Source organism: Malania oleifera, chromosome 13 (genome assembly GCF_029873635.1).
Source record: "Malania oleifera isolate guangnan ecotype guangnan chromosome 13, ASM2987363v1, whole genome shotgun sequence".
Classification (NCBI taxonomy): Eukaryota; Viridiplantae; Streptophyta; class Magnoliopsida; order Santalales; family Ximeniaceae; genus Malania; species Malania oleifera.
Genome location: NC_080429.1, coordinates 16,247,219 through 16,319,307, shown reverse-complemented (window position 1 = coordinate 16,319,307; position 72,089 = coordinate 16,247,219). Strand labels below are relative to the sequence as shown.

At 37.0% G+C, this 72,089-nt stretch overlaps 2 protein-coding genes and 1 non-coding gene across 3 annotated transcripts; 2 read left to right on the top strand and 1 right to left on the bottom strand.

Annotated features, from left to right (window-relative positions):
* Nucleotides 1-14,972: 14,972 nt before the first annotated feature.
* On the bottom strand, nt 14,973-15,079 carry LOC131147089 (small nucleolar RNA R71). The gene has a single exon (XR_009134614.1). It is a non-coding gene; the product is annotated as a small nucleolar RNA R71 (small nucleolar RNA).
* Nucleotides 15,080-42,998: 27,919 nt separating this feature from the next.
* LOC131146906 (carboxylesterase 1-like) lies at nt 42,999-44,250 on the top strand. Its single transcript, XM_058096749.1, has one exon. The coding sequence runs from the start codon at nt 43,030-43,032 to the stop codon at nt 44,119-44,121; it is 1,092 nt and encodes a 363-aa protein (XP_057952732.1). The 5' UTR covers nt 42,999-43,029; the 3' UTR covers nt 44,122-44,250.
* A 10,845-nt stretch (nt 44,251-55,095) lies between these two features.
* Nucleotides 55,096-56,325, top strand: LOC131146876 (probable carboxylesterase 120). Its single transcript, XM_058096710.1, has one exon. The coding sequence runs from the start codon at nt 55,198-55,200 to the stop codon at nt 56,215-56,217; it is 1,020 nt and encodes a 339-aa protein (XP_057952693.1). The 5' UTR covers nt 55,096-55,197; the 3' UTR covers nt 56,218-56,325.
* Nucleotides 56,326-72,089: the final 15,764 nt, after the last annotated feature.

Below are 72,089 nucleotides of genomic sequence, written 5' to 3'. Positions count from 1 at the left end.
ACGCTCCTGGCAAAGTTCTCTACAAGTCTGCCGGAACGGATCGTCAGGGAAATAAAGTTGGATTTCATCCCAAATCCAAGGTAAGGCTTTATATTCAATATTTGGATTTTTGACAGTTGAAGAAAGTGATATACGCATAAAAATATTGAACTTTAATACTGAAAATTTTCAATTCCAGCGTATTGATTGGGAACGTTGGGAATTATCCCTAAGTTGAGGTAAGACTTTTTAAGTCGAATTTGACTTAGTGGTAGTTATAGAAAATGTTGTACGTACGAAAATACTAAACTTTAATTCTGCGAATTTTCATTTTCAGGGTGTTGAGTTGAGAACCTTGTGGGTACATGGAAGATTTTCTTAGGGGCTTTTCAATTATCAGGTAAGGGGATAAACTAAGCTAGTTTTGTTTTGAAAAAATGTATATATATATATATATATATATATATATATATATATATATAGCATCTGATTTCAGGAAAAATAAATATATTTATATTTGGAAAATACTGTTTAAATGATGATATGTTGAATACGTAGAAAATTTGTTTAGTATGGCATGAGTATAAATATGTTGTGAAATACTATTTTTTTGGGAATGGGGACGATATGGATTTCTATGATGGAAAACCGGCGTACGGGCCGAGATATTTTTATATGTATATGTGATTTACCGGCGTATGGGCTGTGCTATGTGGATGAGATTTGCCGGCGTACAGGCTGTACTATGTGATTTGCCGGTGTACGGGCTGTACTATGTGATTTGCCAGCGTACGGGCTGTGCTATGTGATTTGCCGCCGTACGGGCCGTGCTATGTGGTTTGCCAGCGTACGGGCTGTGCTATGTGATTTGCCGGCGTACTGGCCGAACTATGATAAAATGTGTAATACCAGCGTACGGGCCGATGATTTTCATGATACACGTATATATGTGAAATGATATGATTGATGTGAAAATAAATGATATGAGATATTTATGTATCACGATTTTAGTATATGTATATGATATCAGAACCTGGTTGGCTTGGTCTAGGCTAGCACTTGCACAGTACCGTTGCTATGTGTCCATGGTCTTCGTGATCATGATATCTGTGTTAACGCCGCTGTACGGAGTGGTGTGAGATTGGATGGTCGATGTGGTTATTTTCAAGAAGTGTGCTGTTATCGCCCCCGGTGTACGGACAAGTCTCGGTAGACCCATCGGACCTACAGAGTACTGTTTGACTTGGCAATGGTCGGCCAATCATTGTCAGGTCCCGCCTTCGGGCCACACAACCCAGTCATGTGGGGGTAATACATGACAACAGCCAACTAACCTACTAGGATTGTTTTATGTTATTATTAGTGTATGAGATGAGACATGTATGTTTTCCCAGATTTGATAAACAGTATTGAATATGTTATGTATGGTATATGTAGAACACATAATACTCATGTTGCCACACATTGGTATTAGTTTATTTCCCTTACCGAGAGGTGTCTCACCCCTAAATCTTATACATTTTTCAGGAGCCCCTGATAGGAGAGCGGGAAAAGCCCCGTTGAACTAGATCAGTTGTTTGCCCTCTTTGGAAGGGTAAGTTTTTGGTATGGACAGTTAGGTTTTGTGGGGGATTGTCCCTAGATTTCATTTTTGAGATGTATATACTGTGAGATAGTAATTGTAGTGACTCTGGTATGTGTTATGCACATTATGATGAGATGTATATGATTTTATACTTTCTGCTGCGTAGGCTTCTACTGTATGTTTTGTTATATCCCTGGTGCCCACGGGCCCAGGTGGATTGTGACCTGCTGAGCTGGGATGTATGATGTGATGATAATTTATATATATAAAAAAAATAAAAATATGTGAAAAAGGAGCAGGTCGTTACAGTTGGTATCAGAGCCTAGGTTGCTAGGTTCTGTAGACTTTAGAGTGCAGCAGGAACAATACCAGAGTTTAGGAAATGATTTGAGGTTTTGTTCTACAGTCTAGAAGCAGGACTTCCGTGGTAGTTTCTGTGTTTTTCCTGGGGTGACGATTTCAGGAAAACCATAGTAAGCTATTGTCGGGTTGTGTTCCTAGAATGTAGGATTGGGGATTAACAATGAGTTAGAAATGTTGAGATGAGTGGTGAGGATAGGTGGGTAAATTATGAGGATAAGATTACTGAATTGCAACTGCTATTTTCCAGGATGGATCTAGAAGGAAATAGTGCCCATGCGAGTGGCAGTGATGGAGCAGGACCATCAGGTGCAGCTAGGACCGACTCTGATGCGGTATTACGTAGCGTGGCTCAGCATGTTATGGCTGAGATTGCTAGGAGCTCGAGGGAGCAGAGTGGTCCATCTACAGGCCATGGGTGCACTATAGAGAAATTTACAAAGATGAATCCTCCAGCGTTCTCAGGTGGAGTTGATCCTGTAGCAGCTGAGAACTGGATGCAGGAGATTGAGAAAATCTTGGCTGTGCTGCAATGTACTGAGGAACAAAGGGTCCTCTTTGCCACCTATAAATCGATAGGAGAGGCTGAGAGGTGGTGGACTGCGGTGAGACTATTAGAGCAGCAGAGGGTGGCTCCAATAGCTATGACATGGGACCGGTTTAAAGATCTGTTCTTTGACAGATATTTTCCAGCTACTGTGAGGGAGGCTAAGGTAGAAGAGTTCCTGAGTCTGAAGCAGGGACAGCTATCCGTCCAGCAGTATGCAGCACGTTTTATCGAGCTCTCTCGATTCGCCCCATACATTGTTCCTGATGAGGTGAAGAAGGCGAGGCAGTTTGAGAGAGGCCTGAGGCGGAGTATATTCAGGTAGGTGGTGGTGCTGCGGATCCAGGACTTCGCTGAGTTGGTCGACAGGGCGGCCTTGGTAGAGATTGGTGAGCGTCTTGATGCGGATGAGCAAGGACAGAGGAAGAGATCTGTATTTACGAACTACCAGCAGGGTCACAGGCCGGGTCAGTGGAGGAGAGGTAATCATGGTAGAGGGCGGAGACAGGAGATAGGAGGACGCGAGGTGCAGATAGGGCAGGGTCCTCTAATTTGTCAGACTTGTGGTTGAAGGCACTAGAGAGTGTCGAGCTGGTGGTGTAGTGTGCTATCGCTGCGGTAGATCGGGACATATAGTGCGAGATTGTCCTACCCCGCCAGATGCAGCTCCGGTGTGCTATCGCTGCAGTAGATCGGGGCACATGGTACGAGACTGCCCTACTCCACCAGATGCAGTTCCAGTTCCTAGACCATACCGGGGAGGTTATCAGACCCCACGGGGAGGCCAGCAGAGGAATACGGCTCTAGCCAGGGTGTTTACTCTGACGCCGGGTGAGGCTGAGGCATCAGGTGACGTGGTGACAGGTATGGTCATTATGCTTTCTTTTAAAGTTATTGCATTATTTGATTCAAGAGCTACACACTCGTTTGTGTCCTTGGGGTGTATTAAATTATGTGAGGCTGAAACACAATCATTAGATGTTGAACTATTGGTATCTACACCGACTGGGTCGGTAGTGAGGTGTGGTAGGGTACTACGCGACTGCCCAGTAGAGATTCAGGGGAAAACATTGTCTGCTGATTTGATAGTGTTAGACATGCATGAGTTTGACGTTATATTTGGCATGGATTGGCTAGCGGCTAATTTTTCCAGCATAGATTCTCGTGCATGAGAGGTGATATTTAGACCCCCAGGGGAAGCAGAATTCAAGTTTGTAGGGTCACATGTACAATCGCCGCCTCAGCTAGTTTCAGCTATTCAGGCCAGGAGACTTCTGCGGAGTGGTTGTCAGGGGTTTGTGGCGGTTGTGAAAGAGATGTCAGAGAATGAGTCGAAACTTGCTAGCACGCTTGTAATGAAGGAGTTTGTGGATGTTTTTCCAGATGAGTTACCAAGCTAGCCACCCGACTGTGAGGTGGATTTCTCTATTGATCTACCTCCCGGCACAGCGCCGATTTCTAAAGTACCTTATCGAATGGCGCCAGTGGAGTTAGCAGAATTGAAGAATCAGTTGCAAGATCTGCTAGATAAGGGCTTCATACGGCCTAGTGTATCTCAGTGGAGAGCTCCAGTTTTATTTGTGAAAAAGAAAGACGGGATTATGAGGATGTGTATAGACTATAGGGAGATAAATAAAGTGACAATCAAGAATAGGTATCCTCTACCCCGTATCGATGATTTGTTTGACCAGCTCCAGGGTACACGGGCGTATTCGAAGATTGACCTCAGATCTAACTACCATCAGGTGAAGGTGAAAGCAGAAGACGTCTCAAAGACGGCCTTCAGGACTAGGTATGGGCATTACGAGTTTCTAGTGATGCCTTTTGGTTTGACGAATGCTCCTGCGGTATTTATGGACTTGATGAATAGAGTCTTCCACCAATACCTAGACCAGTTTGTTGTTGTTTTTATTGATGATGTACTGGTCTATTCTAGGAACTATGAGGAGCATGATACGCACTTGAGGCAGGTTTTGCAGACACTTCGGGAAAAGAAGTTGTACGCCAAGTTCAGTAAATGTGAATTTTGGCTGGAGAAGGTAGTGTTCTTGGGGCATGTTGTATCTGGAGGCGGTATTTCTGTGGATCCTAGCAAGATTGAGGCTGTAGTGAATTGGGCTAGACCGAGAAATGTCCAGGAGATCAGGAGTTTCTTGGGGCTAGCAGGCTATTACCGTCGTTTTGTTGAGGGATTCTCAGCTTGTTAGGGCCTTTGACACGACTGACGAGGAAGAATGTTAGATTTGAGTGGGACGATAGTTGTGAGCAGAGTTTTCAGGAGCTGAAGTAGAGACTAGTCACAGCACCAGTGTTGATCATCCCATGTGGGAGTGAAGGGTATACCATTTACAGTGATGCGTCCTTGAAGGGACTTGGCTGTGTATTAATGCAGCATGGCGGGGTAGTGGCGTATGCATCCAGGCAGTTGAAAGAATATGAGAAGAACTACCCTACCCATGATCTTGAGTTGGCTGTAGTGGTACACGCACTGAAGATTTGGAGGCATTACCTGTATGGTGAGCAGTGTGAGATCTTCTCCGACCATAAAAGTTTGAAGTATTTCTTTACGCAGAAAGAACTGAATATGAGGCAGAGAAGATGGTTGGAGTTTATTAAGGATTTTGATTGTACCATCAGTTATCACCCAGGGAAAGCAAACGTGGTAGCTGATGCGTTGAGTAGGAAATCTAGGGAGCCGGTGTTGGCAGCTATGGGGATCCAGCATCCGATCATAATGGATCTGGAGAGACTCGGCATAGAGTTGGTGGAGAGTGATCTCCCAGTATGTATTGCCAACCTAGTGGTACAGCCTACCCTGCATGAGAGAATTAAAGCTGCCCAGAAGGAAGATCCAGAGCTAGTGGAGGTGATAGACAGAGTACAGAGTGGGCAAGGGGAGGAGTTCAGTATCGCAGATGACGGAACTTTGTGGTTCCGTTCTAGATTATGTGTTCCTGCCGATACTGAGATCAGGAAGACTATTCTAGAGGAGGCTCACAGATCTTTGTATACAGTTCATCCCGGTAGTACGAAGATGTACAGAGATCTGCGAGAGTCATACTGGTGGAGTGGCATGAAGAGAGAGATTGCTGAGTATGTAGCGCAGTGTTTGACGTGCCAGCAGGTAAAGGCTGAGCACCAGAGACCGGCAGGGCAGTTGCAGCCGTTATTCATCCCGGAGTGGAAGTGGGATCACATATCGATGGACTTCGTGTCAGGACTGCCGACGGCGTTACATGGTCATAATGCCATCTGGGTGATTGTTAATCGATTGACAAAGACCGCCCATTTTATTCCCATCAAGATCAGCTACTCCCTCAGCCGTTTAGCGGAGATTTACATTCAGGAGATAGTACGTTCTCATGGGGTGCCTGTATCTATTGTGTCAGATCGAGATCCACAATTCACATCACGATTTTGGAGAAGTCTGCAGGAGGCTTTGGGGTCTCATTTATCGTTTAGTACAGCATTCCATCCTCAGTCAGACGGGCAGACTGAGAGGACCATACAGATATTAGAGGACATGCTCAGAGCGTGTGTACTAGACTTTGGGGGTAGTTGGACTCAGTTCATGTCATTAGTAGAATTTGCGTATAATAACAGTTATCAATCTAGCATTGGCATGGCACCATTTGAGGCTCTGTACGGTAGGAGATGCCGTTCTCCTTTGTTTTGGGATGAAGTGGGTGAGCGGCGAGTAGTGGGACCAGAGCTGGTTCAGCAGGTGTGTGATAAAGTTCGTCTTATCAGGGACAGGATCAGTGCAGCTCAGAGCCGACAAAAGAGTTATGCCGACCATCGCCGCAGGAATTTAGAGTTTGACGTAGGTGATTACGTATTTTTGAAGATAGCTCCGATGAAAGGGGTTATGCGATTTAGGAGGAAGGGTAAACTTAGTCCTAGGTTTATCGGTCCATTTGAGATTCTAGATAAAGTGGGACCGGTAGCCTACAGGCTAGCTTTGCCACCTGTATTGTCCAGGATTCACAACGTATTTCATGTTGCTATGTTGAGGAAATACGTCCCAGACCCTTCTCATGTCATCAATTATGATGAGTTAGAGCTTAGTGATTCACTGGGATATTAGGAGGTACCAATACAGATTCTGGATAGGAAAGTGCAAGAGCTACATAATAGGATGATTCGTCAAGTAAAAGTCTTGTGGAGGAATCATGCAGTAGAAGAGGCTTCTTGGGAGTCTGAGGAGCAGATGAAGCAGAGATATCCACATTTATTTCAAGAAGTCTGAGTGAATAAATGTAAATAGTTAAGTAGTTTTCTGTTGCAGGTACATGTAATGGTTGAATAGTGTAGTACTTTAGTTTTGGGAGAATGGTTTTCTTTTGTATATGTAATCTTCCAAGACTCGAGATGTAACCACGGTATTCCTCCGCCATAAGTGAGGATAGATAATAAAATGAGTAGACCCTTTTTCCTGATTAAAGGATGGCGAGTACGGAAACAGTAAATTTCGAGGACGAAATTCTTTTAAGGGGGGAGGAATGTAGTAACCGGAAAATAATAATAATAATAATAATAATAATAATAATAATAATAAAATAATAAAATAAAATTAATTAATTAAATTAAATAGTAAAATGAATAGTATGATAAGGAAAATATATATATATATATATATATATTGAAGCATGTATATATATATATATATATATATATATATATGTGTGTGTGTGTGTGTGTGTGTGTGTGTGTGTGTGTGTGTGTTTATATATATATATATATAATTAAGTTATTAAGATATGTATTTAAAATAAAGTATAAAGGTGTATATATATATATATATATATATATATATATATATATATATATATATAAAGTGGGAAGCTTCTTGAAGAAGCTAAATTGGATATTTGTGGAAGTGCTCTCTCTCTCTCTCTCTCTCTCTCTCTCTCTCTCTCTCCTACGACTCTCTCTCTCTTCGATTCCGGGCTAGTTTTACGCCGGATCGACAAACTGAAGCCACCACGACGCTCCTGGCAAAGTTCTCTACAAGTCTGCCGGAACGGATCGTCAGGGAAATGAAGTTGGATTTCATCCCAAATCCAAGGTAAGGCTTTATATTCAATATTTGAATTTTTGACAGTTGAAGAAAGTGATATACGCATAAAAATATTGAACTTTAATACTGGAAATTTTCAGTTCCAGGGTATTGATTGGGAACGTTGGGAATTATCCCTAAGTTGAGGTAAGACTTTTTAAGTCGAATTTGACTTAGTGGTAGTTATAGAAAATGCTGTACATACGAAAATACTAAACTTTAATTCTGCAAATTTTCATTTTCAGGGAGTTGAGTTGAGACCCTTGTGGGTACAAGGGAGATTTTCTTAGGGGCTTTTCAATTATCAGGTAAGGGGATAAACTAAGTTAGTTTTGTTTTGAGAAAATGTATATATATATATATATGTAGCATCTGGTTTCAGGAAAAATAAATATATTTATATTTGGAAAATACTTTTTAAATGATGATATGTTGAATACGTAGAAAATTTTTTTAGTGTGGCATGAGTATAAATATGTTGTGAAATACTATTTTTTTGGGAATGGGGACGATATGGATTTCTATGATGGAAAACCGGCGTACGGGTCGGGATATTTTTATATGTATATGTGATTTGCCGGCATATGGACCGTGCTATGTGGATGAGATTTGCCGGCGTACGGGCCATGCTATGTGATTTGCCAGCGTACGGTCTGTGCTATGTGATTTGCCGGCATACGGGCCGTACTATGTGGTTTGCCAGCGTACGGGCTGTGCTATGTGATTTGCTGGCGTACGGGCCGAACTATGATAAAATGTGTAATACCGGCGTACGGGCCGATGATTTTCATGATACACGTATATATGTGAAATGATATGATTGATGTGAAAATAAATGATATGAGATATTTATGTATCACGGTTTTAGTATATGTATATGATATCAGAACCTGGTTGGCTTGGTCTAGGCTAGCACTTACACGGTACTGTTGCTATGTGTCCATGGTCTTCGTGATCATGATATCTGTGTTAACGCCGCTGTACGGAGTGGTGTGAGATTGGATGGTCGATGTGGTTATTTTCAAGATGTGTGCTGTTATCGCCCCTGGTGTACGGACCAGTCTGGGTAGACCCATCGGACCTACAGACTATTGTTTGACTTGGCAATGGTCAGACAACCATTGTCAGGTCCCGCCTTCGGGCCACACAACCCAGTCATGTGGGGGTAATACATGACAAAAGCCAGCTAACCTACCAGGATTGTTTTATGTTATTATTAGTGTATGAGATGAGACATGTATGTTTTCCCAGATTTGATAAACAGTATTGAATATGTTATGATGGTATATGTAGAACACATAATACTCATGTTGTCACACACTGGTATTAGTTTATTTCCCTTACTGAGAGGTGTCTCACCCCTAAATCTTATACATTTTTCAGGAGCCCCTGATAGGAGAGCGGGAAAAGCCCCGTTAAACTAGATCAGTTGTTTGCCCTCTTTGGAAGGGTAAGTTTTTGGTAGGGACAGTTAGGTTTTGTGGGGGATTGTCCCTAGATTTCATTTTTGAGATGTATATACTGTGAGATAGTAATTGTAGTGACTCTGGTATGTGTTATGCACATTATGATGAGATGTATATGATTTTATACTTTCTGCTGCGTAGGCTTCTACTGTATGTTTTGTTATATCCCTGGTGCCCACGGGCCCAGGCGGATTATGACCTGCTGAGCTGGGATGTATGATGTGATGATAATTTATTTATATATAAAAAAAAAATATGTGAAAAAGGAGCAGGTCGTTACAGTACTACCTTGCCAGTAGAGTGGCTATTTTTGAGAGTATTTATGTATAGCCTTAGCCCAGTTGAGGGTATTTTGGGAAACAATCTTATATGTATATTATGTGGACACATTTTAGCACTTTGGTATTGTATATTTTCTTGATGATGTCTATATGGATTTCATTTCTCGCTGCTTAGGTTGATGGATTAGTTTGATCTAGTATCGGAGCATTATAAAATTTACAATATATATAAAACCCCAGTTAAATAGCAAGTCTTTACAATTTGGTGTTAGAGCTTAGGTTGTTAGGTTCTATAGACTCTAGGGTGCAGCGGAAGCAATGCCAGAGTAGAGGAAAGGATTTGAGGTTTGTTCTATGGTCTGGGTATAGGATTACCATGGTGGTTTCTATATTTTTCTTAGGGTGATGATTTTGGGAAAACCATAGTAAACTATTGTCGGGTCGTGTGTCTAGGTGACAGAACTGGATATTAAGTTAAGGTCGAGGAAGGCAGTTAATTTTGAATTGGTATACCATAGGTCTGTGTAGGAGATAAGGTGCTTAAGTGTGTTTCTTGTTTCAGGATGGACCCGAGAAGCAATGGTACGAATGCTGGGGAGGAGAGGCTAGGACCTTCCAGTATAGGTGGAGGAGATACAGATGCTGTGCTGCGCAGCGTCACTCAATAGGTGATGGCTGAGATGGCCAGGAGCTCTGGGGAGCGTGGTTGCTTGAACGAGCAGTTTACGCGGATGAAGCCCCCATCCTTTGCTGGAGGAGATGACCCGATTATAGTTAAGAATTGGGTCCAAGACATTGAAGAGACATTGGTTGTGCTTCGTTGTTTAGTTTAGCAGAAGGTAGTGTTTGCAGCATTTAAACTGACAGGGGAGGCGAAGCGCTGGTGGAGATCAGTGCGACTAATAGAGGAGCAGAGGCCGGTTCTAGTGCTAGTGACTTGGGACCAATTCAAGGAGCTATTCTTCGAGCGATATTTCCCTACTATCATTCGAAGCGTGAAGGTAGCAGAGTTTATGCATCTAGTACAGGGGCATATGACCGTATCATAGTGCACGGCTCGATTTATCGAGTTGTCGCTTTTTGCTCCACATCTAGCACCTGATGATGAGAAAAAGGCAAGGAAGTTTGAGGAGGGACTAAGGCAGAATTTGTTTGAATAGGTGATTAGCTTTAGAGATCATACATTTACGGAGATTGTAGACAGAGCTGTGATCATTGAGGGTAGTATACAGGAGGGTATAGTGGCTCAGAGTTAGAGTAAGAGGCCTGTGCCTTAGGGCTTTCAGGCTAGCTCCAGTAGGGGTCCATGGAGAGGAGGACATGATAGGGGAGATCAGAGGCAGATGACAGGACCTCGTAGGAATCAGGGTGCACTGAATGTCCTAGTATGTCAAACGTGCGAGGGACGTCATTCGGAGGAGTGCCTAGCAAGTAGAGGTGTATGTTACGGTTGTGGGAGACTCGGCCACATGGCACATGCATTCCCTGGTCCGCCAGACCAGGTCCCAGCTCTCAAGCCCTATCGGGGAGGATATCAGGTGCCTCGTGAAGGACAACAAAGGAATGAGGCCCCGACAAGGGTTTACGCATTTACGTCGGGTGATGCTGAGACTGCTGCGGATGTGGTGACAGGTACATTTACTATTTTATCACATTCCGTTATTGTTTTATTTGATTCAGGTGCTACTCATTCCTTTGTCTCTGCATCGTATGTTAAATTATATGGAAGTGAGGCCCAATTATTAGATATGGAATTGTCAGTAGCTACACCGTCAGGGTCAGTAATACTGTGTCAGAGGGTGCTCAAAGGTTATCCTATAAAAATTCAAGAGAGAGTGCTACCAGCGGACCTGATTGTGTTTGAGATGTGCAGGTCTGATGTAATATTGGGTATGGATTGGTTGGTTGTTAATCATGTCAGTATTGATTGTTCTCAGAAGGAAGTAATTTTCAGACCCCATAGTGAGCAAGAATTTCGGTTTGTTGGCTCGCGTGTACATGCTCCGTTGCAAATAGTATCAACTATATAGGTAAGCAGATCCGAGATGGAAGTCAAGGGTTTGTGGCTTTTGTAAAAGAAGTGATAGAGAATGAATCGAAGCTTGATAGTACCCTAGTTGTACGAGAATTTCCAGATGTTTTTCTAGAGGAGCTACCAAGGTTGTCTCTCAAACGCGAGGTGGATTTTCCCATAGATTTACCTCTAGGGACAGCACCGATCTCTAAGGTTCTTTATCGTATGACTCCAGTTGAATAAGGAGAATTGAAGAATCAGTTGCAAGACTTGTTGGATAAGGGATTTATATGATCATGGGGAGCTCCAGTATTATTCATGAAGAAGAAAACAGGACTATGAGGATGTGTATTGATTACAGGGAAATCAACAAGGTTACTATTAAGAATAATATCCTCTACCCCGTATCGACGATTTATTTGATCAGCTCCAGGGTACATGGGTGTATTCCAAGGTCGACCTCAGATCAGGTTATCATCAGGTGGGAGTAAAGGCAGAGGATGTTGCAAAGATAGCCTTTAGGACCAAATATGGGTACAACAAATTCCTCATTATGTCGTTTGGTTTGACGAATGCCCCAGTTATGTTCATGGACTTGATGAATAGAGTTTTTCACCAGTATCTAGATCAGTTTGTAGTAGTTTTTATTAATAATATACTGGTGTACTTGAGAAATTCTGAGGATCATGAGGTGCATTTGAGACAGGTTCTGCAGATACTCAAGGAAGAGAAACTCTATGCCAAGTTTAGCAAGTGTGAGTTCTAGCTTGAGAAAGTTGCATTTTTAAGCCATGTAATCTCAAGGGATGGTGTTTTAGTGGATCCCAGTAAGGTCGACGCGGTAGTGAATTGGGTCAGGCCGAAGAACATACAGGAAGTCAAAAGTTTCTTGGGACTGACAGGTTATTATCGTCAGTTTGTTGAGGGGTTTTCAACTTTGTCAAGGCCTCTCACGCGGTTGATCAGGAAAAATGCCAAGTTTGTGTGGGATGAAGAATGCGAACAAAGTTTTCAGGAATTAAAGCACCAGTTCGTCACTACACCAGTACTGACGATTCCATCAGGAGGTGATGATTATATGATTTACAGTGACGCATCTTTGAGATGGCTCGGGTGTGTACTAATGCAGCATAGTAGGGTGGTGGCGTATGTGATTACGCGCTTAAAATGCGTAATTAGGTGCTTTAATTCATGCATTGCAAATGATATTTTGTATTTAAATGCCTAACTACTCTCAATATTCTAACATTGTGTTCTATTTATAAAATTTGGGTTTTATTGAGTAATGTATGAAATTTTGGTGTTTTTTTTATTGCAGAGCAACTGTTGGAAGCTAAAAAAAAAAAAACCGACGGTACTTTGCAATCTATGCGTAACTCTCTCATCCAACCTCTGATTTATATGATTCAAGATCCCGTAAAAATATAAGAAAACAATTTACAATTTTTGTGTTTTGTGTTTTGCAAAATACTGGCAGCATCAAGGCCGAAATCAGACGTGAAGTTAGCGTACGCCGTTTTATGGATTTTTTCGACAATTCTTTGTAATCTTGGCATAACTTTCTCATACAAGCTCCGATCGAGATGATTCAAAATTATGGGAAAAGCTGAAAAAGAGCTCTACATCTTTTATGTTTTAAGCTGTGAGAGTTACAAGCTGTAAGAGGGTCGAAAGTGCGCTTGAAAGAGGAGGGCAGTTCATGTACCTTTAAAAAAAAAAAGGAAAATCAAAAAATCAAAAAATGAGATGTGACCCAGCCATGCAGCCGGGTCATCTCATAAGGGCAGTGTGCACTGGGTACATACAAAGGAAAGACAAAAGAATGGAAAGAAAAAAAGAAAGGAAAGAAAAGCAAAGAAAGAAAGGACAAAAGGAAAGGATGGAAAAGTCAACAAGGGAGGGTTTCCTTGGGAGAGTGCCGTGTGCAAGAAGAGAGGGGAGAGAGCAGCGTGCACTGGGGCTTGAGAGAAGGGAGAGGCCGGACCATAGAAAAGAAAAGAAAAGATTTTTCTTGGTGAAAACGGAAGAGAGGCCAAACCACATAATTTTTCTGGGAAAAATTATTTTTTTGGGGAGCTTTCTTGTAGTTTTCTTTTGGGTGGTGCTGCGGAGATACACACACAGCTAGCAAAGGAGAGTTGGAAGCACGCAAAAATACTATCTTTTTAGAATCAGAAGGCGGCGAACAACGGCGGCGTTTGGGGTGTTTGTGACGCGCGACGGCGGTGCGGCGAGTGTTGATCTTTCCCGTACGCTCCAAATTGAAGAAAATATGGTGAAATCTGTTATGTTGAATTTTATTTTCGGAATGAACTAAATTTTTGAATTCTAGGAAAACGATGTAGCCAGTTTCGAACTATGCTTGCTCTTTGATGCTAATCTGAAATAGTTTTCATTAATGTTTGTTTGAGTTATTCCATGCCTAATGCTTTCAATTAACCGGCCATTACTTAAATGATTTTAGTCTTATGATTTGCTACCGAAAGGGGGGATTATAGGATAGATTTTGGATAATTCAGCGTAAGTAAATATAGAGATCGAAAGACTTGTATGAACCTACGTAGCATAAAAAATCGAGGGTCTTACTGTGTTCTTGCGTTATTAATTTGCATACTTTTATGTTAAATAATAAACAAGAATAGGTTCCGATTGACTATCGAAAGAGGCTTTTGGAAAAATTGGCGATTTGCTAACAAACAGAGAAAACGAAGTTAAATTAGCTAAATGAGTAAAGCATAGTGAGAAACTAGGTGAAATCGGTTTCCTAGAAGTTTTCACCATCATCAATTTGACACGCGGTATCCAGTTTTAAATTCTCCTGAATAGTTTATTTAAAGTAGCCTTGTTTAAATTTTGTAGTCTAAAATTATTAATTTTTCTAAATAAAATCAAGGTTAGTAAAATTTCGGTACTTAGTAAAATTAAGACATCAATCCCTGAGGACGATACTCTACACATCATTATATTATAAAACTACGATACTGTGCACTTGCAGTTTGCACCGGTCAAGTTTTTGGCGCCGTTGCCGGGGATTGAGTTTTTCTTATTTTTGCCAATATCGATACAAAGTAATCTTGGTTTTAATTTAGAATTTTATTTTTATATTTTTATTTATTTATTTTCTTTATTTTATTTTATTATTATTATTTTTTTTTTTTTTTGTATTTCTGGTGTGTTTTTTTTTTTTTTTTATGTTGGATGCGCAGGGCTAGAATACGTGACATTATTCCTTTTGATCCGGAAATTGAAAGAACGCTCAAAGCACTAAAGAAAAAGAGGGTATTAGCCATGGAGAACGGACAAGATAACGCGCAGCCACGCGCCTTGAAGGATTATGTGCGACCAGTTGTGAATGACAATTATTCGGGTATCAGACGCCAGCCCATTAATGCCAACAATTTTGAGCTCAAACCTGCATTAATCAGCATGGTGCAACAGGCCTAATTCAGTAGATCGCCACTTGATGATCCCAATATACATCTGGCGATGTTTTTGAAGATTTGTGATACTGTGAAGATCAATGGTGTTACTGAAGACACCATTAGACTGAGATTATTCCCTTTCTCTTTGAGGGACAAAGCAAGAGGTTGGCTACAGTCGCTACAACCTGGGAGTATTACTAGTTGGCAGGACATGGCAGAAAAATTTCTAGCTAAATTTTTTCCACCTGCAAAAATAGCTTAACTTAGGAGTGAGATTGGTCAATTCAAGCAGCATGATTTTGAATCACTCTATGAAGCATGGGAAAGGTATAAAGATTTGATTCGACGCTGCCCACAACATGGATTGCCGGATTGGTTGCAAATTCAGATGTTTTATAATGGGTTAAATGGGCAAACGCGGACTTTAGTTGATGCTGCATCTGGGGGAACTTTGATGTCAAAGACACCTGAGGGTGCTACTGCTCTTTTGGAAGAAATGGCATCAAATAACTATCAATGGCCAACTGAAAGAACTATGGCTAAGAAAGTTGCTGGAATTCATGAAGTGGAGCCGTTTGCTGCACTTTCAGCTCAAGTTGCTTCTTTGTCTCATCAGATTTCATCTTTGACAACCTAGAGGATACCACAAGGTGCAGAATATGTGGCAACTACAAGTAGGACAGATCCGAGCAATGGAGAGAGTCATGAACAGGTTCAATACATCAACAATCGGAACTACAACTATAGGGGTAATCCAGTGCCACAATATTACCATCCAGGGCTTCAAAATCATGAGAATTTGTCTTATGGAAATACAAGGAATGTGCTGTAACCTCCTCCAGGACTTGATAGTTAACAAAGTGAGAAGAAGATGTCACTTGAGGATGCCATGATATCATTTGTTGAGGAGACAAAAGCAAGGTTTAAAAAGACTGATTCTCGACTAGACAACATTGAGACTCATTGCAACAATATGGGAGCCACTATGAAGAACCTTGAAATACAAATTGGGCAACTAGCCACGACTATAAATACCCAACAGAGAGGAACTTTTCCTAGCAACACAGAAGTGAATCCTAAGGAACAATGCAATGTCATCACACTTAGGAGTGGAAGAGAAATTGAGAAATCACCAGCAAAGGAAACCATGACAACGCCTACAGCTAAAAATAATGGTCAAGGCAAGAATAAAGTGGAAGAAGACGAGATGGTGGATGATACACCAAGAGAGACGGACACGCTTCCATCAATTTCATCTCCTGACAATCCTCCTATTCTCTCTACTCCACTTCCTTATCCTCAACGTTTTCAAAAACAAAAATTAGATAAGCAATTTTCTAAGTTTTTGGATATTTTTAAGAAAATTCACATAAATATTCCTCTTACAGATGCCTTGGAACAAATGCCAAACTATGTCAAATTCCTCAAGGACATCATTTCAAAGAAAAGAAGGTTGGAGGAGTTCGAAACAGTGAAGCTTACTGAGGAGTGTAGTGCTATTCTTCAAAAGAAATTGCCTCAAAAATTAAAAGATCCAGGGAGTTTTACTTTGCCTTGCACTATTGGAAATTTATTTTTTGATAAAGTTTTATGTGATCTTGGTGCTAGTATTAATCTTATGCCACTTTCTGTTTGCAGGAAATTAGGACTTGGAGAGATGAAACAAACAACCATTTCGTTGCAACTAGCAGACCGATCCATCAAGTATCCACGTGGAATCCTAGAAGATGTATTGGTAAAAGTGGATAAATTTATTTTTCCTGCTGATTTTGTGGTGTTAGATATGGAGGAAGACCAAGAAGTTCCACTAATTCTTGGCCGACCATTTTTGGCCACTGGAAGGGCGTTAATTGATGTTCAAAAGGGTGAGCTCACATTGAGAGTAAACAAGGAAGAGGTCATATTCAACATCTACCAAGCCATGAGATTCCCAGAAGATCTAAACACTTGCTTTCGAGTAGATATCACGCAGCAATGTATAGAAGAAGCCTTTCAAGAAGTTGTACCAACCGATCATCTAGAACGGTGTATCACTACTTCATCCCATGTTTATGATTTTAATAATTCTACTATTTGCGAATCTGATTTACCTTGTGCTAGTAAGGAATTTCTACACTGTGTATTTGCTTTGGGAGCTTTGCAGCAGGTTACAACAGTTAGCAATGAAGTGGGGAGGATAGAACCTACGGTGGCAAAGACGAATTCTAGAATTTCTAAAGAAAAGATGCAGCAAACTACAACTCCAGAGTTGAAGCAATTACCTAAGCATCTTCGCTATGCATTCCTAGGGGATAATGACACCTTCCCAGTGATCGTCGCTACATCAATCACATCAGAAGAAGAGGAAAAGTTGCTGCGTGTGTTGAAGGAGCATAGGACAGCCTTGGGATGGACTATTTCTGACATAAAAGGTATAAGTCCTTCAATTTGCATGCATAAGATTTTAATGGAGGAACTTTACAAATCGTCAATCGAGCACCAAAGACGATTAAATCCAGCAATGAAGGAAGTTGTGAGAGTTGAAATTTTAAAACTCCTTGATGCTGGAATTATTTATGCTATTTCAGATAGCCCATGGGTAAGTCCAGTGCAGGTTGTGCCAAAGAAAGGTGGAATGACGGTGGTGAAAAATGACAACAATGAGTTTATTCCTACAAGAGCAGTCACGGGGAGGCGTGTATGTATGGATTACCGCAAGTTGAATAAAGCAACAAGGAAGGATCATTTTCCACTTCCCTTCATTGATCAAATGCTAGATCGATTGGCCGGATATTTCTATTATTGCTTCTTAGATGGTTATTCGGGGTATAATCAGATTGCCATAGCCCCCGAGGATCAGGAGAAAACAACATTCACATGCCCTTATGGAACATTTGCTTTTAGGAGGATGCCTTTCGGATTGTGCAATGCCCCGGCAACATTTCAGCGTTGCATGATGGCTATTTTTTATAATATGGTGGAAGAGATAATGGAAATTTTCATGGATGATTTTTCAGCTTTTGGTACATCTTTTGATCATTGTTTGCATAATTTAACCCTTGTTTTGCAGAGATGTGAAGATAAAAATCTAGTCTTAAACTGGGAGAAGTGTCATTTCATGGTTCAAGAAGGGATCGTGCTTGGCCATAGAGTGTCATCTAAAGGAATTGAAGTTGATCGAGCCAATATTGCAATCATAGAAAAACTACCACCTCCAAAGAACGTGAAGGGAATCAAGAGTTTTTTGGGACATGCGGGATTTTATAGACGATTTATAAAGGATTTTTCTAAACTCTCTAAACCTTTATGTAATCTTCTTGAAAAAAATTATGTATTTGACTTTAATGATGTTTGTTTGCAGGCCTTTAATGCAATCAAGGAGAAACTAATTTCAGCACCAGTTATGACTGCACCTGATTGGAGTAAACCTTTTGAAGTCATGTGTGATGCCAGTGACTTTGCAATTGGAGCAGTGTTAGGACAAAGGCAAGTTTAGGGCCATATATTGTGCAAGTCGGACATTGAATGATGCTCAATTAAATTATACAACAACTAAGAAGGAGATGCTTGCTGTGGTGTTCGCTTGTGATAAATTTCGGTCTTACCTTATTGGTACAAAGGTGATAGTGTTCACTGATCATGCAGCACTTCGCTATTTATTTGACAAGAAGGATGCCAAGCCTAGGTTAATTCGTTGGATCTTGCTTCTGCAAGAATTTGACTTGGAGATTCGCGATAAGAAAGGGAGCGAAAATTTAGTTGCTGATCATCTCTCTCGGTTAGAGCAAGAGGAAGTAAGACCAAGCTCAACGATCCAAGAAGCATTCCCTGATGAGCAGTTATTTGCATGTGAGATCAAGCTTCCTTGGTACGCTGATATTGTAAACTACTTAGCTTGCAAAGTATTGCCACCAAATCTCACGTACCATCAACGCAAGAAGTTTCTACCTGATGTGAAATATTATCTTTGGCACGAGCCTTTACTATTCAAAAGATGCCCTGATCAAATCATCCGAAGATGTGTGCCAGAAGAAGAGATGCAAGCCATTCTTCATCATTGCCATTCCTCATCATATGGAGGACACTTTGGAGCAACACGTACAGCAGCTAAGGTACTTCAAAGTGGCTTCTTTTGGCCTTCTATTTTTCGTGATAGTTACACTGTGGCGAAAACTTGTGACCGGTGCCAACGTATGGGAAATATTTCAAGACATCAGGAGCTACCATTGAAAAACATCTTAGAGGTTGAGTTGTTTGACGTTTGGGGAATAGATTTTATGGGTCCGTTCCCTCCTTATTTTGGCTATGTTTATATGTTGTTAGCAGTTGATTATGTGTCAAAGTGGGTGGAAGCAATTGCTACAACAACAAATGATGCAAAGGTAGTGCTCAAATTTCTACATAAGAATATATTCACAAGATTCGGCACTCCACGAGTTATTATTAGTGATGAAGGGACTCACTTTTGCAACAAGTTATTTGACAACCTTCTTTCTAAATATGGTGTGAAGCATAAGATAGCACTTGGCTACCATCCTCAAACAAATGGCCAAGCTGAAATTTCAAATTGAGAAATCAAGAACATCCTTGAGAAGACAGTCAACTCTAATAGAAAGGATTGGGCAAAGAAACTTGATGATGCTTTGTGGGCATATCGCACTGCTTTTAAAACACCTATCGGGATGTCTCCTTACCGATTAGTGTTTGGAAAAGCATGCCATCTCCCAGTGGAATTGGAGCATAAAGCCTATTGGGCTGTAAAGAAACTTAATTTTGATTTGAAGGCAGCAGGGGAAAAGCGACTTCTTCAATTGAATGAGATGGATGAGTTTAAGAATGATGCTTATGAAAATGCAAAAATCTACAAAGAACGTACGAAGAAGTGGCATGACAAGCAAATTCTCAGGTGTGAGTTTGCTCCAGGACAGCAAGTTCTACTTTTCAACTCACGATTAAAACTCTTCCCAGGTAAGTTAAGGTCAAGATGGACAGGTCCTTAAACAATTGACAAAGTTTTCCCTTTTGGAGCAATAAACTTGAAGGACAAGACAGGGAACATATTCAGAGTGAATGGTCAGAGATTGAAGCACTACTATGGAGAACAAATGGAGAGGAACTGTGCATTTATTCCTCTTGGAGATCCTCATTAATGAAGGCTGAAACGTCCGGCTAGAGACGTTAAAACAAGCGCTTATGGGAGGCAACCCAAAGAGTTTTTCTTTTGTTTATTTCCTTTATCTTTATTATTTATTTATTTATCTATGCACTTTTAAATAATTTAGATTTTTGATGCAGGTTTATTTGCCATGAGTACAGAGCTGAAAATTAAATTCCTCTACGGATTCACCAATAAGTCAAGAAAGTTTCTTTCTTTTCTTCAATCCTTCTCATTTTTGAATAACATTGAAAAAAAAAATGTGTGAATATGGATGATTAGGCCATGCATGACACTACTTATGTCCTTCATATACCTGCATATAACCTAAGAGTACACACTGGGTCATTTATGTGTAGTTTCTATTTATATGGCTAAACTAGGAATCGTAACTCATTGAAAGTTGATTGGTAGTGCACTTGTCTTAATCTGGCTATATAAACTTTTGTATCTACATGGTATCTCTTGAGGCTAAAAAAATACACGTTCACGTGACTTGTAGCACTTAGGGTTCCTTGTGAACACTGAGAGAGCGCCCGTGGAGACTTTGACACCTTGTGAGGTACTGTTGAGCCATTTATCGCTCTTTTGAGTTTTGACGTCAACTCAGAGTTCATGAAACTCAACTTTCCCTATTTTTTTCTAGATACTCTTTGTACACTAGTCTTGGTTTTTGAATTGCTAGCCTAGAGGTGACATCTAGTAGAGAGATAAAAACTTAGGTCTTGTAGCCTACTCAAGATGTGAAGGCCGAACCACCCCTAGAAATAGACTTATTTCATGGACTCTTGTTCAAGCTTAATGCACATGGGTGGTATGAAAACAATAAAAGAAGTGTTATGATTGTACTAATTGACCATGAAAAGAAAGAAATTGAAAAATGAGCAGAAGAAAGAAAAAGAGAAATAGAAATACCCTATAAGAGGTGAAAGATTAATACCTGCTCCACACAACTACAACAACAGTCAAGGACAAGACGCATGTTATCCACATATGAAGACTCTTCACCCGCCTAATGCCTCAGATGTATTCACGCCTAGTTTGTGAATAAGTTGATCTAGAGTAGTCTCGGTTGGACGTGGCGAGTAGGTGAGAAGATGCTAGGGTGAAGGACCCGACACCTCCTAAATAGGCTTGATCCTTTTCAGACTAGTCCACTCCATACATTTAGCATTTGTTCCTTGCAGTATGTGGGATGTTTGATCATGACACTCCTCCTCACATACGATGAGTGAACCCATCCTTTTTGAGTGTTTTTGAGAATATACCAGTTAGGCCGAGTCAAAGCGACAGTTCTTTAGGTGTCCACAGATATCCTGGGTGTAACGAGTCACACACATTACACATGCTTCAAGATTTCGCCTATTTATACTTGAATTTATATGGCTACATTAACTCTGAATTGTGCTCGTTGGTTAATTTTATGTGAGTTTACTGTTCTTAATGGCTATATAATGATGAGATTTGCATGAATGACTTACTTCGAAGTTGCGTGAATTGGGTATGAATGAGTTTGTGTGTAATTTGGTGATATTCCTGTATGTGAAAGGGTATAGTTGTGTTGCCTGTATATTCAGTCATTGAAATTGGTATGGCACCACCCTAAATTGCATTTACGTTATTTGCTAGGGACTAGCAAAACCTTAGTTGGGGGGTGTGATTACGCACTTAAAATGCGTAATTAGGTGCTTTAATTCATGCATTGCAAATGATATTTTGTATTTAAATGCCTAACTACTCTCAATATTCTAACATTGTGTTCTATTTATAAAATTTGGGTTTTATTGAGTAATGTATGAAATTTTGGTGTTTTTTTTATTGCAGAGCAATTGTTGGAAGCTAAAAAAAAAAAACCGACGGTACTTTGCAATCTATGCGTAACTCTCTCATCCAACCTCTGATTTAGATGATTCAAGATGCCGTAAAAAGATAAGAAAACAATCTACAATTTTTGTGTTTTGTGTTTTGCAAAATACTGGCAGCATCAAGGCCGAAATCAGACGTGAAGTTAGCATACGCCGTTTTATGGATTTTTTTGACAATTCTTTGTAATCTTGGCATAACTTTCTCATACAAGCTCCGATCGAGATGATTCAAAATTATGGGAAAATCTGAAAAAGAGCTCTACATCTTTTATGTTTTAAGCTATGAGAGTTACGAGCTGTAAGAGGGTCAAAAGTGGGCTTGAAAGAGGAGGGCAGTTCATGTACCTTTAAAAAAAAAAAAGGAAAATCAAAAAATCAAAAAATCAAAAAATGAGATGTGACCCAGCCATGCAGCCGGGTCATCTCATAAGGGTAGTGTGCGCTGGGTACATACAAAGGAAATACAAAAGAATGGAAAGAAAAAAAAGAAAGGAAAGAAAAGCAAAGAAAGAAAAGACAAAAGGAAAGGATGAAAAAGTCAACAAGGGAGGGTTTCCTTGGGAGAGTGCCGTGTGCAAGAAGAGAGGGGAGAGAGCAGCGTGCGCTGGGGCTTGAGAGAAGGGAGAGGCCGGACCATAGAAAAGAAAAGAAAAGATTTTTCTTGGAGAAAACGGAAGAGAGGCCAAACCATATAATTTTTCTGGGAAAAATTATTTTTTTGGGGAGCTTTCTTGTAGTTTTCTTTTGGGTGGTGCTGCGGAGATACACACACAGCTAGCAAAGGAGAGTTGGAAGCACGCAAAAATACTATCTTTTTAGAATCGGAAGGCGGCGAACAACGGCAGCGTTCGGGGTGTTTGTGACGCGCGACGGCGGTGCAGCGAGTGTTGATCTTTCCCGTATGCTCCAAATTGAAGAAAATATGATGAAATCTGTTATGTTGAATTTTATTTTCGGAATGAACTAAATTTTTGATTTCTGGGAAAACGATGTAGCCAGTTTCGAACTATGCTTGCTCTTTGATGCTAATCTGAAATAATTTTCATTAATGTTTGTTTGAGTTATTCTGTGCCTAATGCTTTTAATTAACTGGCCATTAATTAAATGATTTTAGTCTTGTGATTTGCTACCGAAAGGGGGGATTATAGGATAGGTCTTGGATAATTCAGCGTAGGTAAATATAGAGATCGAAAGACTTGTATGAACCTACGTAGCATAAAAAATCGAGGGTCTTACTGTGTTCTTGCGTTATTAATTTGCATACTCTTATGTTAAATAATAAACAAGAATAGGTTCCGATTGACTATCGAAAGAGGCTTTTGGAAAAATTGGCGATTTGCTAACAAACAGAGAAAACAAAGTTAAATTAGCTAAATGAGTAAAGCATAGTGAGAAACTAGGTTAAATCGGTTTCCTAGAAGTTTTCACCATCATCAATTTGACACGCGGTATCCAGTTTTAAATTCTCCTGAATAGTTTATTTAAAGTAGCCTTGTTTAAATTTTGCAGTCTAAAATTATTAATTTTTCTAAATAAAATCAAGGTTAGTAAAATTTCGGTACTTGATAAAATTAAGACATCAATCCCTAAGGACGATACTCTACACATCATTACATTATTAAACTACGATACTGTGCACTTGCAGTTTGCACCGATCAAGTTTTTAATATGTGTCCAGGAAGTTAAAAGAATATGAAAAGAACTACCCTACTCATGATTTGGAATTGGCTGCGATTGTACATACATTGAAGATCTGGAGACATTACTTATATGGTGAGAAATGTGAAATATTTTCTGATCACAAGAGCCTAAAGTACATCTTCACATAGAAAGAGTTGAATATGCGCCAAAGGAGATTGTTAGAACTCATCAAGGATTATGATTGCACCATCAGTTACCACCCAGGTAAAGCAAATGTGGAGGCTGATGCTTTGAGTCATAAATCAGAATATACAGCACAACTAGCCACAGTAGTTCAGCGCCCAATTCAAATGGACTTGGAAAAGCTCGACGTGGAATTAGTAGCAGATGATCCTCATGCACTTATTTTCAGTCTAGTTGTACAGCCTACACTTTATGAAAGGATTAAAGCCGCTCAAGGGAATGATCCAGAATTGGCAGAAGTGTTAGCCAGAATACAAGACGGTCAAGGAGAAGAATTCAGCATTTCTGATGATGGGGCTTTGAGGTTTCGCACCATATTGTGTGTGCTTGCAGATGATAGTATCAGGAGGGCTATTTTAGAGGAGGCGCACAGATATTTATACACTGTTCATCCTGGAAATACGAAAATGTATAAGGATCTGCAAGAGTAATTCTGGTATAGTAGCATAAAGAGGGAAGTAGCGGAATTTGTGCGGTAGTGTTTGACCTGCCAGCAGGTTAAAGCTAAGCACTAAAGGCCAGCTAGTCAGTTACAGCCACATTTTATTGCCAAATGGAAGTGGGACCACGTATCCATGGATTTTGTTACTAGGTTACCACCGGCGCCGCATGGTCACAATGCCATCTGGGTAATTGTTGATAGGTTGGCAAAGACAACGCACTTTCTGCCCATTAAGGTTAGCTACCCTATGATCAGGTTAGCAGAGATTTATACACAGGAGATTGTTCGACCCCATGGAGTGTCGGTATCCATAGTCTCGGGTCGTGATCCACGTTTTACATCGCGGTTCTGAAGGAGTTTGTAGGAGGCATTGGGGACTCAGTTAGCATTCAATACCGCTTTCCATCCTCAAACAGACGGTCAAATAAAGAGAATTATTCATATACTTGAGGATATGTTACGAGCGTGTGTATTTGATTTTGGAGGTAGCTAGACTCAGTATATGTCATTGGTAGAATTTGCTTGCAACAATAGCTACTAGGCTAGCATTGGCATGGCTCCTTATGAGGCACTTTATGGTAGGAAGTTCTATTCCCATTTATACTGGAGTGAGCTAGGTGAGAGGTGAGTTTTGGGACCAGAGATAGTTCAGTAGGTGTATGATAAAGTTTGACTCATTCGAGATAGGATCAGTGTAGCACAGATTCGACAGAAAAGTTACACGGATACTCGCCGTCGGGAACTAGAATTTGAAATAGATGATCATGTATTTTTGAAATTCGCACCATTGAAGGGGATCATGAGATTTAAGAAGAAGGGTAAGTTGAGCCCTAGGTTCATTGGTCCATTTAAGATACTTGAGAAGATTGGGTCAATTGCCTATCGGCTGGCTTTACCGCCATCTCTATTCAAGATTCACGACGTGTTTCATGTTTCTATGTTAAGGATATACGTCTCAGATCCTTCCCATATCATCAGCTATGCAGAATTGGAACTCAAGGGTGATCTAACATATGAGGAAGCTCCAGTACAGATCTTAGACAGCAAAGAACAGGAATTGCGTAATAAAAAGATACTCCTAGTAAAAATCCTGTGGAAGAATCATGCGATAGAAGAAGTCTCATGGGAGCTTGAAGATAAGATCAGATGGAAATACCCCCACCTGTTTAGTGAATATAACAGGGATGTATAAATAAGATAATAGTAATTTTATTTTGTTTAAATAGTGGAATTGTAATGTAGTGTATAGGATAGGTAGTATTTTGGTTTTGGGGGAATTTTCTTTTATACTTGTAATCTCCCAGAACTACCCATGTAACCACGGTATTCCTCTGCCATAAGTGAGGGCAGGTAATAAAATAAGTATACCGTTTTGCCTTTAAAGGATGATGAGCTATATGAATAGTAAATTTCAAGGACGAAATTTTATAAAGAGGGGAGAATGTAACGACCCGAAGAATAAGGGTATTTAAATAATAAAGAGGGATAGAAATGGAAATAGTAACAGAAGGAGGCAGCCGACTTCGTCAACGACGTTGCACTTTGGATGTGATAATCCCAAAAAAATTTCCAAGCCTCGTCAACGAACACAGGGGTTTTGTCAACAAGGGTTCTTTAGGATCTCGTTGACGAGGTCCCATTTTGTCGACGAGAAGATACTGAGAGATGATTTTTGGAAAGTTTGAAATTCGTTAACAAACTTTCTACAGGACTCATCGACGAGGTGACATGGCTTGTCGACGAATTCCACAACATAAATAGCCTAAAATCAAGTTAAATACATAAATTTTCAGCAAAATTCACTATCTCTCTCTCTCTCTCTCTCTCTCTCTCTCTCTCTCTCTCTCTCTCTCTCTCTCTCTCTCTCTCTCTCTCTCTCTCTCTCTCTCTCTCTCTTTCTCCTACGGCTCCACCTCCATCTCTCTTCGATTTCGGCCCCGTCGTTCGCCAGATCAACGGTCTAAGGCCACCACGACGCTCCGAGAGAAGTTCTCCCTAAGTCTGCTGGAGCGGATCGTTAATGGGATGAAATTGGATTTCATCCCAGATTTTGGGTAAGGTTTTTTTATTCGAAATTAGGCTTTTTGGCAGTTGTAGGAAGTGTAGAAGACGTAGAAATACTGATATTTTGTTCTAAGATTTATGATTTTTTGGGTGTTGAGTGAACAACCCTACGGGTGTGGGACCCGCTACAGTAGGGAGATTTTAGCAGAAATCAGATAAGAGAAATATGCTATGCTAGGTAATACTAGTATGAATTCAGTATGAATTATATGTTTTTATCAGATTATTATTTTACAGCAGGAATTTATACAGTTTATCAAATACGTTTAAATATTTTAAATTACTATGTGGCATGAGAATATGGATATAGTATAGAAACATGTTTTTACAGTATTTTCAAGATTTTATTTTACAGATTATACAAACAGGGAATATGTTTTATAGTATTTTCAGAATACCATGATTATACAATTTTCAGTACCATGACATACAGTTTTACAGTTTATTTCAGAAATACAGTTAATACAAATATAGTTTATCACAAAGTCATGGTTAATACAGATATTACAGAATTATGGTAAAACTGATAGATTGTATATAGTAATGTATTATTTAGTATCAAACCCTAATGGATCAGATTCAGCAGAGCACGATACTGTTGCTATATACAGATATTCAGTATAGAGTGCAACCACCTATTTAGATAATACGTGGTAAGTAGGTCGATCAAATGCTCAGGAGCGGACAGGCTCCCCATCAGATATAAGTTGAGGAGGGCTAATCAAACTGATGGAGTATAATGGTTTATCCTAGTCGGCCAACCAAGGTAGATCCCGCCTTCGAGCTGCACAACCCTATCATGAGGGGTTAAATCATGACATACAACCATCTAGGGAAGTTTTTAGTTATTATTATGTATGTACAGTTTCACAGAAACAGGGAATATATATATATATATATATATATATATATTAAAAGTATTATGTATAGAAACCTAAAATACTGATATGTTAAGCAACATGGGAGGGTGGTTGTTATATTATTTGAACTATATTTTCAGATTCAGTTAAATGTGATTATATAGAAACAGATTTTCTAAGTATTGTAACTCATTTGCCACACACTAGCAATAGCATATTTCGTCTTACTGAGTGTTGGCTCATCCCATTACTTTAACATTTTTCAGGTGATCCAGGTAGGCGAGCATATCAGACTCGCAAATAGAGGGGCCTCAGTACTGCCCTGTTAGTAGAGTGAGTATATTTGAGAGTATTTATGTATAGCCCTAGCCCAGTTGAGGGTATTTTGGGAAACAATCTTATACATATATTTTGAGTAGCACTCTAGTATTTTATATTTTATTGATGATGTTTATATGGATTCCGCTTCCCGCTGCTTAGGTTGATGGATTAGTTTGATCTAGTATCGGAGCATTATAAATTTTGCAGTATATATATATATAAACCCATGTTAAATAGCAAGTCGTTAGACTTTGTGGCAAAGGGAGTCATCATTGCCTTAGCACCATCCATCTTAGTGCGAGAAAGATGATCTCGATTATACTTTTGTTGGGAGAGGAACAACCCATGGGCAACTAAAATCACCTCAATACTAAGAAAATAATGCAAAAGGGACCAATATCCTTCAGAGAAAATCGATGATCGAGCTGTTGAACAAGCTTAGAAATAATAGTAGAGTTACTCCCAATGATTAAGAGATCATCCACATAAACCAAATAATAGAGAGTAACATTAGGATAGGAGTAGATAAATAGAGAGAAATCAGATTTAGACTGCTAAAAAACTGAGTTGAAGAAGACAAGCACTTAGTTCTTAATACCAAGCATGAGGTGCTTGTTTCAAGCCATATAAAAACCGCTTTAACCTACAAAAATGAGGAGGCAAATTAGGATCAACAAAACCCGAATGTTGAACCATGAATACACCCTTTTGAAGGTGGCCATGAAGAAACGCATTATTAACATTCAGTTGTCGAATTGAAGGGGCCAACTTTTATGAACAACAATGGAGAGGAAAACATGAATAGTCATCAGCTTCACAACAGGGCCGAACATCTCATTTTAGTCAAGATCGGGCCGTTGATGAAAACCTTTGGTCATCGATCGGGCTTTATAACGAGAAATACTACCATCGGGATTCCGTTTAACACGAAAAACCCATTTACAGCTAATGTGTTTGATTGTAGATGTCACGACCTGCTTATTTTACACATTTTTTTTTTATCAATAACACAAATGCCACATCCAACTCAGCAGGTCACCATTCACCTGGATCCATGGGTACCAGGGATAAAACACAACATACAGCAGAAGCCTACACAGCAGAAAATATACAATCATATTCATTTCATCATAACATACATCACAATGTACCAGAGTTACTACAGTCACTGTACTCCCATATATACATCTCAAAAATGAAATTTAGAGACAATTCATACAAAATCATACTATCCCTACCAAAACTTACCCTTCCAAAGAGGGCAAACAACTGATCTAGTTCAGCGGGGCTTCTCCCGCTCTCCTATCAGGGGCTCCTGAAAAATGTATGAAATTTAGGGGTGAGACACCTCTCAGTAAGGGAAATAAACTAATACTAGTGTGTGGCAACATAAGTAATCTGTGTTCTACATATAACATACATATCATATCCAATACTGTTTAAAAAATCTGGGAAAACATACGTATATCAAAATCATGGCAGAACATACTGCATTTCATAACATAACTCATCTCATATCATAATAATAACATAAAAACATCCTGGTAGGTTAGCTGGCTGTTGTCATGTATTACCCCCACATGACTAGGTTGTGTGGCCCGAAGGCGGGACCTGACAATGGTTGGCCGACCACTGTCAAGTCGATAGTCTAGTCTGTAGATCCGATGGATCTACCCAGATTGGTCTGTACACCAGGGGTGATAACAGCACACTTCTTAAAAATAACCACATCGACCATCCAATCTCACACCACTCCGTATAGCGGCGTTAACACAGATATCAGGATCATGAAGACCATGGACACAAAGCAACGGTACCGTGCAAGTGCTAGCCTAAACCAAGCCAACCAGGTTCTGATAACATATACATATACTAAAATTGTGATACAGAGATATATCATATCTTTCATTTTCACATTAATCATATCATTTTACATATATAAGTGTATCATGAAAATCATCGGCCCGTATGCCGGTATTACACATTATATCGTAACTCGGCCTGTACACCAACTACACATAGCACAGCCCATACGCTGGAAAATCACATCACATAGCTTAGCCCGTACGCCGACAAATCTCATCACATAGCACGGCCCGTACGCCCGCGACTCACATCACATGGCACGACCCATACATCGGCAAATCACACAAAATCTCATTATAAAAATCTCGGCCCATAAGCCAGTTTTCCCATCATAATAACCATATCACCACATTCCCAAAACAATAGTATGTCACAATCATTACTACTCATGCCACACTAAACCAATTTTCCACGTATACAACATATCATTATTTTCAACAAGGTTTTCTCAAGTATAAAACATATACATAAACATATGTATTTTTCCTAAAAACAAGTGTCATAAATATATACATACATATTACAAAAAGAACTAACTTAGTTTATCCCCTTACCTGATTCCTGAATAGCCCCTAAGAAAATCTTCCCCGCCTCCGCAGGGTTCCTAAATCAACACCCTAAAAAATGAAAACTCACATAATTAAACTCTAGTATTTCAACGTGTATAACATTTCTTATAACTGCCATTAAGTCAAATTTGGCTTAAAAGCCTCCCCTCAACTTAGGGATGATTCCCAACATTTCCAACTGACACTTCTAGAAACGAAAACTCCCAGTATTAAACTTCAGTATTTTAGCGTATAAAATACTTTTCTCAACTATCACAAATCCAAAAATTGAGTAAAAAGGCTTACCCTGGATTTGGGATGGAATCCAACTTCACTTCCTTAATGATCCGCCCTGGCAGACTTGTGGAGAACTCCGCCAGGATCGTCGTGGTAGCTTCGGATCGTTGATCTAACGACTGGTGACGCTAGAAATGTAGAGAGAAGGGAGGGAGAACCGTAGAGAGAGAGAGAGAGAGAGAGAGAGAGAGAGAGAGAGAGAGAGTTTTCTTAAAAATATGATATTTCTCCCGGATTTTTCACTCTTATAAAACAGGATTTTGTCGACGAGCCCAACCTTGGTCGACGAGTCCTTCACAAATTTCATCGATGAGTTCCTGTATTCGTTGACGAAATTTAGGCTGCCTTGGACCCCCCCTCTCGGTATTTTCTCGTCGACGAGTCCTTCACAAATTTCATCCACGAGTTCTTATATTCGTCGACGAAATTCAAGCTGCCTCGGACCCCCCTCTCGGTATTTTCTAGTCGACAAGCACCTGTGTTCATCAACGAATACAGGGGAGTCGTTGACGAAGCCCTGAAAGTCCCCCTTTTTGTTTTTCTCTCCCGAAATACAATGTCATCAACGAATGCGGAGCATTCGTCGACGAAGTCTACGGCTTCCTTCTGTTTCCGGTTTCCATTTCCCTTTCCTTATTATTTAAATTTCCTTTTAAATTCGGGTCGTTACAATAGAGCATAGTGGAACCAGCTCTCATGTGTCATATTTAACCAATGCTATGAACTCTTCGGACCTAGCATGCCTCCACTTGGGATCTTTCAAGACTTAAGACACACATGTGGGCTCAATAGGTTGAGGAAGAGGGTGTCTAGTGGCAAGGTAAAGTTGTTTGGGTCTATGAATATTATTCATAGACCGGGTAGTCATACCATGAGTACTGTTGGACCAGGCCAAAGATGCAAGTATGGTGGATAAAGGGATTACCTCTAGCGGAGAAGGAGCAGGGATGCGTGATGAAGACCGAGAAGGGGAATTCGGAGCTGCAAGAGCGCTGTCTGTCATGGTCGAAGGGAAAGGAGGGTATTTGTCCAATGGAAGGCACCGCTGGAATGGCAAGATCCTTTGTGATGGCACCTGAAACTGACAGAGAAGGCACATCAACATGGGTAGAGGAAGAAAAGGGAAAAACACATTCATAAAAAACCATAGGTAACACTAACAAACAAAAATACGCAACTTTTTTTAATCGGGGCGACAACCAAAAAAACATTCGAAAGGTTGAACTAAGGGCATCGAACTTGCAGCTTTGCTATGGATGTCTGCAGATGTGTTTGCAGAGGATGTTGTATTTGACTTTGTTTGGACTGATCACCTAGGCTTAGTCCAGCCTTCGGGCCACACAACCCATGCCATGTGAAAGAAAATGGCATGTTTGTCATAGGAAGTGTCTTATATGCATATCTGTTAATTTATGTGAATACAATTAATTAATAAGGTAACTTCAAGGGTTTACTGACAAAGGTGAGTGCCCTAGTAGCAGTAATGGTACTAGAGCAGAGGAAAGCTACTTGTATGGGCGGGTAATCTTCCCTATTCTCGGCTAATTGTGTGTATGAGTGTAAAATAAGAATGTTTTCAAAAATGTGATTATCTACTTAGTGAACTTATTATTTTATATACACTGAATGCATGTTGGCCACACACTGACATTAACTTAGTCTTTCTCTTATTGAGTTGTGTCTTACCCCTACTTTACAAATTATCTTTTTAGGAAATCCTAGAAATCGGGTTTAGCGGGCTAGAGGAGTCGGCAAGAGGTGTAAATTTTATGTAGGTAGTGTGTAGATAGAGATTTTATTTTTGTTTAGTTTTATGAGATGTAATTATGTGAAAATGGATATATTTGTTGATAAAGATAGTTAGAACTCTGTAATGTAAATTGAGGATTTTATATTTATTTCTGCTGTGTATGTGTGTTTTATATTTGATGAATAACGTATCATATACAATGACGTCACTAAAGTAGCACATCGGGCTCACGTGACGGGTTGGGGTCGTTACAATTAATCTTTGTAAAAGATATATAGATTTTGTGGTAGATCTCCCAAGCATAAAACCAAATTGATTTTCTAAAACCTTTGTTTCTAGACTTAGTCTTTGTTCAATAACCCTTTCCCATAATTTCATCGTATAACTCATAAGTTTAATTCCACAATAGTCATTATAATTTTTAATATCTGTTTTCATTTTTTTATATAGATATTAAAGTGTTTTCCCTCCATGTATCTAACTTTTTCTTAGTTTTTAAAATTATGTTAAATAAATTAGTTAATCATATAATTTCATTATCACTTAAGCATTTCCAAACATCAATTGGGATATTATTCTATCCTAAAACTTTTCAATTTTTTATTTTTTATTTTTAGTGTAAACTTAACTTCGTGAACTCTAATTTTGCAAATAATCTCATATTTTTGGCCTTTTCCTCATTTGTTGATTTTAGGTTTAAGTCTTCTATTTGATTTTCATTAAATAACTTTGCAATCTATCTTTTATATCTTTGTCTTTAATCAAAACAATATCATCTTCACTTTTTATACATTTTACATTTCCTAAATCCTTACATTTCATTTATCTAGCTTTAGCAAGTTTATATATATATATATATATATATATATATATATATATATATATCTTTCTCCTCATTTTGTATCTAATCTATTATACAAACTATTAAATGATTTGTATTTACCTTTACTAACAATCTTTTTTATATCTTTTCTCGTCTCTTTATATGTTTCAATATTTTTACTACGTCTTATACTAAATTCTTTTTATCTTTATGGCTTTTTGGACATCTTTATCTCACTACTAACTTTTTCACTATTCGAGAATCTTCCCATTGATTCATCTAAAATCTCTTTTGTTATCTTTTTAATAGAGTTAGTTAATCTACTCCAAAAAGTATTTATATATATCTCATACTCTATAGTCTAATCCTCATTTTGATTATTTTATCTTTACATTTTATTATATTTTTTTCCCTTTAGGTTTCACCACCTAGTTCTCTTATTCTAGTTTATTTTATTATTTTTCTCTTATTTTTTTTAGTACATATTTTGAACGCTAAGACTCTATGCTATGGGGTTAGACTTTCACCAAGATTAACTTTATAATCCGTGCCTGATAAATGATCTACCCTCTTAGCTTTTAAAAAAAAAAAATTTATTTGACTTCTATTTTGTTCACTTTTAAAGGTTATTAGGTGTTCGTCTCTCTTCTTAAAGTAAGTATCTATTGTAATAAAATCATATGGCATAACGAAGTCTAGGATTATCTCCCTATTTTCATTTTTGTCTTCATATGCATATCCTTTATGTATCCTCTCATAATATTTATTATCCATTCCAATGTGTCCATTCAGATCTCTTCCTATTGAATATTTTCTTAGTCCCTAGTATGCCTTACACAATACTATACCTATTTTTCCAAAATTGTCTCTTAAGACTTTTTGCTAAACTTACTATAAGCAGTAATGATATTTATTATCTCATGGTCAAATACCATCTTGATTTTTATAATTCTATCCCCTATTTTGTTATATTAACAATGTTATTTTTTAAGTTTTTGTCTACAATTGTAAACACCCCAATTTGTCAGGGGGTCTTATATTACAAAAAACAAAACAAAAAATTTTATTTCATACAAAACAAAATGCAAAGACAAAAAAAATAAAGAGAAAAGGAAAATACATTTTTACATTTGAAAAAATAAATAAATGGAAGTTAGCCAAGTAGTCTTCAATTTGCAAATCATTTTCAAACATGCAATGTGAGAAATGTGTAAAAATAAAAAATACGTGGTGATTGAGATTAACTTTGGAATTGAAAATTTTTTATTAAAGCAAATTGATAATTTGATTGAGCAATTCAAACTTGCAAAGAAAAATCAAGAATTCAAAAATCTAAAATAAGTGATTGAGAGTTAACTTTGAAATTGAAATTTTGATTAAAGTAAATTGGAAATTTGTTTTAAAATTTGATTGACCAATCAAATTTAATTGTTCAATCAAATTGAATTCAAATTACCTTTCCAAGCCTATAAATAGAGGCTTCAAAGTGAGTAAAAAACACAAGAAGAGAAGAAAGGCACAACACAAGAAGAGAGGATGGGAAACAAGAGAGCTTCGTGTTAAGAAAAAGTGAGGGGAGGAGGGAATTGTTTTTATTGAAATTTCAGGATTTGAGGTGCCTGCGCAGTCAGCTTAACCTAGACGATCGGATAGTGACTTCTCATCTGATTAAGCTGAAATTTTGACAAGTGGTTCATGACTCATCATTCTTCATTCTGGACATTTGAATTGTCATTTGGAGCTTTCTAAATTTGATTTCATAAATTGGACAACAACCTCATTGTAGAAGGAGCTTGAGGATTTTAGGTGTCTATGCAGTCACTTTATCTAGACGATTGGATGGTGATTTCTCATCTGCTTGAGCTAAAATTTTGACATGTTCATAACTCATCCTTATTAATTATGATTGGTTGGATTGTTATTTTGAGTTTTGAAACTTTGGTTTTGTGGATTGGATAGCAGTCTCATTGCATTAGCATCTTTAGGATTGGAGGTGTCTGCACAATCAACTTGATCGAGACGATCAGATAGTGATTTCTCGCCTGATTGAGCTCAAATTTTGACAAATTGTTCATGACTCATTCTTCTTAATTCAGATTGGTCGGATTGTAATTTGGAGCCTTGTAACTTTGGTTCATGACTCGGAAATAGCTCCATTGCAGCAGCAGTTGGAATTCATGAAGCCTACAATTTAATGGTCAAATTGAAGAAAAGCCCACTTGTAGCGACCCCAAAAAAATATGAATGGAAGGGTTAAAAAAAAGTAAAATTAAAATTAATTAAATTAAATTAAATTAATTAATTAATTAATTATATAATATTATATATATATATATATATATATATATATAAGTAAAGTACTTAAGTGAAGGATCTTTGATCCTTCAAGAATCAGAAATTGAGAGAGAGCCTTTCCTATGCCCATTCTCTCTCTCACTCTTTGTCTCTCTCAACTTTCTCTCTCATGCCTTCTCTCTCTCTCTCTCTCTCTCCTCAATTTTTTGACGAATTTTCGGCCGATTGACGAACGGAAAATATCACTAGGTTCCTATCTCGGCCACCAACATTTTAACCGAGTGGATTTGTGATCAGGGCATCGTAGGTACTACTCCTGGGATAAGGTAAACTCACTCTCTCTCACTTCGATTTCTCCCCAACATTCAGTCAAATTGATGATTAGACAGCACCACAGGGTCTCAGCTTCGATCCTCGTCATTTTAATCGGAGTAGATTTTTTATTTGGGGATCCTAGGCACCACTCCAAGGCTAAGGTGAGGAGTACAAATTATGTCAATTATTTTAGATATTCATTTGATTAAAGTATAATATGTGATTATTAAATTGGAGTATTTGATTATATCAGATTTTTGGGAATGTTTAAGGATTAAGTTAAATTGTAGGGAATTGATTAAATGGAATTTTTGGGGAATATTTTGGAATCTGATTAAATTGCGAGGATTTGATCATATTGCTATTTTTAAATATGATAGAAATTAAATTTAAATATGGAAAGTGGATTATACCCGCATTTCTTTTTTTAGAATTTAACTGGCTAATGGAAGCGTGTGAGCCTAGGGATACTAAAATAATTGTAATTCTAGGGTTGAGTTGATTGAACTGGAGAAATGTGATTTCAGGTTTTTGAACTCCGAAATGCCATGGGCTTTGGTTTTAGGATCTTCGTAGGAATTCTCTCAGTAAGCAGATAAGGGGAATAAATTATAACAAATATTTTTTAGAAATGATCTGGTTGATTTATCGTATATGAAAATGAAAATATGGTATATAGTTTTGGAATACTATGAAATGAATGTTTTCCCTGTGCTTATTATATTATGATTATCAATTAAAAAATTATGTGGCATGAGGAATATGAAATAACGGTTTTATTACTGGGAATGTTGTTGATATTGAAATATGAGATATAGAGATATGATAATATGAGATATCCATATATGTTTTTATTTAGATGTGAAGTTATGGAAACCCAATTATGTTTTATATATATACGTGATGATATTAGATTTATATACAAATGTGCTTTTACTAAAAAATGATGATAAATTGTGATATATAGAATATGTTTACACAGAAATATTGAAATGAGATATGTACACAGATATAAGATGAAAATTATACAGAAATGATTAAATGGGAACACTAAATGTGGAAATGAGAACCCTGATGGACCATAGTATACAAAGCACGATACCGTTGCTAGTAATGTGTTAGTGCAACCACCCGACTTGCATAGCGTGTGGAGAGGCAGTCGATTGGGCCTATGAAGGGTTGTGTTACCCCTGGGGTCGGGACTAGTATTGGGTAGGTCAATCGTACTACAAACGCATTTCCTGTTTTGATCTAACCGAGTAGACCAACCATGGTTAGCTCTAGCTTTCGAGCCACATAATCCAGTCATGTTTGGTGAATACATGACGATGTGATTATCCTCATGATGGTTTCTCATTACAGACGCAAAATTGAATCACCATAAGCTACAGACACGTAGTGTCTTTTATACTGGTGGATGCTTATGAGTTAGAAAATGTTTATGAAAAGTGAAAAGTGAAATGAGCAGCCATGAGTTACAAATGCGTAGTGTATTTTATACTGTTGGATACTCATAAGTTAGACTATGAAAATGAGATATGATATGAGAAATGAACAGTCATGGGCTACAGACATGTTGTGCTATATGCTGGTGGATACCCACGGGCTAGAATGTGATTATGAATATGAGAAATGAAAAAGTATGTATATGATATAAGAAATGAATGAGTATGTATATGATATGAGATATGAAAGCTTATGTATATGATTATGAAAATGATATGAAAGTTTATGATACTATGTTTTATATTTATGATTATGAGTACATATCGGTATATTTTCTCAGTTGTTGTAATTATTTAAATGAATGTGATGATATATTAAAACTCATGTGACACACATTGTCAATAATTTATTCTGTCTTACTGAGAGGTTTCTCACTCAGAATTTAAACATTTCTAGAAACCAAGACAGACCAGCAAAGAGAACTCCAAGGTAGAGGAGACTGTTGTTCCTTGGGATTCTGAGTAAGTGTTAGAGTTGGGGTATGCAGTGTAACCCCTAGAGTACCTATGGATTTTTAGGGAAGTACATGTATATGTGTGGAGATTATAGCACTCTAGTATTGTATTGTATTTTGGATGGTATTGTATTTTAGACCCAGACATAGTATGTATTCCGCTGCGTGGATAGTAGGTTTGATGGACTGATTACGCGGTACCCACAATGGGTCGGGTTATGTATGATATATGGTATCAGAGTTATTTGACAGATGATTGATTATTATTGTTGTTTACTAAAAAAAAAAAAAATGGTAGAGAAATCAAGTTGTTACACAACTGATAAGTACACTATTTTGATGATATTTTTCTGCATTTTCTTTTTGTGCAAACAGGTTTACCTAACCTAAGTTAGGTTGAATTGGATTAAGTTTGGGCTCATAGGCTAAGTTAGTAAATTTAAGTCAGTGGTGTTGTTTAGGCTTGGACTAATTAATGTTTTCTTAAATTGTTTTTTTTTTATAAATATATTTATTTATTTTATTTATTTAATTTTTTATTGGTTTTTCTTAAAAAAAAAATTGGAGAAATAATGAAAAATCATAAAAAAAGGAAAAAAAATCAAGAAGAATTTGGGGGAAATACTTGAAGTCAAGAAAAATATTTTGAGTTATTTTGACTCAAATTTTTTAAAAAAAAATGGAAAATAAAATACTAAAAAAATGAGGAATTTTTAAAATCACAAAAAATTTTAGAAAACTGTGGGAAACTTTTAGGAAATTTCTACAAAAATTTGGGAATGTTTTTTTAAAGTAATTTTATGCTCAAAATTTTATGATTTTACTTGACTTTTTGTGTGATTGTATCCCGATGATTTCAAAAAGGGTAGAGAGGTATTTTAGACCTCACCTATATTAGCTCTAATGAGAGTTTATGTAACAAGATCCCCTCATTTTAGGGGCTTTATTAGACGTTTCTAATCGCACTATGATTTTTAATTTTTCTTTTTAATTTATTAATTTGTTTACTTTCTCTCGCATAAACGAACTCCCGATCCCGATTCTAATAAAGTAGACTGGGACTACTGGTTCCTTGACCTAAGAATAGTCTAGACACCAATCAATGATTAATAAGTATGTGTTCCAACCGCACCAAAGTAACTAATATGTTAATGGTGACTCCATTTAAATATCAATATCTATTATTTCTCCTCATTCCGGATCTTTCTCTGGGATATTGCGACAACAATAATTCCTACTCCATTCTTGTGCTTTTCCCATTCAATATACCAAAGTTTAAATCCAGATTCATCAATTTCTCTAACTTTCTCCTCCTTTGCTATAATTTACATTTATTTTAATTATATGTCAATAAAGTAATTTAATGTCTAAATTATTTACAAATTCTCTTGTGTTAATAGAAATTGTATTACTTTTTTACTCAATCCAAATCACAAAATAATAAATTTAACAACCACTTAATGAATATAATTATTCAAATTTAACACAAAGGGTCTTTTATTTTAAAAATATGTATAATAATTAACTAAAAATTAATACTAATAATGTTTGAAATAAAATTGGGGGTGAGCTAGGTGGGCCATGAATTAATAATAAAGGTCATATATCAAAATTAGCGTTCAAATTAAAGTAATAATTTTTCAAACTATAAAGATGAAAAGTCATATATTTCATTCTCTTTCTTATATCTCGGCAGTCTTGTGTTTGAGTGTTCTTTAATAATATCCATATATGTCATATGGTCTTTGGAAAAGCTACGGCCCTCACGTGCTTTGAAAGGTCAATTGCCCTTTTGATTTTGTCCCATATATATAATATCCATATATGTCATATGGTCTTTGGAAAAGCTACGGCTCTCACGTTCTATGAAAGGTCAATTGCCCTTTTGATTTTGTCCATTTCAAAGATTTCCACAATATGCTCCCCTTTTTCCTTCACTTTATAATTTAAATTAGAAAATGCAATAGAACGTGCTCAATGGTGCTATCGCCATTAGGGTCTATTGTTATGTTAGACAAAATTAGATACTTCCCTCCTTCCTATTCTTTTTCTTTTCCTTATTCATTTACTTGTTTTTTTCTCTCTTATTTATTTAAATATTAAATGTCCCTTATACCTAGATTATAACAACAAATCTTTCAATACTTAATATGTTTTCTTAATCCTTCAATATTTGGATCAAGTACATCTAATATGAGAATTTCAAACTCTAACCGTTGAAATATTTTTTTTAAACATAATTTTTTTAACCTACCGCTCAGCTTCTCCTGTCAGCTTAAAGGTGGCGAAAAGAACATTCTAGTCTTCGATGCAATTCAGCACTGTCAATATCTTCTCCATCTCCTGCTTCCAAGTCTCGGCCTTGATTGGGTCAGTGCCACCCGCAAAAGTAGAGGATTTCAGGCGGGTGAATTGATCGATCGAACAGCCATTGTTTACTGGTGGGTAGCTCAATTCCTCGGTGTCCCGTCTCATCTCTGCCCTAACTTGTCAGCCTATACTTCGCAACAGCCTAGAGGTTTCAATCTCATCTCCACTAGAAGTCCTTAAATCCTTATCTCCTCTAGCGTCCACGCCTTTACCCCTGGGATCCATCCTAAAGATAGGACAAAGGCAAGTTTAGAATTCTCACATCTTAGCATAACTGGCACAATTATAAAGTATAAAAACCAGTTTAATATTCAAATTCTCGATTAACATCAAACACTCTATTAACCTCGATCATCAAATTACGACACTTTAATTATCAAAATTCTCTTTCAAAGGTTTATCCTCATAAATCAACCATCCTAACCTCCGAGTTCTAATTTCAAGTTCTAGTGTCTTAATTTGGAAACATCACCATCGATGGATTTACCATGATTTTCTGAAGCCAGTTACTGTTTCAGAAAAACACAGAAGATCATCAAGGGATTTCTACCCCCAAGCTTACGAAACAAAACTCAAAAGTCCTAACAATATCCTGATCTACCCGTTCCTATCCTTGTCCTAACTCAAACCTATTCGATTGGTATTAATTCATCATATAGTCTACAAAAAGTATAACTTAAAGCTTTGATACCACTTTGTCACGCCCCGAACCCGCCAGGTGAGGCCTAGGGTGTGATGAGACAATTCACGTGCGTTTCTGATACCATTCACGCAACGGAAAATAATTAAACATACTCCAATTAAAATACCAAAGTACTATATACAACTCAAAAAGGAGTATCCATTCACATATATTACATAACCAAGAATTCTAAAACATAAAATGTTCTTTAAACTGTTCAATATTACCAAAATTCTAAACCCTGCCCGAAGAACTTTCTAAGTTCAATCACTTGAAGGACCTAAAAAAGATAACAATAATACGCCGGGGTGAGACATCTCTCAATAAGGAAGAAGTAACTATAAGAGTGTGTGGCAAAAGAGTTTTTAGTAGATACAAAATATATTCATTAATTAATCAACAACAACTGGCAAGGCGCATACAAACTGTAGTCATATAAACACAACCAATATTTATAGCAAAAGTTCTTGAGGATTGGGGAGTTTATACATCCATAGATGTAATGCCCATTTGTTCTGATACCGTTTGTAACCTTTCCCTTTAATTTGGATGTGTTTACAACTGATACTAATCAAGACACTCACCTTACTCAGTAAGCTCTCAGGCGGAGAGTTTTACTTTGTCATAAATATTCATGCAATTTACTTCTCACACATACAATATTAGTCATTCCACAAAAATTCATGTATAAATATAACCACAACACATCCACACAGGATACCACACACTTCATTCACACTCACACAAGGTCCATATCTACAAAGGATTCACAACCACATAGGTTACTACACAAGCTTCACAACCACACATGTTACTACACAAGTTTCACAACCACATAGGTTACCATACCACACACACAACCTTGTTCATAGTAAATCGGTAAAACAAACTCTTCATTCCACTGCCAACGTTTTACCACCTTAATATAAATGATCATATAATAACTTCCTCATGTCACTGCCAACGTTATATGGTAATTTATATCAAGTACGATATACCAACCTCCTCATACCACTACCAACACTATATCGCAATTTACATGAACCACATTACACATTCAATGCATTTACAACATTATTCACCACCAGACAGTATTTACAACCAAATAGAATCCACAACCAGACAGTATTCTTAATCAAATAGTATCCATAAACAAGCAATATTCACAACTGAACAGTTTCCACAAGCCAACAGTATTCTCAACCAATAGTATTCACAACCAGTTAATTATAAAGGATTATTCTCATGCCACACAGTTTTTCCCAAATATATATTATAATCAAAACCTTTATTTTCAATTGCCTAAACCGTTCAAAAACCAAACTATAAATATACGACTTTTTTATACTCAAAGGTAACCGGTTCAAATTAAAATAAAGTCTGGTATAATTTATTTCCCCTTACTTGGTTCTTCGAAATTCTACCTTACTGAGCGAAAAATGAGACCCTGTAGTCCAAAAATCCTATCTTAATCAGTTTTAACCCCAGAATGCCTAATATCCTAACATTTTCAAGTTTATACTATTAAATAAATAATGAATCTAAAAAATAACTCCCTTACCCTAGTTTTGGGGTAGTGCCCAAGAACTCTGAATCATGATTTTGCTCTAATTAACTTGAAGAGAATTGCCCCAAGAATCTCGTGGTGGTTTCTGATCTTCAAATTAGGCTAAATCAAAGAGAGAAGGGAAATTAGTTGTAACCATAGAGAGAGAGTGAGATAGGAAAGAGAATTTTACGCTGAAATGGATCCAAGGCCTATTTATATGTTGGTGTTCGTCGACAAACCAAAGAAGGACGCTCGTCGACAAGAACATCGAGTTCATCGACGAATCGTTTATAAATTTGAATTTTCCCTGCTGTCGGGATCCCCTCGTCGACGAGACCCTACTATGTTGCCCTCTAAATTTTCTTTCTTTTCCTTCCTTTTTCTTATCTTTTCTTGTATTTATTTTTTTATTTTATTTTTCTGAGTTCGGATTACTACACATAACAACTCGTAAATCTCACTAGTATAATTTTAAGTATTAACACAGGATCTTATGATTGGTGACTAGGTGTATTTGAGTCGAGTAGAGTCGATCTTGACTTGAAAGTGTTAAGCTTGAAACTCAACTCAAACTTGATCAATTTTATAGTTGTTTTACATGAACTCAACTCAACTACAAGTTCATAAAACTCAAAATCGACTCGATTAAGGTCGACTCAATTTTAAATTAGTAATAATTACATGTATAAATATATAATGTACACATAATATTAGGCATATTTATAAAATATATATTATATGACATATATAATATAAAAAAATAAAATTAAAAATTTGATTAAGCTCAAAATTTGACTTGAGTACTATTATTAAATTAGAACTTGATTCGTTAAAATACTCGAATAGCTCGAATTCGATTCAAATTTAAGTAAAATCAAATAAAGCTGAGTTTGGAGAAAAATCAAATTCAAACAATCAATAAATAAACTTGACTCACTTACATTGTTATAAATAAGTTACAAATTTTACATTTATCTCTTTGCCTCAAAAAAGAGACTTTCTTTTGTTTCATGTATGATTACAAGTTTGAAACTTTATATTCGTCGAATACTTACCTTTTTATTTTTTTTAATTATATAGGAATTTTAGTCACTAACGAGTTCAACGCCGGGAGTGTTTACAACTTCTTCGCCTCCGGGCTGGACGTACCTTCTATGTTTTGTCCCAAGCAAATGTTGATAGTGATTTAAACCGTGTGCTGTAAGCCTCAAATACTTACTCTTTTATACTTACTCTTTTATATTAATATAATGTTTTTGATTGTATTTTTATATTAAATATTAAAATAGCCATGAGTTGGCGTGGCCACTGGTATAAACAACCCCACAAGCGACAGCTCATTCCATCACCGAACCCAAAATTAAACAATATGGCAAATCCTCAAAATGCGCCGCCGTGTTGTACCGTCGATCCTTACGACCACCTCGAGCTCGTCCGCAACTCCGACGCCACCATCAAGATCCCCCACGCTCCAGCACCGTCCGATCAAGACGGCTCCGGCCCGCTCATCATCAAAGACGTCCAACTCAACCCGCATCTCGGAACTTGGCTCCGTCTATACCTTCCGCGGCAGCCACTGGTAACCTTCTCCTCCTCCGGGAAGCTCCCTGTCGTCTTCTACTACCACGGCAGCGGCTTCATCATCTCCAGCGCCGCCTCCGCTCTCACCCACGACTTCTGCTCCGAAATGGCCGTCCACCTCCCCGCCGCGGTCGTCTCCATCGAATACCGTCTCGCACCGGAGCACCGGCTCCCGGCGGCGTACGAGGACGCAGTCGAGGCCTTGCGGTGGCTGAAACGCTTCGACGATGAATGGGTGTGCGAGTTCGCCGACGTGTCTAACTGTTTTCTCATGGGTTCAAGTGCAGGGGCGAACATGGCGTACCATGCAGGGCTGCGCGCGGCGTCAACGAACGGTGATCTTGAACCGGTGAAGATCAGAGGGCTGATATTGCACCACCCGTTTTTTGGTGGGTCTAAGAGGACCGGGTCAGAGATGAGGCTGGTCAACGATCCGATATTGCCGCTGAGCGTCACTGATCTGATGTGGGAGCTGTCGCTGCCGATTGGGGTTGACCGGGACCACGAGTATTGCAATCCGACGGCTGGGAAGGGGCGGGGGCAGCTTGATGAGATAAAGCGGCTGGGGTGGCGGGTCTTGGTGACGGGGTGCGACGGCGACCCCTTGGTCGACCGGCAGAAGGAAGCGGCGGAGATGATGGAGGGGGAGGGGGTGGAGGTGGTGGCTCATTTTGTGGAGGGAGATCATCACGGGATTGAGCTAATGGTCCCTGACAAAGCTAAGGCTTTGTTTGGGATTCTAAAAAACTTCATCAAACAACCATCACGATTTGGGCTACATTTCCCGCCTAAAAAAAAATAAAGAGAAAAAAAAAAAAAAAAAACAGAGAGAATCTACTTCTTTTATGCTGTGTGCTATTATCAATGTCATTGTTGGTGACTATGAAGCGATCTTGGTAATGGAAGATGGCCAACAAGGGAGCAGGAATAATGACTTTGTTTGGGGTGTGCATTTATATATATATATATATATATATATATATATAGAAAAAAAGCTCAACTATAAAAGTATAATAGAAAATATAAAACACTTCCATTAGTGTGAAGTTGAGGATGTCCTATATATAAGACTTGTACAAAGTATAATTATTATAAATTCAAAAGTAAATATCAAATCAAAAGATCCTAAACTATGAGATACAAATAAATATTCAAGTAAAACAATTGAAAAATCTCAGACTATTGCAGTCTATCGAATATTAATCATTCTCCAGCTGCACAGATCTTAGCAATTAAGCAACTGACAAAACTATTGATGATTTTATTCTGAAAATCTTTTTGTCTGAAATTGTCGAAGTAACCGTTGAAGGATGTATAAAAATCGGCGATAGTTGGCTGGAAAACTATACAATTTCCTTTATACGCACTCTCAAGATAGGCATGTCATCAGTTAAGCCGATCTTAGAGCACGGAGAGTGAAATTTCTGACGTGATGAGTTTTAGTCAAGAAGTCTGGAAACTGATCGTGGGTGCGAACATAAGATACTTGCATCATACCTTTTGGTGACTAAATCACAAACAAAATGAAGATTGACAATTCAAAAAAAAAAAAGTTATTATTGTAACGACTTAACCCTTTATATGGACCAGCACCGTTAACCCAATTACAAAATACCTGTACCTATTCAAGATACATAGACAACCCGCCCTAAACAGGGACCTACGGGTGTAAACCATACATAATTACAATGTAAATGTTGCGGAAAAACATAAACATTCATTGGAATTTCTACTAGACTTATACCAGAGCTTACTAATACATCCTCAATTACATAAATCCAAATATAGAATAAATCTTGTTATTACAATCCTCGAGAAAGGACCTTCATCTAAGTTTAATACATGATTCGAATGCTTTCGTAAGTTAAACCAAAATACAATCTCCCCAGTCCTTTTATCTACTAGGACCAACGTACTGATAGACTTGAAAATAAAGGTTGTATTATAGGGTGAGACACTTCTTAGTAAGGAAGAAAGTGTTATAACAGTGTGTGACTGCATATATGCACATTTTCATAAAAACTCATACGTTTGAAACATTTGTTTATAATATTGTAACATATAACATTTATCTGCACATCAAGTATTTAAATCATGCATATGATTATTAGAACACCTCCAGCTTGATATAACAATTTGCCTGTTTACCCCGTGGCACAGGTTATGCACTCATTGCCTTTGACAGTGTCCTATTCGTACAGACAAAGTTGAGCATCTTTTATAGTCCGACTGCCCCTTGGTTTATTTTTACCAGCAGCTTACTAACTCCTCGCAGGTCGACCATCTAACGTACCCATACTGATTTCTCATGTATGGTTGCACTGTACTGCCAGCATCAGTACCTAGTCCTATGGGTTTATTTCAACCCCCGAACTGGAGTATCTTTCAACCCCTCTTACTAAAGTTTCTATCAACTTCTTTTGGTCACAAGTTGTGGTTCCAGTATCATATATACAATTTATAGCAAAATATAGTAACCTGTGCAATTCCAATATTTTCACAATTTCAGATAATCACATTCAAACCAGTGCCTATCCACTCAGTTTACCCCTTTTGTTTTACTGATACAGTTCGGTGTATCACCGGCCTCTATTTTCCACATACTTAGTATAATAAATTGGAACTCTGTTCCCATAATCTATATCAATAGTATAGAAAATTCATACATTTCCATTTCAACATATATCACACGAGTTTAGTCCAAAAAATCCTCTAATGATAGAAATCCAGTAAACATCATTTAAAACGAAAAGTAAAGAATTCAACCATCTCCTATTACAATATAAATGCAAATAAGTGATTTTCGTAAGATTTGGAGATCATACGCCAAAATCCTCATTTTTACCAAAAATCAAAAAAATCGTAAAATCGACATTTCTACTTATAATTTAACAAATAAGCAGTTAAATCATACGTATAAGTATCAATTAGTTTTTTAGCGGTTTAGTTTTCCAAAAATGTTGTTGTAATCAATTTCCCCTTACCTTAAACTCGAAACGAAACTTCATATGAAAACGATCCAAACTGACAACCCAGGATCCTCAAAACCTAAAAACCACAGAATATAATCTTACTATAATTTCGACTACTATCCAAATATTCAATCGAAATTGAAATCAGATCTCTACCCCGATTTTTGGGAAAACCAAAAATCTTTAAAATAATGATCCGATTTGCTAAAGTTGTAGAACTTCCTCCTTTGATCCCCGCAAGAACTTTTGTTTTTAGAAACGGGCGTCAAACGACAAAGATTCTTAGAGAGAGAGAGAGAGAGAGAGAGAGAGAGAGAGAGAGAGAGAGAAAGAGAGCTTTTGGGAAGAAACTTAGCTTCTAAGCAACCAAAATGGATATTTATAGGCAAGTCAAACTCGTAGACGAGGCGGCGTCTTCGTCAATGAATCCACCACACAGCTCGTCGACGAAGCCATCCCTTCATCGCCGAGCCCAAGTTTCAAATATTTCTCTAACTCGCCCGGTATTTGCTCATTGACAAGTCTCTGAATTTCGTCGACGAGGCTCTGAAGGACTTCGTCGATGAACGTGACCCCTTCGTCGACGAACCCAACTTATACAGGTTTGGGTCTCTACAATCTCCTATCCTTATAAGAATTTTGTTCGCGAAATTCACTAACCATTACTAACATAATCTTTTCTTATAATCCCGCTTTACAAAAGAGTCAACAATCACGTACAAAGCGACTTTGACGCAAATTCATTACATACCCTCATATATGGCGGAGGAATACCATGACTACAAAAAAGATACTTCGGAAGATTACATACATAAACAAAACTCTCCCAAATATTATACCATTTAATCTATACCATCTACACTACTATACATACTTATATACCATCAAATAACTGTGGGTACTTCTGGCGTATTTCAGATTCTAATTCCCATAAAGCTTATTCCACTGCATGGTTACGCCATAATACCTTTACGAGAGGTATTTCCTTAGTCCGTAATTGCTGCACCTTCCGATCCAATATCTGCACTGGTACTTCCTCATACGATAAGGCATCGCTGATCTCTAGTGGTTCGTAACTCAGTATGTGTGATGGATCTGGTACGTACTTCCTCAGTACAGACATGTGAAATACATCATGGACTCTGAATAGTACTGGAGGTAAATTCACTCGATAAGCAACCGAACCTATCCTTTCCAGGATCTCAAAAGGTCCGATATACCGAGGACTTAGCTTCCCCTTCTTCCCAAACCTCATCACCCCTTTCATCGGAACAATTCTCAGGAATACCATATCTCCTACCTCGAATTCCAACTCTCGTCGACGAGTATCAGTATAACTCTTTTGTCGACTCTGAGCTGCTTTGATCCTTTCCCTGATCAATTCGACCTTTGCAAAGGTCCGCTGAACTATTTCTTGACCACCCAGTATCTGCCGCTCACCTACTTGATCCCAGTATAATGGAGATCGACACCAACGACCTTACAAATCCTCATAAGGTGTCATCTCTATGCTCGCCTGGTAACTGTTGTTATATGCAAATTCAACAAGCAGTAGATATCATATCCAACTATCATTGAAATCTAGTACACAAGCCCGCAACATATCCTCTAACGTCTGAATAGTCCTCTCCAACTGTCCATCCGTCTGTGGGTGAAAAGACGTACTGAATGTTAGTCGCAATCCCAAGGCATCCTGTAAACTCTTCCAGAAACGAGATGTAAAACACGGATCTTAATCTAAAACAATAAAAATAGGGACACCATGGAGTCATACCACCTCTTACACATACAGTTTTTCCAGCTTATTCAGAGAGCAACTGACTCTAATTGGAATAAAGTGGGCAGTCTTCGTCAGCTGATCCACTATAACCCATATGGCATTCTGCCCATGTACCGTCGCAGGGAAACCCATAACAAAATCCATCGAGACATGTTCCCACTTCCAATCAAGGACGTCGAGTGGCGGAAGTGGTCCTGTCGGCCTGTGATGTTCTTTGATCCGCTGACATGTCAGGCACTGTTCTACAAACTGGGTGATCTCTCTTCATGTTAGACCACTAGAAAAATTCCCTCAAATCCTGGTACATTTTTGTACTACCAAGATGTATAGTGTAAAGTGAACGATGTGCCTCCTCTAGAATGAACCGTTTAATCACGGCATCATTCGGTACACAAACCCTGCCATGAAATCTTAATATGCCATCTCCAAAGATACTGAAATCCAGCATCATTATTGGAACAAGTGAAATTATGAATGAAGATTAAGTTCTTGTAAATATTAGGCACAAAAAGAATATTAGTTAATGCAAAAGGCTTCGAGGAATTGAAGAGAGAAGAGTCATAGAGCCAAGATGTGTGACTCGCAAACCTAAGCCATTGCTAATGACGACCTCATCTATGCCATCATACTTCGATGAACAAGAGATTGACAAGATCAGAGGTGATATTGTGAGAAGCAACAGAATCCACAAGCCACTTTTTGTCGGTGGACCCGTTAGTAGCAGCATAATTTACATACTGCACTCATGAAGCCAAGAGACAAGTCTTTGTCGAGTGTCTCACTTTGTCACATAGCTGACAAATAATTAGGGGCTTACCAAACTGCCCTCTGCAATCATAGCAACCAGAGTTGGGGCAACGCTAACCATAGGAACTAGTGCTGAAATGTTGGTTGTAGTCGAAAGTGGAAGTGGTAGTGCGGCGCTAAGAGGTGTTTTCAGTGGCAACATGGTGAAATTGGAAGCTTCAACACATCTCTAGTAGCTTTCGTGACCAACCAGCATGTCATGAAGCTCCTCAAATGTAAAAGAAGTCTCACGTGCCCGAATAGGTGCTACAACCTCATGGAATTCAGGACCAAGACCGTTGAGGATATACAGAGTAATGTTATCTGCTGAGACGGGAGGGTCAATCACACCAAGTTTATTAGCTAAAACCTTGATGGCATGGAGATACTTCGAAACTGAACAAGACTTTCGCTGAATAAGAGTCAACTCCTCCTTAAGTTGCATAACACGAGTACGTGAACGATTGGTATACAATCGTTGCAACTTGGACCAAGCATCATGAGCAGTGGTTGAAGTAGCAATGAGCGGCATTACCGATTCGAAGAAAGATGCAGGGATGACGTGAAGGATCAGCTTATCTTGCCTGAGCCAACGCCAAAAAGCTGGATTGGACACACCTGTAGGAGATGAACCGGCAGAGGAGGTGCTGGTAGAAAGGGTTGGTGACGAACATACAGTGGTACCATCAAGATAGCCGTGGAGGTCATAGCCAATGAACAATGATGTTAGAATTGGTGTATTCCCAAGAGGGGGGGTGGTGAATTGGAATTTTAAAATTTATCTCCTAGGTTGAAATATCTGTATAATACAACCTAAGGTCTTTCTATGCAATTCCAAATGCGCCAATAATATGATGTTTAGAAATTTAAATCAAACACATTATTCACATTATAACATACATGTGCGGTAAATATAAAGTGCAGAAATATAAACAAGGCACACTATATGTTATCGGGGTTTGGTCAACTGTGTCTACGTCCCCGCCTTTAACTCGTAAGCCCGAAGATTCCACTAAAGGCTCACTTAACGGGTGGAGCGGCACTAATTACAACCAGGTCAATTAGCATAGGGCTGACCTTAACCTTTACAACTAGGTCAATTAGCGGGTCTAACCTCAACCTACACCTTACCAGGATGGTGCACCTAACTTTCCTAACCAGGTCTAAGCCAATCCGGAACTATTTCAAAGGGCTAGTCTCCCTCTTTAAGCCCGTGCCTGGAAATACAACAGTATGTTCACAATCAATGAAATTGGTACAGTGATTATGTTTTCTTGTAAAGCAGATGTTTACCCAGTTACGTGCAATCACATACACCACCAATAAGATATAATGAGTAAGCTCAATGTGGTTTAATATATTAACTCTCAAATATATTTGCAATCAATGTAATTAGTGCATGAGAGTGCAATCAATATAATATTTGTATCACAATATGTATTCAATCTAAGTGCTCAAACAAAGACATTAGTCAAACAATATATATATATATATATATATAACAAATATTATTTCAAAGGTTTGTCAAGGTAAACACACAAGATATTTGAAAATGTTTTTAAAAGATTTTGCAACCAAAATAAAATACGACCTTCTTAAGATGTTGCAATGAAGGTGCAATCTTAGAAGATCTAACAAAGTCTTCTTAGAATAGACTTATTAACAAAGTCCCCTAAAAATACTTTAGGTTTAGCTCTCAAGAAAAGTTATATCATACAATCACAAACCAAAGGAGAGCAAACCCTCTTAGAGCAAACAATCACTCAAAACAAACTTACGAAGGATTTAGGCAATAGTAGAAGGTAAGTATAAGTGAATGGAGCTTAGATATGAGTATTATGGATTTTGAGAATTTCAAAGAATTTCTTTTAATCAAGATTTTTAATCCTATACTAATTATTCCAAATGAGGGGGTATTTATAGACTTCCCTTGAAATATAATTGTTAAGGACATGGTTGGAATAATTAGAAAAGATTTAATGATATTTAATTATTTTAACCCTATTTAACCGAGTTAACCTTGATAAAAAAATAAGTCCAACCCGAGAGCACCGGTCGACCAGGACAAGTTTGGTCGACCTAAGTTCTTAGGGTTCAGTCGACTGGGCAAAAAATGAATTGCCTGTTCGGTCGACCGGACATGTATGTCCAAGGGCGATTTTTAAATTTTGTGAGATTCAGCTGACCAGGGTCAATTTGAACTAGACCGGTCGGTCAACTAGACCGTTGGGTTCCCACACGTGGGAACTCGGTTGACCAGGAGGTCTAATTGTTGACTTCCTAGGAGGTTCAGTCGATCGAGGCCAATTGAACTACAGGAGTTCGGTCGACCGGGCTGTGGTCAACCAGTTGACTCGGACCAGGTTTGGTTGATAGGGGCCAAAATGAACGTGAGGTGCCGGTAGACTGAGTGTGCACATTTTGTGCATTTCGGTCCTATTTCATCCTACAAACACCCTATTTATAAGTATAATACATACATGTGAGTGTGTGAGTGTCCTAGGGTCTTTTCTAAGTTCTGTTTCGGTTATGTTTCGATTTGAACTTACTTATTAGGCCATGCATGTGATGTGTGTAAGATTATTACAAACCAAAAGCCCTAATTACTATTACATACCCTTTATATAAATGAAATATATTACAACATAAAAAAATTTGGGTCTTCACTTTTCACTTTCTTTTATGTGCATTAAGATATGTCAATTTTAGTTCTTGCACATAACCTCAAACATCCATTAGATATAATGAGTATTTATCATTATCAAAACCGGACGTGACTTATAAGGTCAACAAATGACGTCAGTTGTGTGCGTTAAGAAAAGAAGTTGGAAGGAGTCAGTTTCAAAGGAAGTTGGGAACTGACATTGATGGCAACAAGAGGAGTGTTGCCATTGCTAGGAAGCTTGAAAGTGTTGACAACAACAGACTCAGAGGAAATGATCATGAGGGAAAAAAAAAAAAAACTCATTAGAGAAAGAGCTCTAATAAAACAGTCATCCCTAGGACTTCTTGATTTGACTTGTAAGATTGAACTTATATGTTTTAGCAAATTTCGGGATTGTATGTAAATACTTATAGAAAATTACTTTTCTTAAAAAATGTTTATTTTTCAAAAAAATAGTATTAAAATTATTTTTTAAAAATAAGTACTTATTTAAGATAAACCAAACACCTATAATCAACCCGCTACTTCCCTCCACATTCCACCGTACATCTCCACAATCCATCACCATTTCATTACATCTTAAAAGTTGACTTGCACATAAATTTAATTTGATAAACAATTCCAAATCCCTTTCACCTCTCAACAACTATCCAACTTAAGATTACAAAATAAAAATCCCAAATTTTTTATAATTAGAATATCTCATCCAACATAAAATTCAAGTCACATGAAAATATATTATGTATAACCTGCTAAAGATGCACATATCATATACAAATATATATATATATATATATATATATATATATATATATTTGCGCATTTGTTAAAGGAGGTACAAAATATTTGCAAACCATGTTTACTTTTCTACTATAAATGTTGTCATGATTCATAATAATACAAAAGTTTACTTCTATTATTAACTTCTATTGGTCAAAAGGATCACCAAACAGAAAGATATAATTAATTATATTGAAAACTAAGAGATCAATAATAATAATCATCAAATCTAATCAGGTTGGCTCAAATGGTAAGACGATTTGTAACTTTGATAATTTTAAGATTACGAGTTTGATTTCCCCTTTAGAGTTTACTCAGTGAATTATCAGGAGTGCGTCAATGAGCGCGTAACTTTCATCTCTCGAATTTGGTATCTTAACATAGTATTCAAAGTGACGCAATGGGGATTGGAATTTCCTAATAATAATAATAATAATAATCAAAGTCAAAAATCACATTTAGTCAAAATCTATTATGACAAGCAAGTGGTGGGTGAATTGAACTCGAGGGGGGTTGGTGCGGGGAAGTCTCTCCCATATTATTATAATAAATTAATAATGGGATATAAGAGAATTTTACGAATATTATATTCTCGCCCTCCCAAAGTCATTTAAAATTAGATCCTACCCCACTCCGAACCAAACCTCCTTTAAGCAAAAACCTATATGAATAGCATATTATTATTTTATTTATTTTAATAAATTTTAGTTATTATTATTACTTGGTCAATTTTGGCCATGGCATAATGACACATGCATCTCCCCTACCATTGACAAGTAACCAAAACTTATACCCTATATATGGTCGGTGTGCACATATATTGCTCGTGCATTGTTATTATTTATTTAATAACTTTTTAGTACTATCAACCATATTGTGTTTTCGTTCTTGAGAATGATATAAACTCTCTTTATATGACATAATTTAATTAAACGAAAATGTAAAATCGTGCTTTTCGATGTCTATCTATATATATAATTTAATTAAAGAGAGAGAAGGACTAAAATTAGAGACTAATAAGAAAAAATTTAAATACAAGAAAAATGAAAATGGAAACTAAAAATTTTCCATTAAAAATAAAAAACAGAAAAGGAAAGAAATAAAAAAAATGATCATAAACTTCATACTTGTAAGCACAAAAGGAAGATATGTAATTGAATATGCGGGAATTGTAAATTAAACATGTGAGTCAATTCAAATTAAATTTGATTGATCAAATTAGGTGTTGATTGAGTGATCCCCTAGGCTTACAAATAGTGGGCTTCAGAAGGGTAGGGGACTCAGACACACGAAAACAGATAAAAAATAGAGGAATTGCTCACTAAAAATTTTGTAAGAGGATCGGGAGGAGAAGTCTGAAGGTTTGAAATTGAGAAGGTGAAGAAAGATAGGGGACCAAGAGGCTCGGGTAAAAGGAAGAAGAAATTGCAAAGTAGGGAATTCAAGCACAAAGGTAGGTACCAATTAATTTTGTATTAATTTTTTATTTCTAACAATGTTGAATTTTGAACTTAGGATTCTGAAGTTAGTGTTTAAAATCAAACAGAATAAAAAATAATTTTTCTAGAATATACCAAACATGATTTGGGTATTTGACCCAAATTTGGAACACCCGTATAATTAGGTGGTTACCCCATATTCGAATACCCATACCTGATAATCCTAGATCCGACCTAGAGACCCGAGTCAACTTGACTCGAATCCTAATCAGCCGATCTGAAGACCCAAGATCTAGGTCCAACTTTGACCTGAGTCCATTAACCTTTTACCCTGACATGAACCCACTTAGTCTTAGACTTTGGCCCAAACCCAATTTCACTTAAAATCCTAGCCCAATACACATATACCCGCAGGCTCAGTTGATTTAAGCCCACGCAAGCTACCCATAGCCCAATTTAATTTAAAACCTCTATAGGCTCAATGGCCCAATAAGCTCAGCCTAGCCCAAAACCCAACTCAAGCCCGATTAAATATCCCAATGCCTAGTTGGTCTTGATCCAATTAAAGTCTCAAACCAATTTAAAGGCCAAACTTTCAAATTAATTAAGTAGGTCCAATAAAAACTTATTAGGTTCAGCCCATTTGACTTCATTGAACCAAAACCCTAAGTCCATAGCCCAATTGGGCCTGACTCAACCTGGCCTGGTTTGAACCCAATCGAACATAAATTTAAGCCCATGCATAAGAGAAACCTAATTAAACTAAGCCCAAGATCAGCTAGTCCTAAGGCCCAACCCAAACTTAACTTAACCTAAGCCTAAACCTAGGCCTAACCTGACTAACCCAACCTAACTTAAACCTGAGGTCAACCTAACTCAAACTAACCCAACCCAGACTTAACCTTAACCTTAACCTTGACCAGCCTAACCCTAGGTTAATGCCTAGGTCAACCAACCTCTAACCCTCAATATGGCTCGTAGGAAAACAAAATAAATGTCCTAGAAAATTCAAAAAAAAAAAAAAAAGGGAAAGGAAGAGAAGTTTAAGAAAATGAGAGAGAGATTAGGGAGGGGTTACCTTTGGACCTAGGAGATAGGGCGGGATCTTAATGCTCTCTACCACCATGAGCACCTATGGAGATATGCAAAAACAAGGAGAAAGAGAGATGGGTTAGAGATTTGAAAGAAAGAAAAGGTCATGGAAGAAGAGAGAGAGAGGGAGTGATTAATTTATCATTACATAACTTTTATAAAAAGATAAGAATAATAACTAATAAATTAAATTTTTTATTAATATTAATTTCATAAATTCTAGTCGGCGTCAGCACAGCCGCCCACGCCATTCCATCTTTCTTTCTTCTGTCCTTTCCAGCATGTAGTTCTTTCTTTTATATATATTTTTTCGTTTTAGTTCGGAGAGCATTCCATAGCTACATCCTCAAGGTGGTCCGCAAGCATGGCAGATGAGACGGTACCGGCTAATCTCACCCTTGACCTTGATCAAGCCGAATGCTTGATCCTCAAGATGGTCCGCAAGCCCGACGGCACGATAACTTGGGATGCACCATTCACCCACACCCCCGCCGCACCTGATCCCACCTCCGACACTCCAGTCCTCACCACAGACGTTACCATCAACGAATCCAACGGCACCTGGCTCCGAATTTTCCTCCCCCGCCGATCAGTCCAGTCCTCTTCCTCCGTCGGAGCCGGCAAACTGCCTCTCGTGGTTTACTTCCACGGCGGCGGGTTTATCATCTGCAGCGCAGCCACGACGGAGTTCCACAATTTTTGCGCCACCATCGCCGCCGAACTCCCCGCCATGGTCGTCTCCGTCGAGTACCGCCTCTCGCCGAAGCACCGTTTGCCGGCGGCCTACGACGACGCTGTGGAGGCTCTGCACTGGATCAGGTTCACGGACGATCAGTGGCTGAAAGAGCACGCCGATTTTTCCAACTGTTTCCTCATGGGGAGCAGCGCGGGCGGAAACATGGCGTACTGGGCGGGGCTGCGCGTAGTGGAGGAAGACCTTTCGCCGTTGAGGATCGGAGGGCTGATACTGCACCAACCATTCTTCGGTGGGATTGGAAGGAGCGGGTCGGAGCTGAGACTGATGAACGACGCCGTTTTGCCGTTGTGGGTTACGGATCTGATGTGGGATCAGGCGTTGCCGGAGGGCGCCGATCGGGATCACGAGTTTTGTAATGTGACGAGTGGAGGTGGGTGCCATCTCTTGGAGCAGATCGGGCGGCTGGGATGGAGGGTCATGGTGACAGGCTGCAGCGGGGATCTGTTGATCGACCGGCAGGTTGAGTTTGCGAAGGTGGCGGAGGGGAAGGGGGTGGCCGTGGCGAAGCAGTTTGAGGAGGGAGGGTATCACTGTGCGGAGGTGATTGAGCCATCCAAAGGAAAGGTACTGCTGGCTGCTCTGAAAAATTTCGTATTACCTAATTCGGAGGGATTCGCTATTGTGTAATTTCCATGCGCGTGTGATTGAGCATTCAATCTCGCATGAATCAATCTATATGAAATTTCAATTTCGCACAAAACTCAATAAAATTCAGTCTTTAAATTTAAATTCAAATTCCATCGCTTATAATAATATTATTAATATAATAAATAATAAAAACAAAGCCAGCAACAATAATAATAGAAAATATTATTAGAAAGATATATATGCGGATATACTAGGAGATCTCAAGTGGACAGAAATGAGAAATCTCTATTCTCTCGGATGCCAAACAGGCGCTTAAAGACATTGTCAGCAACTGAAGATTAGGAGCTTGTCAACATTACGTTTTTCTTGATGTCATACTCGTAAGTAGACAGAAATGGCAACGCCGTAGTATACATGCGTTGCTAGTCTTTGTCCACCAACAAATTTTCCTTTACAAAATGGAGTTTTTTCGGTTTTAATCCTTTATTTTTTAAATATATTAAATAATATCTTTTTTTGAGAAAATATTTTTCAAAATAATCCTAACGTAATCAAATCTAGCTATTTGAAGTAGTGAGATTTGTCACGTGTCATTTTCATAAAAAATATATTATTTAATATATTTTTAAAAAAATGATAAATTGGAAAATAAATTATTCTGCGTAATAAATTATTTCTCAAATTATTACGCAGAAGAATTTTTTTAAAATATATATTTTCATATTAAATATAAAGATAAATATATATTTTTTAGAACAAATCTCAAAATTTTAAAATATATATTTTTATATTTTTCACTAAATCTCAAAAGCACTATCTTCTATTTAAAATTTTAAATTAAAGCGATTCACATATTATTTTGGATACCACAATTTAATTTTTAAAAATTGCTAACAAATGAACCTAATTTGAATGTCTTGTTGATAATTAGGTGGAATTATATTTAATAAATAATAAATTAACAAAATGTAAAGAGAATTATTTAGAGTTTGAAATGGTTTTTATTTACCATCCCGTGACAAATCCCCAAAACTGTCATCGGTTTTCTCTCCTCTCCAGAAAATCGTCACTGATTTTTCTCTTTTCTTGGTCAAAAATCTATTTTTTCCAATTTCTTTTATTTACTATATTTTCTGGGTATTTACACCCAATTTTATACCTTTTTTATATGTATATTCAAAATATTTTTTTAAAAAAAAGCTAAATTTTTATAACTTTTTAAAATTTTAAATATTACAAAAAAAAAATATCTTCCACAACTAAGCAAGTCTTTAACATTTTTTTTTTCTCATCTCTTATAGTAAAGATAATCTATCTTTACTTTGAATAATAAATGTATACATAATTATCATATCTTAATCTTCTCATTTTTTTTTTTATTAATTGAACAAAATAATAAGTGGAAACACCTAAGAAGTAGTCTTAGAAAGAGTATCCCACATAATTAGAATCCACAAATAAATACATTAATTACACAAATCTTTGACTTAAGAATATTTAACCTCAAAAAAACCAACACACTTTTTTTTTTTGTTTCTTAAAAAGAATCAACTTTTTACTTTGATTTTTTCTATTCATCGATCCTAAAAAAATCAGTTAATAATTAAAATAAAAAATTATATTTGGGAATTTGAATTCGAGAGTCAAATTTAAATTTGGGTAAAATTATAAAAAAAATATTTATTTTTTGTTCAAATACATAAAAATCATATTCATAATTTAAATTTCAAACTCTAAATATATATTATTATTTTTAAATATTTTTTTAAAAATGAATAATATTTTTGAACGTTATATTTTCTGTCCCTTTAACAAACTATCAGTGTATATATGTTGTGTCAATAATATTTGTTGTGTCAAACTCTAAATAATATTTGTTGTGTCAATATATATTAATTTCAGGTACAATTAAAATTGGTAATTTAAAATAAAGTTCAAATTTTTTATGATAATGACACGTAGCAAATCTCGCTACTTCAAATAGTGAGATTTGCTTAAATCTCGCTACTTCAAATAGCGAGATTTGCTTAAATCTCGCTACTTCAAATAGCGAGATTTGTTTAAATCTCGCTACTCCAAGTAGCGAGATTACGTCAGAGTTATTCCGGGAAATATTTTCCCAGAAAAGGTATTATTTAATATATTTAGAAAAGAAAGGAATAAAACAAGAAAAAACTCTTACAAAATGGCTTTGGACTTTTTCTTTGTCATCGATAATGAAACATTCCAACACTTCAGGCGGCACTCAATGAAGCCATAAGTTTGTGAAATAAGTCCATCACGTTATCTCTATATCCAGTAAAATTTTTATAAAAAAATAGAGAAATAGTAAATTTACGTAATTTGATAACATGTGTATTTTACGAAATCCTGTACAATATGTATAGTCTCTCATATAAAAAATTTTAAAATACCTTATATGATCGATAATACAATTACACTACGCCCTGACTCAAATGTACTAGAAGGTTTTGCGCATGCCTACAAGCTCCTTAGACCTCCACGTGGAACCTTCCACTTGTAAGTCTAGTGGTGGCAATTATCCATCTTACCTTTTAACCTACCCATACTCATTAGAAATAAAAGATGATTATATGGATCATAAATGGATGACCTATTTAGAACCCTTTAGTAGATGCTTAGATGAGTATACCACTTAATCCATCAATCCAATTAAATTTCCAATCTTATTAATTATAACAATAACAAAGCTATTTAATTTATTGCATTTAAAAAATATATTGCGAGTATGTAATTCATATTATAATTTGAATTCCTACGTGGATAATGTAATTATGTATTGTTCAGTTCAAAATATTTATATAATTTTGTACAAAATTTGACTTGATTTTCAAACTAATTAATATGTGTGCATGTTCATAGCACTGCAAGAAAAATGCTTTCTAACATTAGGTAAAATGATTGTTAGTAAGTGTATTATCGTTGTAAAAAAACTTTGACAATGCTATAAAATATTATCATCCCTGGTTGTTATAGGCTTCGCTGTTTAAAATTCTTAGCATCAAGTTTACAAAAATCATCATTATTAATTAACAACGGCAAAAATGAATATGTCATCAATGTACAAAAATAACGACTAGTTCATTATACATTAACAATGATGTTTCTCATTGTTAATGTTTTTAAATTTATAGTTGTTGCATTTATAATAACGTTGATCATTTTCTCTTCGTTAAAACAAATAATAATTCAAATACCTTTTAGCAACAAAATAATTTACTACAAAAAGCTTAAATGCAAGTCTTGTAACGCAAATAATTCCTGTAAATCATATGGCCTATATATACAAGAACTATATATATATATGCTTATATAAATATACATGTGCCCTGGGGTCAGCGAAATAAAAAATTATGGCTTAAATTTTTGGGGAAAATGGGAATAGAGTTGCCACTAACCTTTTAGTGTGGTTAGAACACTAAATTACTGCCCAATTAAGGGTAGATTCGATATACGTTACTAAAGCTGAGGTCGAGAATTCGGTTACGCAAGGGGAAGGTACGAGCATCCCTTACGCGCCCGTTCTTACGAATGGTACCTAATTAATTATAAAATTATCCCTAAGTAAATTTAAAAAATCTTTAAAATTGCTCCCTTTTAGTGAATTTACAAATATGCATGTGAAATAAATAAATAAATCATATAAGAATATACATAATATATATAGATATATATAAATATATATATATATATATATATATATGTATATATATATTCCCTCATAACTGAAGGTACGTGAAGTTTAAAAAGCTTGTACATTTTTTAATTACAATCATAAGGACGAAAATCGAGAAAATAGGTTAAGAAAATATACTCCTAGGATTTTTTGAAATTTATAGGATTTTTCTAAGTATGAACGATAATATTCCAGGAGGTTTTGGATAATAAACATAATAATTTAAACATAATGGTAAAGATAAAAAATAATAATAACAATAAACTAGAATATTAGAATACCACAATACATATTAATCAATATATATATAATACAAACTAAAATACTAAAACTAGTACATTACAAAATACTAGATATAAATACATGATATTTATTAAGATTCTAAACATACCACTATACCATAAAACTGAATATATACTATGAACTAAAATACCAAACATACCGTAATAAATATAATCATAATAATAATAATAAATATCTACAAATACTATAATAAATAAAAAATTAACATAATACTCTATATACTAAATATATAATATAATAGCATGATACCAAAACACCAAATATATAATATTACCTAAAATACTAAACTTACCATAATAAATAATACCTTGTATATTAACTTACTAAAAGTATCATAATAATAATAAATATATATAATATTACTTAAAATGCTTTAGTACTAAATATACATAGCTACCTAAAATACTAAATTAAATATATAATGTTACTTAAAATTATTAAAATAAATATTATAGCATTAAAAATTCTACAACAATATTATAAATACGAAAAAATAAAAATTCAATCATATACAAGAAATAAATAAATAATAAACAATAATATATATATATATATATATACATTTATGTGCACTGTGTGTTTATATGTGCAGTGAGCATGTGTGAGCTTTCTGTGTGTGTGGGTGTGTGTTCATGGTGGGTGCAGGTAAGTTACCGGAGGGTGGGAAGGCTGTGTTCAAAGTAGACGGCCGTGATGGTGCTGACTGTGGCCGGAGAAGTTGATGGCAGGTTGGAGACTCGGAGTCGCAAGAAGTGGGGAGTCGCCGAGGGCTTGCGATGGTGGTGCTGCAGCTCTCTTCTCGTGAGGCTGTGGGTGTTGCCGGAGTTGAGTTGTGTGGTGCGGAGACCTGAGAACGGCGGTGATGGTGAGTGGCGGTGATGACATCTTGCTGCGGCTTTCTGTGTCTACAGAGAGAGGTTAGGAGGGGCTGCTGTGTGGCTCACGGTTGCCAGCTGGACTGTAGGGAGCTGCTGCCGTGGTTGAGGAGTTGCTGCCGCTACGGTGATGTGTGGTGGTTGTGTCGGTTGGCTGGGGCAATCAGGAGCTGCAGGTTGGGAATGGAGCAGGGGGTTGTGGTGAGTAGGACTGTAGGAGAGGGAGAATGGAGGCTGTGCAGTCGTCCATTGTGTGTGAGGCCGCTGCTGTTGCAGCGAGTGAGGGTTGTCCGCGTGGAGGAGCGAGTAGGGAGGCTGGGGTTTGGCCGTCTGGGGTTTTTGGTGATGGTCGTGGCTGCTAGTGGGGCTTGGCTGTTGTGTTGGGTGTCTCGGGCGGGGTTGTCGACAGCAACAACCTCGGGTGGTTGCAGAGGCAGAGACGCAAAGGGTGGCCGGAGTTGGTGAGGACGCTAGTGTCTGCCAGCGATGGGAGAACCATGAGTGCTCGACTGCGATGGCGGGGCTGGTATGACGACGGCGACGGCGAAGACGGGCTGGAGTTGTTCGGCTGTGCAGCGAGCGTTGCAGAGGGTGGTCGGAGTTGGTGAGGACGCTGATGAGGCTGGGTCGCTCCTGCTGTGTGTGGCTACAACTCCGGCAGTGAGGACGCAAGAGAGCGAGCTGTGAGGTTGAGGGTGGCTGAGTTGGCTGTGGTGAAGGGACGGGACAGAGGGACGGAGATGCTGAGATATAAGGGGGATGTTGTAACGCCTGGAACCTTAAACTCGAGTGGTGCACTATACCTGATAGTATCTTGATAATTCATAATTCCTTACATACACACGTAGTGAAAAACATAATCATAATCTCCATATATATAGTTCCATAATACCAACATTCTATAATGTTAGAGTTTGCTATTTCTTATCTAAAAATCCATAAAATTTATCTATCACTTGCATTTCCATAAATACATACATCTCCAAAATTATTCATCTCTCAACATCCTTAGACATAAAACGACATAAAACATAATGTCGACACCCCAATTTTAACTAGCCTACCTTGAGGAGACCCGGCAAATGAAAAATTGACTTGAATCCCGAATGGGAGCATCTGATCGAATCCTGTTGAATTTTTGAATTTTGGAGTCCCGTTGGATTTTAATCATACTTCGATTTTCATGGTTTTGTTTTGTGTATTTTGAAGTTTGGGAAAAATCACAAAAATCACAAAAAATGTTTTTACACTTAGGAAAAATCATAAAAATATTTTTTTAGGTACAAAAATCATTTTCATTCCGAACAAACTTCAAAAACCTCCTATAATAGTTTTTTCCTACTTAGAAAAACCTACAGCTTTCAAAACCTCTGGGAGAGTATTTTGTATTCTATTTTCTTGGTTTTCCTTCCCGATAATTGCAACCAAGGGCGTGGACTCTTCGAAGTATTGGATTGTCCCGGTTTTGAGGGAATACCTATATAATATTTCCGTTCTTCTGATTTTTGAAAGGGAATAATTTCGACAGACTTATTAGATTTATTTTGGGGATAATTTTTTATTAATTTGGTATCGTTCGTAAGAACAGGCGCGTAGGGGGTGCTAATACCTTCCCCCTGCTTAATCATACTCCCGAGCCTGACTCTGGTGATGCAGATCGATTCTACCCCTGACTAGGTAGCATTCAAGTATTCTAACCGCACTTCAAAAGGTTAGTGGCGACTCCATCACACATTGTTTTTCCACGAAAATATCTTTTTCAAAATTCAAATTCATTTTTCCCCGTTCGTAGCCGAACCCACATTTTCGTCGGAGAGTTGGTTCTCTGTGGGCAAGGTCCGGGACGTCGCGACACATAAAATATAAATATATACATCCAAAATGTCATCAACATATACCCTGTTTCTTTATATTCCTCAAAATACTAAATATCTTCGAGCTCCCTAAACTTGACCTTGAAGATGTCCTAAAAAAAAATAATCATATTCGAGTGAGACACATCTCAATAAGGGAAGAAACATACATATTGAAATAGCTTGTGGCCAACATGAGATATATAGACATTATTTTAATACATTTGCAAATCATTAACATAGCTCTAAAATCATTTTCTGAACCTACCAATCACATACAAAGATTTAACTCATGAGATTACTTAAGGATAGGGGTGATTACCTACTTTGATACTTAGGTAACCCTAAGGTCACAACTAAAGCATATTAGGATACTCACCTTACTCAGAAAGCCCTCAAGTGCTAACTTGATCTCGTACTCACGCATTCAACAATAGTTTACCAGTAAAGGCCCTAAGTATAGGGAATTCTACCTGCCCATACAAGTATGTTCCCTCTACGCTAGTACGTTGTGCAACTACTGTCATATCTGAAACTACTAGTGCAGTCGCCTTACTCAGCAAGCCCTCAGGCGAAAAGTACGCCTCGCCCAATCATAACATGTTTTACGTACATACATACTTCTAATATCATAATACATCATTCCTTTCTATCATTATACATTCATACACATTTATTCATGTTCATAACTTAACTTTACATTTTGTTTTACTTTAAGTGACTCTTTCACATTTGTCATTTCATTTCATTGCATTGTCATTCCATTGTCATTTTATTACACAACATTTTCATTTCATTCCTTCATACTACAGCTGGTCTTTAGCCATCATCAGTTAGTCCACATAGAAATGCGCTAGAATCTGCTAACATGGTTTTCTTTCAGTTGTTTTACATTTACATGGCTGCATTTAATATACACAGACAACATTGTCCATATCATATGTTATTCTCAATACTTTACTTACTTAACCTGCATTTCATACATTTAATACATATATTTGCATAGAATCTCATGCCACGCAATTTAACAGTAATTTCATACACATTCCTGTAAAATAGGTCAACCCACATTTAACATTTATATGCTAAAAAATACATTTCATTTCTTACATAATTTCCCAAAAAATACATTTCACTTTCATTCATTTACTTTCATATATACATAGCTATATAATCATTCCTAAACTCAAAAAACATATTTTAACATGGTTGGCATTTTAAATCCACATAAAAATATATATAAATAAATAACACATAATCCATTTTAATTCATGAAAAACCTGATTTAATACATAAAATTTCCCCCTTATTTGACTTTCGGTCTACGCCTGTAGGATCCCCGAACCGATACCCACACAACGTTCACTTGGACCCTGGATAAAAAATCCTAACTTAATTAAAATAAATTTCAATTTACTCAAATCTTAAGAAAAATACTTATTTACTATTTTCTAGGCTCCAAATAACATTATTCCTTAAAAAAATCCCAAAATAATTCACTTACCCTGATTTTGGGATGTTTCTCAAACCCCTCAAACCAACGATCAGCTCCTATAACCTTACAAAGAATGATCCTACGAACCTCTTGGTAGTTCCGGATCGTCAAACCGAGTCAAATTTGGCTCGAAATCGAAGAGAGAAGGCTGGAGGACTGTTTTGAGAGAGAGAGAGAGAGAGAGGAGAGAGATAGAGTTTGTAAATTTCATGCTGAAAATGAAGAACAATCTATTTATAAACAGGGTTTCGTCAACAAGACACGTGGGTTTGTTGACGAGGCACTGTAGAGACTTCGTCGACGAGAACATATATTTGTCGATGAAATTCAGAATTCCAATAATACTCTCTCTCGAGATTCCTCCATTGACGAGGAACTAGTGTTCATCGACGAGCTTTAGAAGGACACTCGTCGACGAGGACTAGGACATTCGTCGATGAGGTGTGTTGTTCCTTCTAAAAATCCTTTCTTTTCCCTTATTATTCATTAATTCATTTTATTTGTTATATTTCCTAATTATTTAATTTTTTGGGTCATTACAAATGTGGTGTCTGAGTTGGCTGTTGTGAAGAAATGGGAGAGAGGGACGGAGACGTTGAGATATGTGGGGGATGTGGTGGTTGTGACGGCGAGCGACGGAGCAGGGAGGTTGGCTCGGCTGGGCCTTTTTCTGTGTGTCTCTCCGCCCCCACCCCCGCCCCCGACTGTGTGTGAGAGGCTCACCCTTGTTTTCTTTTATAGAAGAATGGGGGGCGCAGGAATCCCTAGGGTTTCCACCCCCTCCAGCTTCTTATCTTCTCCTTTTTTTTTTTATCTTTATAATAATAATAATAATAATAATAATAATTATAATAATAATAATACTAATAATAATCATAATAATAATAATAGTAAAGTAATAACAACAACAACAACAATAATAATAATAATAATAATAATAATAATAATAATAATAATACTGATAAAACTTTTGTTATATTGAGCCCAAATAAAAATGGGGTGTCTACAATATTTAAACCAAAATTTCAATTTATTGAATTAAAAGTATATTGCATAGTCTAATGTAAGAATATTTACAATCACAACGTAATTTAAACAAAATTTTTGTCTACCTCAACATATAAAGATTTAATAAAAAAAAAAAAGAATTTTACACTCTTTTTATCAATTTGTTTAGTTGTACCCAAGTCAAAGTATAATGCTTTTCTCTAATTCTTGAAACTCATTATTTTCCTTTCAAATGATGACAAATCCCTCTCAAAAACAACCAAGCTCGTCTGTGCTTCCAGTGGCTCCATCCTGACTAAGAAGATCATGCATTGACGCCATTGTTATGTTGGCTATATTAGCATTTATTTAAACTAGTTACATTTTTTTTGACTGTATATCACAACCAGGTATCGTTACTCACAGATAGCTACTCCTTGCGACTTTAAATTAAACTGATAAAAATATGTATTCTGCATAAAAGCTAAAAAAAGGCAGATCAATCTTCTAAAGGAAATAAATCCAATTAGTGAAATGATGAAAGAAAGCAAAAACCTAAGTGATTCCTAGATCCAATGGAATTTGTATTGAATAAAAAAACAAAACAAGTTACAATCCTATAAAGTATTTGTGAGATATCATAACAAAATTATGTTATAAATTCACCAGACTTATGAGAGAAATAATGATAACCAATAATATGTGCACTATAGCAATCTCTCGATGATAGATTTTGCTCACTGTTGTATAATGCTAATAAAGCAAGTACAAACAATTTATCTGCTCTATAAACCTTCATAAAAATCTTTTGGCATATAGCTAGGTTAAGACATTTACTTACCATCCTCCAAATAATATAAAGCAAACACTTAAACCACAATACTCATTTGATTATTATAGACCATAATACAAAGTTCATTATTACTAAATGATGATACTTCCAAAGTGAAGGTTTTCGCAATGTCCTTTCCAAGTCCTATACATTCAATAAAATATATAATAACAAAACATGAAACTTTCTTAATAATAGTAATAATTTTTAAAAATTTAAATTTAATATATTCAAAAAAAAAAAAAAAACCTAAAGAACTTGCATGATTTTGCCTAAATGTATTAGCTTCCATATTCACATCTTCTGCTGTCAAGAAATCCTCAAAGTAAGGTTTATCATGTGGACGTTGAATTGGATTTCTAGAATTTGTTGGGTTTTCAGCAACTATGTTACTAAGTCCACCTTTTCCAAATAAAGAACTTCCTAGAGTCAACAATGACTTTAATCCCTTTCCATGTCCCCTACCTATACAAGAGAATATAACATACAAAAAAATTTTGAAAGGTACATGATTAGCCTAGAATTATCTGTGAAATCAAGTGATTAAGACTACCTTCACCTCAATTACCAAGCTTTTTTAATACTCAATAGTTATGCACAAGATAGAAGCTACCCTCACCTCAAAATTCTCAAAGGTATGCACGGATATAACCCCTAAGATCCCTAAGAGGACTTATTCTTTATTGAGTACTTGTGTAATTTTTTTCATTCTTGTGTGTTATTTACCTCATCTTTAAATATTGGAAGGCCTTGCATATATAGGATAAAAACCTCCCTCACTTCCAAATTATCAAAGGCATGTGAAGACATAAACCTCAAGTTTCAGAAGAAGGTTCATTACGAAATGTCCATTTAGTTTAATGACGAAAACACACAAATACATAGAGAAACAAAAAATACATACAAGTGACTAAATTAAGTTGTTTTATGCTCAACCACAGATGCAAAAAAAAAAAAGTATTAAACAGACAATTATTAAATGCGAACACGAAATTGCAATAATTAAGCTTTAGGAGATCGTCTACCCTTTACGAGATGTTGAGACTTAACTAACCTCATATTTGAAAATTTTCTCATATGGGTGTGTGCACATATGCACATGCACATGCAAGACAAGAAATCATACAACATGCATGGCATATATTAAAAATATGCTATAAAAGAAAATTAAGCATAAACTAACTAAGATAATAGTAGAGATTTCAAAGTTCAAAAAGCATATATATAAAAAAAAAAAAAAAAAAGGAGGTCCTAAAGTGTTAAAAATCTTACACAATTTTTTCATGATTTTTTTTTGACTTTTTTGGTATTTTTATGAGATTTTTCAAGATTTGTGTGAAATTTTCATGATTTTTTTTTTATTTTTAGATTTTTTTGTCATTTTTAAAATTATTTCTAAAATTTGACCCCCTTTTAAAAAATTTTGTACCATTTTTTATTTTTTTTGGGTATTTTCTTTTATTTTTAGAAATTTTTAATGCCTTTCTTCTATTTTTTGGATTTTTAATCTTCCCAAAAATAAAATAATATTTATTTTTCATTTTCTTTATTTCTATATTTTATTAATTTTTCATAATTTTGACTATTTTTTTCATATTTATTTTGGTTTTCAAGTGATTTGCTTAAGTTTGATTCAAAAGAAATTTTTTTTAAAAAAAAAAAAAAAAAGAAGAAGAAGAAGAAAGGGGAAGACATATTGGGTTTGTGTATCCCTCCTAGCTATGTGGAGAAACCCATTCAACCCTTTAGCTCATTTTCTTTGTCTCTTTATTGGGCTTATTTAGAGACCTTTTTTACACCTCATTTAAGCAAAGAAAATGAGGGTTGATGACTACAGAATTTCTTTGTAAGTGAGAGAGAGTGTATGGCAGAAAGAGGGAGAGAGCAAAAGAGAAAATCTAAGCTTTTGCATTAGTATGCAATTTTGATCAACCGACGATTGGAGAGTCATTTGTGGTCCAATCGAACTATTTTTTTTTTTTTTGTCAGTAGATAGAGGGCCTATAGACGCCGTTCTTGAACGGTTGGATTGGTCGTCCAATCACTATAGCGTTAGATAACAGGTTTGAACAATAACCACATTTTTTTAGTAAATTTTATTACTTTTCCTCTTTGATTTTTAAAATCTCTTATTGTTAGCTAAAAATAGAGTTATGTACTCATTGTGATAGTTGAAAGTTGTGATCTTGTACCCAACTTGGATCATAGTGAAGTTTTTGAGTGCACTCTCAAGTTCTAGGGTTTTTACCCTTTGATTTGAAGATGTTTTCCATGTAAAAATTATATGTCATGTAAGAACCCGAACCGTGATAAATGCGTTTAAATAAAAAGAGGGGGACAAATTGGGAATTCGGCGGAATTCGTCGACGAGGCCAGATTTCGTCGACGAGGAGAAGCCGAGAGGTCTGGGAAATGGAAATATTAGATTTCGTCGACAAGGCCACCGATTCGTCGACAAAATCAGTGAAAGATTCGTCGATGAAGGTTCCATTTCGTCAAGGAAATTGGGCCAGGTCAAAGGGCTATAAAAGGAAATTTCCTTTACTTCTTCATTAAGTTACTTCAAGTTTATCTCTCTCTCTCTCTCTCTCTCTCTCTCTCTCTCTCTCTCTCTCTCTAAACTCTCTCTCTCTCTCTCTCTAGATTTCTTCGCCGATCGTTGACGGAATCAGAAAACGGAAGTTACCACGATGATCGTGGAAGGATTCTCTACAACTTCTACGAATAGGAATCTCGTTTCGGAGGTTTTAGGGTTTTGGTGAAAAATCGAGGTAAGGCTCGGTTTTCATTTTTGATCTAGTAGTTTTGTAGATGATGGTCTTGTGAGTATATTCTATACTGTGATTTGTAGGTTTTGGAACTCGATTCGCTGTTTAGGGACCTAGGAATTCGGGATTTGCTTTCGGGGAAAAAGGTAAGGGAACTATGTTTATATTGGTTATTTTTGAAATCGGACTCGGTGGAACTGTGGTCCACGGTCCTGTGTGTGTTTTAGCTACTCATTTAGGGGGATCTAACGGAGAAAACTATGGGTTTTCCATTATTACAGTTTTGGAAAAAAGGGGGTGATAGGCTGAATCCCGAGTTTTGTTGAAAATCGAGTATATGTGTGATTTATACTGTGTGATTGGGATGACCGTGCCTTGACTTGTGTAAACTGTATTTGTTTGAAAAACCATGATTTAGATTACCAAATGGGTGTGATTTGTTTGGTTATATGAGCATGCATGTGTATGTGATATACGGAATTGCTGATAGGATCGCGATTCCAAAATGATTCCAGGGATTGAGAGTGACCGGCTTTATATTTCGAGGGCGTGTTTTTATCGCCTGCAACGTAGGCAAGAGTGTTCGGCTCTATATTCGAGGGCGTGAGCCTATTCTGGGAGTGACATGTCATGTGATTGATATTTGTGATTAATTTTAAGTTTCTATGTTGTTAAAAATAAATATATTTGTAATATTATCATATCATAAGAATTGATTTTGTTAATTGGAAGAAAAATAACTTTTGACTGTGCTTCCATGATTTTTCAGTCTCATTTCTTCCCGACTTGATGTGACAGCCCCATATTGGCCCATCCTATGGGACAAGGATAACGATCATATCCCTCCACTTCTTCCACTTTCAATGGGCAAGGAAGTGTCACGTGGCCACTCTAACAAGAAACACTAGCCTTCACTATTATATTATTACTTTATATGTATATATATATATATATTATCATATTAGTCATGGGCATGCAGTATATGTGTGCTTCACGACTCTTTATTTTTTAAAATTTTAAAAAATAATAATAAAATAAATAGTGATATATCCCAAAAATATTATCATTAAAGAGGAAGACCGATTTTAATTCCCCTATTAAAATGTGTTCTATAACAAACGGGAAGACTAAATCACCCACATTGATGAGAGGGGTGGTTACAAAAGCATATTCCAAAACCCCCAAATCAATCTCCATGAAGTCTAAAGTAACTCCTGCAAGCGCAATAATGCGCTCATAAATGCTAGAGCACTGAAGGGTCAAACTTCACCACTATAAAAGGGGTACGTGGGGAAGAGGTAAGATCATCTCATTCATACTCATTCTTTTTACTATTACAATTAACCTCTCAATGAGTCTTTTACTTAGGCCTCAGAGTGATCTCTCAGAGTACACCCTAGATTCTCCAAGCCATCCTTACCTTCTCTCTCTAAGGTAGTCGTGATCAAGGAACGTCTCCAAAGATCATTCAATTTCATTCAGCAATAGTTGGCGTCGTCCGTGGGAAGTTCTTGAGAGGTATTCTTCTAATCCTTGAATCATGACCACATCAAATAACTCAAAGTCAGAGTCTGCCATGGGTGATCAATTACCCCAATCCATACACTTCGCGTCAGGTGACAATTCCAGTGTGACAAAAGGTGAGTTCCTTACTTTCCATAAAAGAATGGAGGACATTTTTAATATGATCCTACGTAAAAAAAAAAAAAAAAAAAGATCATAAGGAACTTGTTCCCCACCCTAACCAAGTAGATTCCGAGTCACGTGGGAAGGCTGCAATCCCACTGGAGATCCATGATAAGGCTAATCCCATGAAAAAGGTGGAGGATGTGAATAGTGTGGGAATTAATGAACAACGATCGAATGAACTGGAGGAAAGGTTTAAAAGAATTGACCAATTGGAGAAACTGATGAAGGAAGCTCGCAACAACCCATCTTTCAGGGAGTCCTTGCTGAAATCTTCAGATCTACCTTTCATTAAAGAGGTAATGAATGTTCCCTTGCCTAGCAAGTTTAAAATACCGAGTATGGAAGGGTACAAAGGCTTGCTCGATCCTGTCGACCATCTGGACACCTTTAAAGTGTTAATGTTGTTAGAGATTTATACTGAAAGACATGCTTTATGTAATCAGTTTTATTGTTTATTAATAACTTCAGTTATTCAATTTTAATGAGAATCTTTGTGAGCAATGCTTGCCTGACATTATCTATTTAATGATTATGCATGTGTGTCTTTTATTCTATATAGTAGGTGATCTTGTGTGTAGAGTACGACTTACACATAAAAGATTAGATCGTCAATTCTTATAAAATATAAGTTTATTGTTCACGATCTTAAATGGAATTGGACACACCATTGGTAGGACTGTAGCACAAAGTTTTAATAGGTTAGTCTTGACTTTGGGGAATGGTATAGTTCCAACTCCTTGTGCTAGTACACTTTGTGTATATTGAACAAGACCATCTTGGGGTAATTGTTTTTATACTGACTATATAAAACAATTAATACCTCATGATTATTATAAGTGTTTATGCTGTTAATCCTGATATGAGTATTGGACACATGCATGTAGTGTTTATTACTTTGATTCATAGAAGAGTGAGATTCTTTATGGGTCAATAAAATCAGTGAGTTGGGTAATGACATTATGTGTATGGTGAACATTAATTATTAATGGAATTCACGTCCCGATATCAGGATTGATGATACCCCCTTGAGGAAGCTTATAAGTTTTGATTGTGTCAAACCCTGCAGGTGGATTTTGAATCCGACACATCAAATAAGTTAAGTGCAAGGTCTCAGGAAATTAATATGTCAATTAATTAAATTTTTAGTAATTTAATTTAATTTAATTGACGTGTATCAATAATCTTTACATGAGGAGATAAATAAACATTTAATAATAGGAGCTTGAAATATAATTTCGAATATGACAGGGAGTGCAATTATAATTCTTTAGTGGTATGAATTGTAATTAACTTAATTAAGGATTAATCTGGGTTGGATTAAGAATTCTTAATTACGTTGGAAGCTCGAATCATATTTGCCCAGAGGTCCCTGTTGTAGCCGATATACACGCGTTCCATTCAGCTACGAGGGT

Coding starts and splice junctions, on each gene's coding strand:
- LOC131146876 (XM_058096710.1), top strand. CDS start 55,198: ATGGCAGATGAGACGGTACCGGCTAATCTCACCCTTGACCTTGATCAA.
- LOC131146906 (XM_058096749.1), top strand. CDS start 43,030: ATGAGTTGGCGTGGCCACTGGTATAAACAACCCCACAAGCGACAGCTC.